The sequence below is a fragment of the Ranitomeya variabilis genome, chromosome 1 (genome assembly GCF_051348905.1).
Source record: "Ranitomeya variabilis isolate aRanVar5 chromosome 1, aRanVar5.hap1, whole genome shotgun sequence".
Taxonomy (NCBI): domain Eukaryota; kingdom Metazoa; phylum Chordata; class Amphibia; order Anura; family Dendrobatidae; genus Ranitomeya; species Ranitomeya variabilis.
The window spans coordinates 948,461,314-948,533,402 of NC_135232.1; the positions used below are offsets into that span (position 1 = coordinate 948,461,314).

General features: G+C 46.9%; 1 protein-coding gene across 1 annotated transcript; it reads left to right on the plus strand.

The window, feature by feature from the left end:
- Window positions 1–29,305: 29,305 nt before the first annotated feature.
- LOC143799653 (uncharacterized) lies at window positions 29,306–56,754 on the plus strand. Its single transcript, XM_077281157.1, has 3 exons — window positions 29,306–30,094; window positions 30,382–31,614; window positions 56,598–56,754. Exons 2-3 carry the CDS (start codon window positions 30,407–30,409, stop codon window positions 56,752–56,754), a joined length of 1,365 nt encoding a protein of 454 aa, XP_077137272.1. The 5' UTR covers window positions 29,306–30,094; window positions 30,382–30,406.
- The last annotated feature ends 15,335 nt before the right edge of the window (window positions 56,755–72,089 follow it).

Consider the following 72,089-nt stretch of genomic DNA (forward strand, 5'->3'; position numbering starts at 1 on the left):
AAGGGGTTAAAGGTGATATTGACTAGAGATGAGTGAATATTTCAATGTTCGGTTCGGATCACGATTGCCGAATTTGCAATATTCGCCGAATGTTCGCTGAACATAACCAAATGCCATTCAAAGCAATGAGAGGCAAAAACAAACGCATGCACAACATCACCAAATGGCCCCAAAAGCTGCCAAAACACATCAAATTATGGGGAGACACTAGGAAAGTGGCCTCAATTTACCCACAGTACAAATTGTAACATGGCACTGCAGCAATCAGCCATGCATGAGGTATTGGGGTCTGGGTCAGCATTTACAGCTTTCAATTGAACGTCACAGTAAGACGAGATGGGTGAGGGATCGATGTAGGCCTCCTGTGCTGGGAGCACTGATACTACATGCAACAGCTCAACCTGTTTTCATGCTCAGCCACACTCAGGTGGCAGAAATATCATATAAATTTCGTAGACTACTATTGTCAGAAAAATCTAAGGATAGCAACATGGGTAGTTGACTTTAAGGAAGTGAGACCTAACTGTGTTGGAGGCCTACTGCTACAGGCAATACGCATGAAGGAGACCCAACCTGAAGACTACACATTTACAAAAATTAGTAGAAGACACCAACAAAGTGGCATCAATTGCAATAAAGTAGAACTAATATAGCGGGGACCAATACCTCTTCCACTACAGATAATCCAGCAGATGGAGACTGTAACGGGCAAGGTGGTGGAACTACTGAGCCGTATCCATCTGAAAGCCTGGAGGGGCAAAACTATGTGGCCTACCATTTCCCAACTCAGACAAGTGTCAGCATGTGAAAACTGCTACCCAAAGAGGGACAAAGAGGTGGCACCAGGTGCTAGTCCATGGCTGACCTAAAGAATGTGGCAGCTGAACCCCTACAGCGGGTAAGCTGCTACGGCCGAAGGAGGGATGAAGAATGAAGGCAGGCACTGTAGGGACTCTGGAATTATGGGTGCAGATGGGACCAGCTGAGGAAAAGAAAAGCACTGGCAGGTGCGGGTTGGACCAAGTGTTAAAAGGATGGGCGCTGGCAGGTGCGATCTGGACTGGCTAATGGACAGAAAAGCACAGACAGGTACAAGCAGGTGGGTACAGGGTAGACAAGCAGACCTTTGGACCTGGGGAACCTGACAGCTAGCAAGCATGCAAGGCAAACTAACAACACACCTCAGGCACCTCCATATTGGAGGGGAAGCCTTAAATAGAAGGTGTCACCCAGCTATAGGTTGGGTATACATTAGGTTGATGTGGGAGCTCCTTTTCAGAGGTAGGGAGCACGTGCACGCAACGTAAGCATAGTGCCTGGTACTGCAACTGAACCTTGGTGGACACCAGCACATAGGGGGCAAGATGAGGAGGTGGTGTTTGAGCGGGATACACTGAAAGTCCTGTCTGTTAGGTATGAGGTGATCCAACAAGGGGCAAAGTCTGTAATGTCAGCAGATCAGAAAGTCTGTAGTAAGAGAGATTGGTCCACTGTGTCAAAGGCAGATTCCAGGTCCAGGATAAGGAGGAGGACAAACTCACGTCACTTTCATTTGGTGGTTACTAGGTCATTGGTGACTTTAGTCAGAGCAGTTTCAGTGGAATGGTTACCAGATTGTAAGCGGTCAAAGAGGGACCAAGAGGAGAGGTGGGAGGACAGTTCAAAATGGACGTGTTGTTCCAGTAGTATAAAGGCATAGGGGAGAAATTATACTGGATGATAGCTAGACACAGAGGATGGATCAAAGGTAGGTTTTTTGAGGATGAGTGTGATCAAGGTATGTTTCAATTAGGATGGAAGACACCAGTTGTTAGTGACAGGTTGAAGAGGTGGGTTAGACTTGTGATGAAGACTGTGGTAAAGTTTGGAATGAAGTGGGACGTTATTCTGTCAAGTTCACAGCTGGTGAGGCAAAGTATTCAGAGGAGAGGAGAGTGAGGGGGAGCTGGTGGACACAGGAGAGATTTCAAAGTACTGAATAGCTGTTTAGGGTTGTTAGACAGTTATGATATGGGGGATGAGAAGTCGGTTTGCTTGGCTACAGTGAACAATTGCTCAGCATTTTTACAACTTCTGTTACTGGTCAGCTACTCCACTCCCTTTCTTTGGCAGCTGTACAGCAGTATGCTTTGTAGATGAGGGCCAGAAAGATCATGTGCTCCAGTAGATGGCAAGCGCAGTATCAAGTGGCCTCCGCTCCTCTTCCTCCACCTTATCACAAACAGTACAGTCCTCAGTGGTGGCACCCCAATTACCCTTATTTTCCCCCACATCACAACTCTCCAAGTGCCCAACTGACTGCTGGGAACCACAAATGGCTAAGTCTGCAGATCTCATCACACATTATATGCCATGGGTATAGGAAGTGTTCTCTAAGGATTTACAGAGGCAAGAGGAGGAAATTATCTGCTCTGATAGACAAACTTTTTCTCAGTTTGATCCATGGCTGGACGAAGTTGGGTCCGGGCATAATCCAAACCCTCATAAACCGACGTTAACCCCGTTGGGTGAAGGTGATCCATTCGTGACAAGACTCAGATACTTGAGGCACCCGTGGACCGTACTGTGCTGTCAAGGCAGGAAGAGGAGGAGGGTGACTATCAGGGCAAGGAGTGGGAGAACAGAGAGGATGATGGTGCAAACCCAGAGCCATGAAGCTGAATAGCAACAGCTTGAACTTCACTATTTTCAATCTTCGAATAATAATATCCTTTATTTAAATAATGCAAACACATTCCGCATAGCTTTAAAAGATAGCAGTTCATATAAAACAGTCAAAAGTTACCAAGTTTAAGATAATCAAACAATTAAAGCAAAAATAATGACAACGCTGTTATTCAGAGCTTACAATCTACAATGAGTTGGGGATGACACAAATTACAGGTTCTTATTTACAATGATGTTACAACCATTTTGAGGAAATGAGCTACATGAGCCTTTTGGGTACAGTTGAGTTTGCTGGCGAATTATGTTCAGAGAAGTAGTGAATAAACTATATATGTAACAAGGACTTTCATTAGGGAACGTAGTAGGCCGCCTTAAACAGATGTGTTTTTAGGGAGCACCTAAAAATGTCTAAGTTGTGGTTATACTCCTAATTTACTGGGGGACATAAAGGTAAGAGGTGAGTCATCTAGATAGGAGATTGAACTGAGCTGGACAAAGTCCATATCAGTGCTGTTACCATCTTTGTGTGTCTCAGAGTTTGAAAGTTGAGAGAGGCCACGAGAATTGGCTACAAATAGAAGCTGGGATGCAGTTTGGGAGGTGGGGCTGTTGAAGGCTCCCAGGATAAGGGTTGTCAATTCTGAAGACATGAAGTGTGGCAGCGACGCTTAAAAGTGGTCAAGGAAGTGGGTGGGAGAGCATAGGGGCCAGTACATGACTAGGGAGAGGGGATGGAACATCCTGACAGTGTGAACCTCAAAAGGAGAATAGCATCCAATCGGCCTGTATTTATTTATGTGGTTAAAAACAGGATTGTTGTTGGCAGCAAGGAGTGTAGAGTTATCATGAATTTAGCAGTGATCGTATGCCAGGATATGTACTGTAAATTTTCCATGTGTTCTAGACATGGATAAGCCATACACTCACTATTACTTTTCTGAAATCTAATTATTGTGAACAGCCTTCGGCCTCCTCGAATGATTTGTCACTCAGTCATATCATTGTCTGGACAATAGGGGCCTGCTGAGATCTATTTGGTACAAAGATCACAGCGCTTGTTTCTGTATGACTCATGGCCTGTGATCTCTGTGATTACTGCCTGACCACCCAAACATGTTGGACATGGAAATGCAGCCTTTCTGCCTTATGGATACAGATTGTTTCCAAAAGCAGTCCCCTAGTACCAGTTGCCCAGTCGCCATTACTTCTCTAAGAAAGATGTGCCTGCGCTACAGCAACAAGTCGCAGACAACATCACTGATTCCCTGAAATATTCTATGTCTGCCAGGGTGCATTTCAACAATGACACCTGGATGAGGAAGCATGGACAGAGAAGCTACATCTCAATGACTGGGCACTGGGTGACTCTAGTGGCTGTGGGAGCTTGCAGGGCACTTGGATATGTAGAAATAAACCACAACATAAGATGGATAACTAGTGATGAGCGAACGTGCTCACCACTACTCGTTACTGGTGTCTCCACCCAGCATTTTTGGCGGACTTTAGAGACCCAATCACGGTGCAGGGATTGTCTGCCAGGGCATGAGACGCCGCAGCCATCTTTGTTGTGTTCATGCAGTGATTGGCTTGGCCTCACAGCGTCATCCCAAGTATAAGAGCGCCCTGCTTGCCGCATTCTGTTCCTGATTCAGTGAGAGTAGGGAGAGCTGGTGCCGAGATAGGGTCAGAATCATGGTTTTTAGAGTTAGTGTAGGTCTGAAACTCTTAAATCCACAACTCCTCAGAAACCAAAAGTCCTTTTTAGGGCTAATTTGTGGGTCCCGATATTGCAGCACTAGGTAGGTAGGGCACAGCATATCCACATCAGTGCAAGGCCTGCAGGCACTGTATGTGCATCCATTGCTACAACTGCATCCCTCCTGAAGCTCCATAAATGTCTGTTGCTGCTGCTGCAGCTTCTTTACTATATACCTAGTGCGATGTTTTATTTTTTATTTTCCAAAAATTTACCCCCAAAAAACAAAAATTTACAGTCTGTTCTATCAGACTGAGGCCTGTTGAAAAATCTGTGCTAGCCTTGTGCTACTTTTTTTGTGTTTTAAATTCACCGAAAAAGGCCTCATATATCTGCGTGCTCCAACTCTGGGCATTGTGGGCCGGTGAACCCCTTTTTTTGCTGTCTGAGTCTCTAATTCTATACAGCACTATTTAGCTTCCAAAATTACAAAAAGACCACATATTTGCCAGTGTGGTATTTCCGTGAGAGCCCTCATATATCTGTGTGCTCCAAGTTTGGTCATTACTGAAATTTTATACAGCACTTTGAGGACTGCACCAAGGTGGTGAGCGGCGATGACGCCATAATTAGCGCCACCATCCCGCTTCTCTGCATTCTGAAAACCTCTCTGCTCACAATTAAAGAAGATGCATTACAGGCAAAGCACGAGGACATAGATCAAGGAACCATACAGGGTGATTACACTCAGCCCAGCCTCATGTCGTTTTAACGTGGATTGGTAGACAATGAGGAAGAGGAGGAAGAACAGGAGCTACCTTCATGCACTATAGATGGTACTACAAGCACAGCTGTCATACCGTCTGTTCAGCGTGGAAGGCCTGAGGACAGGGAGGAGGAGGAGGGTGAGGAGGAGGAGGACAGCATGGTCAGTCGTCCTGTTGGTAAGGACACGGTCTTGCCTTTTAGCAGTCTGGCACGCATGGCTGACTTTATGGTGCGCTGCATTTCCCGTGACCCTCGCATCATAAAAAATTTCGGTGACACTCATTACTGGTTGGTGACACTGCTAGACCCATGCTACAAGGAGAACTTTGCCTCTGGAAGAAGAGATTGAGACAGGTGTACTGCAGTACCAGAGGACCCTTGTAGCGGAATTCCTAAAAAATTTCCATCTGAGAACGCTGGCAGCAGACATCAGAGTTTGTTGAACAACCAAGGAGTCCAAGCGATAGAGGCAAAAGTACAATCCAGCACAGGCAGGGGAACAATGGCAAAGTTCTGTGACAATTTTCTCAGACCCTGCCATCGCGCCGACACAGAGGCAAGGGGTGCTGTCACAAGAAGTGCAATGTTTGGGAAGATGCTGAGGGAATACCTTGCTGATCGTACAAACGACCTCCGTGATTCCTCTGTGCCTTTTAGTTATTGGGTATCCAAGCTGCACACGTGGCATGAACTGGCTCTCTACGCCTTGAAGGTCCTGGCCTGCCCTGCTGCTTGTGTTCTGTCAGAGTGGGTTTTTAGTGCAGCTGGTGGAATTATAACAGATATGTGCATCCGCCTGTCAACTGAAAATGCTGACAGGCTGACTCATATAAAAATGAACAAGGGCTGGATTGGGCAAGACTTCTGTACACCATCGAATGAAAACAGCGAAACATAACCACAAATGCATTGTCTTTTTTTGTGGAGGTGTATTCTCATGCACCTCTTCACAACCACACATGGGTAGAAGCTTCCTGATTTTGTCTAGTTGGTGTTATCCTCCTCCTTATCCTCATCCTCATCATCCACAACCCCTAGAACACCAGGGTGAACGTATTCCGTGATGCAAAAGTCACTCAATTTTTGAGCAAGGGTGTTTTTATGATGCCGGTTACTAATTTTAAACCAAAAAGATTTTTACTCCCCAAGGGGGAAATGTTTTTGTCAGCCCATACACTTAGTGTATGGGCATTAAAAATGTAGGAGACCCGCTCCTTTAAATTGGGCCTATTTTTTAATGAGGCCTTCCTCCATGTCTCATCATCTACTGCCACTAGAACACCATGGTGAACGTGTTCTATGCTGCTACAGCCAGTCAATTTTTTAGGCAAGGGTGTCTTTTATCCCCATAAAAAATGTTTTTTAAATGTACCTCCCCATGTGGAAATGCTTGGCAGCCCATGCACTTAGTGTATGGGCATTACAAGTCTAGGAGACCCGCTCCTTTAAATTGGGCCTATTTTTTAATGAGGCCTTCCTACACGTCTCATCATCTACCACCATTGAAACACCAGGGTGAATGTGTTCTATGCTGCTACAGCCAGTCAATTTTTTAGCAAGGGTCTCTATGATCCCCATAACATTTTTTTTTAAATGTACCTCCCCATGTGGAAATGCTTGGCAGCCCATGCACTTAGTGCATGGGCATTACAAGTCTAGGAAACCCGCTACTTTAACCCCTTAAGCCCCGGGGGGTGGTTTGCACGTTAATGACCGGGCCAATTTTTACAATTCTGACCACTGTCCCTTTATGAGGTTATAACTCTGGAACGCTTCAACGGATCTTGGTGATTCTGACATTGTTTTCTCATGACATATTGTACTTCATGATAGTGGTAACATTTCTTTGATATTACCTGCGTTTATTTGTGAAAAAAATGGAAATTTGGCAAAAATTTTGAAAATTTTGCAATTTTCCAACTTTGAATTTTTATGCCCTTAAATCACAGAGATATGTCACGCAAAATACTTAATACGTAACATTTCCCACATGTCTACTTTACATCAGCACAATTTTGGAACAAATTTTTTTTTTGTTAGGGAGTTATAAGGGTTAAAAGTTGACCAGCAATTTCTCATTTATACAACAAAATTTACAAAGCCATTTTTTTAGGGACCACCTCACATTTGAAGTCACATTTAGGGGTCTATATAGCAAAAAATACCCAAAAGTGACACCATTCTAAAAACTTCACCCCTGAAGATGATCAAAACCACATTCAAGAAGTTTTTTAACCCTTCTCGGGCTTCATGAGAGCTAAAGCAATGTTGAAGGAAAAAATGAAAATTTAACTTTTTAGTCATGAAAACGATATTTTAGCAACAATTTTTTATTTTCCCAAAGGTAACAGGAGAAATTTGACTGCAAAAGTTGTTGTCCAATTTGTCCTGAGTACGCCAATACCCATATGTGGGGCAGAACCACTGTTTGGGCGCATGGCAGGGCTCAGAAGGGAAGGAGCGCCATAAGACTTTTTCAAGCTAAAATTAGCTGGAATTGAGATTGGACGCCATGTCGCCTTTGGTGAGCCCCTGATGTGCCTAAACAGTGGAAACCCCCCACAAGTGACCCCATTTTGGAAACTAGACCCCCTAAGGAACTTATCTAGATGTGTGGTGAGCACTTTTATCCCCCAAGTGCTTCACAGAAGTTTATGCCACCCGTGCGTGAAAATAAAAAATCCTATTTTTCCTACAAACATGATCATTTAGTCCCCAATTTTTTATTTTCACAAGGGTAACTGAAGAAATTGGACCACAAAATTTGTAGTCCAATTTGTCCTGAGTATGCCAATACCCCATATATGGGGCAGAACCACTGTTTGGGCGCATGGCAGGGCTCAGAAGGGAAGGAGCGCCATAAGACTTTTTCAAGCTAAAATTAGCTGGAATTGAGATTGGACGCCATGTCGCCTTTGGTGAGCCCCTGATGTGCCTAAACAGTGGAAACCCCCCACAAGTAACGCCATTTTGGAAACTAGACTCCCTACGGAACTTATCTAGATGTGTGGTGAGCACTTTTATCCCCCAAGTGCTTCACAGAAGTTTATACCACCCGTGCGTGAAAATAAAAAATCCTATTTTTCCCACAACCATGATGGTTTAGTCCCCAATTTTTTATTTTTACAAGGGTAACTGAAGAAATTGGACCACAAAAGTTGTAGTCCAATTTGTCCTGAGTACGCCAATACCCCATATGTGGGGCGGAACCACTGTTTCGGCGCATGGCAGGGCTCAGAAGGGAAGGAGCGCCATAAGACTTTTTCAAGCTAAAATTAGCTGGAATTGAGATTGGACGCCATGTCGCCTTTGGTGAGCCCCTGATGTGCCTAAACAGTGGAAACCCCCCACAAGTGACCCCATTTTGGAAACTAGACTCCCTAAGGAACTTATCTAGATGTGTGGTGAGCACTTTTATCCCCCAAGTGCTTCACAGAAGTTTATACCACCCGTGCGTGAAAATAAAAAATCCTATTTTTCCCACAAACATGATCATTTAGTCCCCAATTTTTTATTTTCACAAGGGTAACTGAAGAAATTGGACCACAAAAGTTGTAGTCCAATTTGTCCTGAGTATGCCAATACCCCATATGTGGGGCAGAACCACTGTTTGGGCGCATGGCAGGGCTCAGAAGGGAAGGAGCGCCATAAGACTTTTTCAAGCAAAAATTAGCTGGAATTGAGATTGGACGCCATGTCGCTTTTGGTGAGCCCCTGATGTGCCTAAGCAGTGGAAACCCCCCACAAGTGACCCCATTTTGGAAACTAGACTCCCTAAGGAACTTATCTAGATGTGTGGTGAGCACTTTTATCCCCCAAGTGCTTCACAGAAGTTTATACCACCCGTGCGTGAAAATAAGAAATCCTATTTTTCCCACAACCATGATGGTTTAGTCCCCAATTTTTTATTTTACAAGGGTAACTGAAGAAATTGGACCACAAAAGTTGTAGTCCAATTTGTCCTGAGTACGCCAATACCCCATATGTGGGGCGGAACCACTGTTTCGGCGCATGGCAGGGCTCAGAAGGGAAGGAGCGCCATAAGACTTTTTCAAGCTAAAATTAGCTGGAATTGAGATTGGACGCCATGTCGCCTTTGGTGAGCCCCTGATGTGCCTAAACACTGGAAACCCCCCACAAGTGACCCCATTTTGGAAACTAGACCCCCTAAGGAACTTATCTAGATGTGTGGTGAGCACTTTTATCCCCCAAGTGCTTCACAGAAGTTTATACCACCCGTGCGTGAAAATAAAAAATCCTATTTTTCCCACAACCATGATGGTTTAGTCCCCAATTTTTTATTTTCACAAGGGTAACTGAAGAAATTGGACCACAAAAGTTGTAGTCCAATTTGTCCTGAGTATGCCAATACCCCATATGTGGGGCAGAACCACTGTTTGGGCGCATGGCAGGGCTCAGAAGGGAAGGAGCGCCATAAGACTTTTTCAAGCAAAAATTAGCTGGAATTGAGATTGGACGCCATGTCGCCTTTGGTGAGCCCCTGATGTGCCTAAGCAGTGGAAACCCCCCACAAGTGACCCCATTTTGGAAACTAGACTCCCTAAGGAACTTATCTAGATGTATGGTGAGCACTTTTATCCCCCAAGTGCTTCACAGAAGTTTATACCACACGTGCGTGAAAATAAAAAATCCTATTTTTCCCACAACCATGATGGTTTAGTCCCCAATTTTTTATTTTACAAGGGTAACTGAAGAAATTGGACCACAAAAGTTGTAGTCCAATTTGTCCTGAGTACGCCAATACCCCATATGTGGGGCGGAACCACTGTTTCTGTGCATGGCAGGGCTCAGAAGGGAAGGAGCGCCATAAGACTTTTTCAAGCTAAAATTAGCTGGAATTGAGATTGGACGCCATGTCGCCTTTGGTGAGGCCCTGATGTGCCTAAACAGTGGAAACCCCCCACAAGTGACCCCATTTTGGAAACTAGACCCCCTAAGGAACTTATCTAGATGTGTGGTGAGCACTTTTATCCCCCAAGTGCTTCACAGAAGTTTATACCACCCGTGCGTGAAAATAAAAAATCCTATTTTTCCCACAACCATGATCGTTTAGTCCCCAATTTTTTATTTTCACAAGGGTAACTGAAGAAATTGGACCACAAAAGTTGTAGATCAATTTGTCCTGAGTACGCCAATACCCCATATGTGGGGCGGAACCACTGTTTGGGCGCATGGCAGGGCTCAGAAGGGAAGGAGCGCCATAAGACTTTTTCAAGCTAAAATTAGCTGGAATTGAGATTGGACGCCATGTCGCCTTTGGTGAGCCCCTGATGTGCCTAAGCAGTGGAAACCCCCCACAAGTGACCCCATTTTGGAAACTAGACTCCCTAAGGAACTTATCTAGATGTGTGGTGAGCACTTTTATCCCCCAAGTGCTTCACAGAAGTTTATACCACCCGTGCGTGAAAATAAAAAATCCTATTTTTCCCACAATCATGATGGTTTAGTCCCCAATTTTTTATTTTTACAAGGGTAACTGAAGAAATTGGACCACAAACGTTGTAGTCCAATTTGTCCTGAGTACGCCAATACCCCATATGTGGGGCGGAACCACTGTTTCGGCGCATGGCAGGGCTCAGAAGGGAAGGAGCGCCATAAGACTTTTTCAAGCTAAAATTAGCTGGAATTGAGATTGGACGCCATGTCGCCTTTGGTGAGCCCCTGATGTGCCTAAACAGTGGAAACCCCCCACAAGTGACCCCATTTTGGAAACTAGACCCCCAAAGGAACTTATCTAGATGTGTGGTGAGCACTTTTATCCCCCAAGTGCTTCACAGAAGTTTATACCACCCGTGCGTGAAAATAAAAAATCCTATTTTTCCCACAACCATGATGGTTTAGTCCCCAATTTTTTATTTTCACAAGGGTAACTGAAGAAATTGGACCACAAAAGTTGTAGTCCAATTTGTCCTGAGTACGCCAATACCCCATATGTGGGGCGGAACCACTGTTTCGGCACATGGCAGGGCTCAGAAGGGAAGGAGCGCCATAAGACTTTTTCAAGCTAAAATTAGCTGGAATTGAGATTGGACGCCATGTCGCCTTTGGTGAGCCCCTGATGTGCCTAAACAGTGGAAACCCCCCACAAGTGACCCCATTTTGGAAACTAGACCCCCAAAGGAACTTATCTAGATGTGTGGTGAGCACTTTTATCCCCCAAGTGCTTCACAGAAGTTTATACCACCCGTGCGTGAAAATAAAAAATCCTATTTTTCCCACAACCATGATGGTTTAGTCCCCAATTTTTTATTTTCACAAGGGTAACTGAAGAAATTGGACCACAAAAGTTGTAGTCCAATTTGTCCTGAGTACGCCAATACCCATATGTGGGGCAGAACCACTGTTTGGGCGCATGGCAGGGCTCAGAAGGGAAGGAGCGCCATAAGACTTTTTCAAGCTAAAATTAGCTGGAATTGAGATTGGACGCCATGTCGCCTTTGGTGAGCCCCTGATGTGCCTAAGCAGTGGAAACCCCCCACAAGTGACCCCATTTTGGAAACTAGACTCCCTAAGGAACTTATCTAGATGTGTGGTGAGCACTTTTATCCCCCAAGTGCTTCACAGAAGTTTATACCACCCGTGCGTGAAAATAAAAAATCCTATTTTTCCCACAATCATGATGGTTTAGTCCCCAATTTTTTATTTTTACAAGGGTAACTGAAGAAATTAGACCACAAAAGTTGTAGTCCAATTTGTCATGAGTACGCCAATACCCCATATGTGGGGCGGAACCACTGTTTCGGCGCATGGCAGGGCTCAGAAGGGAAGGAGCGCCATAAGACTTTTTCAAGCTAAAATTAGCTGGAATTGAGATTGGACGCCATGTCGCCTTTGGTGAGCCCCTGATGTGCCTAAACAGTGGAAACCCCCCACAAGTGACCTCATTTTGGAAACTAGACCCCCAAAGGAACTTATCTAGATGTGTGGTGAGCACTTTTATCCCCCAAGTGCTTCACAGAAGTTTATACCACCCGTGCATGAAAATAAAAAATCCTATTTTTCCCACAACCATGATGGTTTAGTCCCCAATTTTTTATTTTCACAAGGGTAACTGAAGAAATTGGACCACAAAAGTTGTAGTCCAATTTGTCCTGAGTACGCCAATACCCATATGTGGGGCAGAACCACTGTTTGGGCGCATGGCAGGGCTCAGAAGGGAAGGAGCGCCATAAGACTTTTTCAAGCTAAAATTAGCTGGAATTGAGATTGGACGCCATGTCGCCTTTGGTGAGCCCCTGATGTGCCTAAGCAGTGGAAACCCCCCACAAGTGACCCCATTTTGGAAACTAGACTCCCTAAGGAACTTATCTAGATGTGTGGTGAGCACTTTTATCCCCCAAGTGCTTCACAGAAGTTTATACCACCCGTGCGTGAAAATAAGAAATCCTATTTTTCCCACAACCATGATGGTTTAGTCCCCAATTTTTTATTTTCACATGGGTAACTGAAGAAATTGGACCACAAAAGTTGTAGTACAATTTGTCCTGAGTATGACAATACCCCATATGTGGGGCAGAACCACTGTTTGGGCGCATGGCAGGGCTCAGAAGGGAAGGAGCGCCATAAGACTTTTTCAAACAAAAATTAGCTGGAATTGAGATTGGACGCCATGTCGCCTTTGGTGAGCCCCTGATGTGCCTAAGCAGTGGAAACCCCCCACAAGTGACCCCATTTTGGAAACTAGACTCCCTAAGGAACTTATCTAGATGTGTGGTGAGCACTTTTATCCCCCAAGTGCTTCACAGAAGTTTATACCACCCGTGCGTGAAAATAAGAAATCCTATTTTTCCCACAACCATGATGGTTTAGTCCCCAATTTTTTATTTTACAAGGGTAACTGAAGAAATTGGACCACAAAAGTTGTAGTCCAATTTGTCCTGAGTACGCCAATACCCCATATGTGGGGCGGAACTACTGTTTCGTTGCATGGCAGGGCTCAGAAGGGAAGGAGCGCCATAAGACTTTTTCAAGCTAAAATTAGCTGGAATTGAGATTGGACGCCATGTCGCCTTTGGTGAGCCCCTGATGTGCCTAAACAGTGGAAACCCCCCACAAGTGACCCCATTTTGGAAACTAGACCCCCTAAGGAACTTATCTAGATGTGTGGTGAGCACTTTTATCCCCCAAGTGCTTCACAGAAGTTTATACCACCCGTGCGTGAAAATAAAAAATCCTATTTTTCCCACAACCATGATGGTTTAGTCCCCAATTTTTTATTTTCACAAGGGTAACTGAAGAAATTGGACCACAAAGGTTGTAGATCAATTTGTCCTGAGTACGCCAATACCCCATATGTGGGGCGGAACCACTGTTTGGGCGCATGGCAGGGCTCAGAAGGGAAGGAGCGCCATAAGACTTTTTCAAGCTAAAATTAGCTGGAATTGAGATTGGACGCCATGTCGCCTTTGGTGAGCCCCTGATGTGCCTAAGCAGTGGAAACCCCCCACAAGTGACCCCATTTTGGAAACTAGACTCCCTAAGGAACTTATCTAGATGTGTGGTGAGCACTTTTATCCCCCAAGTGCTTCACAGAAGTTTATACCACCCGTGCGTGAAAATAAAAAATCCTATTTTTCCCACAACCATGATGGTTTAGTCCCCAATTTTTTATTTTACAAGGGTAACTGAAGAAATTGGACCACAAAAGTTGTAGTCCAATTTGTCCTGAGTATGCCAATACCCCATATGTGGGGCGGAACCACTGTTTCGGTGCATGGCAGGGCTCAGAAGGGAAGGAGCGCCATAAGACTTTTTCAAGCTAAAATTAGCTGGAATTGAGATTGGATGCCATGTCGCCTTTGGTGAGCCCCTGATGTGCCTAAACAGTGGAAACCCCCCACAAGTGACCCCATTTTGGAAACTAGACCCCATAAGGAACTTATCTAGATGTGTGGTGAGCACTTTTATCCCCCAAGTGCTTCACAGAAGTTTATACCACCCGTGCGTGAAAATAAAAAATCCTATTTTTCCCACAAACATGATCATTTAGTCCCCAATTTTTTATTTTCACAAGGGTAACTGAAGAAATTGGACCACAAAAGTTGTAGTCCAATTTGTCCTGAGTATGCCAATACCCCATATGTGGGGCAGAACCACTGTTTGGGCGCATGGCAGGGCTCAGAAGGGAAGGAGCGCCATAAGACTTTTTCAAGCAAAAATTAGCTGGAATTGAGATTGGACGCCATGTCGCCTTTGGTGAGCCCCTGATGTGCCTAAGCAGTGGAAACCCCCCACAAGTGACCCCATTTTGGAAACTAGACTCCCTAAGGAACTTATCTAGATGTGTGGTGAGCACTTTTATCCCCCAAGTGCTTCACAGAAGTTTATACCACCCGTGCGTGAAAATAAAAAATCCTATTTTTCCCACAACCATGATGGTTTAGTCCCCAATTTTTTATTTTACAAGGGTAACTGAAGAAATTGGACCACAAAAGTTGTAGTCCAATTTGTCCTGAGTATGCCAATACCCCATATGTGGGGCGGAACCACTGTTTCGGTGCATGGCAGGGCTCAGAAGGGAAGGAGCGCCATAAGACTTTTTCAAGCTAAAATTAGCTGGAATTGAGATTGGATGCCATGTCGCCTTTGGTGAGCCCCTGATGTGCCTAAACAGTGGAAACCCCCCACAAGTGACCCCATTTTGGAAACTAGACCCCATAAGGAACTTATCTAGATGTGTGGTGAGCACTTTTATCCCCCAAGTGCTTCACAGAAGTTTATACCACCCGTGCGTGAAAATAAAAAATCCTATTTTTCCCACAAACATGATCATTTAGTCCCCAATTTTTTATTTTCACAAGGGTAACTGAAGAAATTGGACCACAAAAGTTGTAGTCCAATTTGTCCTGAGTATGCCAATACCCCATATGTGGGGCAGAACCACTGTTTGGGCGCATGGCAGGGCTCAGAAGGGAAGGAGCGCCATAAGACTTTTTCAAGCAAAAATTAGCTGGAATTGAGATTGGACGCCATGTCGCCTTTGGTGAGCCCCTGATGTGCCTAAGCAGTGGAAACCCCCCACAAGTGACCCCATTTTGGAAACTAGACTCCCTAAGGAACTTATCTAGATGTGTGGTGAGCACTTTTATCCCCCAAGTGCTTCACAGAAGTTTATACCACCCGTGCGTGAAAATAAAAAATCCTATTTTTCCCACAACCATGATGGTTTAGTCCCCAATTTTTTATTTTACAAGGGTAACTGAAGAAATTGGACCACAAAAGTTGTAGTCCAATTTGTCCTGAGTACGCCAATACCCCATATGTGGGGCGGAACTACTGTTTCGGTGCATGGCAGGGCTCAGAAGGGAAGGAGCGCCATAAGACTTTTTCAAGCTATAATTAGCTGGAATTGAGATTGGACGCCATGTCGCCTTTGGTGAGCCCCTGATGTGCCTAAGCAGTGGAAACCCCCCACAAGTGACCCCATTTTGGAAACTAGACTCCCTAAGAAACTTATCTAGATGTGTGGTGAGCACTTTTATCCCCCAAGTGCTTCACAGAAGTTTATACCACCCGTGCGTGAAAATAAGAAATCCTATTTTTCCCACAACCATGATGGTTTAGTCCCCAATTTTTTATTTTACAAGGGTAACTGAAGAAATTGGACCACAAAAGTTGTAGTCCAATTTGTCATGAGTACGCCAATACCCCATATGTGGGGCGGAACTACTGTTTCGTTGCATGGCAGGGCTCAGAAGGGAAGGAGCGCCATAAGACTTTTTCAAGCTAAAATTAGCTGGAATTGAGATTGGACGCCATGTCGCCTTTGGTGAGCCCCTGATGTGCCTAAACAGTGGAAACCCCCCACAAGTGACCCCATTTTGGAAACTAGACCCCCTAAGGAACTTATCTAGATGTGTGGTGAGCACTTTTATCCCCCAAGTGCTTCACAGAAGTTTATACCACCCGTGCGTGAAAATAAAAAATCCTATTTTTCCCACAACCATGATGGTTTAGTCCCCAATTTTTTATTTTCACAAGGGTAACTGAAGAAATTGGACCACAAAGGTTGTAGATCAATTTGTCCTGAGTACGCCAATACCCCATATGTGGGGCGGAACCACTGTTTGTGCGCATGGCAGGGCTCAGAAGGGAAGGAGCGCCATAAGACTTTTTCAAGCTAAAATTAGCTGGAATTGAGATTGGACGCCATGTCGCCTTTGGTGAGCCCCTGATGTGCCTAAGCAGTGGAAACCCCCCACAAGTGACCCCATTTTGGAAACTAGACTCCCTAAGGAACTTATCTAGATGTGTGGTGAGCACTTTTATCCCCCAAGTGCTTCACAGAAGTTTATACCACCCGTGCGTGAAAATAAAAAATCCTATTTTTCCCACAACCATGATGGTTTAGTCCCCAATTTTTTATTTTACAAGGGTAACTGAAGAAATTGGACCACAAAAGTTGTAGTCCAATTTGTCCTGAGTATGCCAATACCCCATATGTGGGGCGGAACCACTGTTTCGGTGCATGGCAGGGCTCAGAAGGGAAGGAGCGCCATAAGACTTTTTCAAGCTAAAATTAGCTGGAATTGAGATTGGATGCCATGTCGCCTTTGGTGAGCCCCTGATGTGCCTAAACAGTGGAAACCCCCCACAAGTGACCCCATTTTGGAAACTAGACCCCATAAGGAACTTATCTAGATGTGTGGTGAGCACTTTTATCCCCCAAGTGCTTCACAGAAGTTTATACCACCCGTGTGTGAAAATAAAAAATCCTATTTTTCCCACAAACATGATCATTTAGTCCCCAATTTTTTATTTTCACAAGGGTAACTGAAGAAATTGGACCACAAAAGTTGTAGTCCAATTTGTCCTGAGTATGCCAATACCCCATATGTGGGGCAGAACCACTGTTTGGGCGCATGGCAGGGCTCAGAAGGGAAGGAGCGCCATAAGACTTTTTCAAGCAAAAATTAGCTGGAATTGAGATTGGACGCCATGTCGCCTTTGGTGAGCCCCTGATGTGCCTAAGCAGTGGAAACCCCCCACAAGTGACCCCATTTTGGAAACTAGACTCCCTAAGGAACTTATCTAGATGTGTGGTGAGCACTTTTATCCCCCAAGTGCTTCACAGAAGTTTATACCACCCGTGCGTGAAAATAAAAAATCCTATTTTTCCCACAACCATGATGGTTTAGTCCCCAATTTTTTATTTTACAAGGGTAACTGAAGAAATTGGACCACAAAAGTTGTAGTCCAATTTGTCCTGAGTACGCCAATACCCCATATGTGGGGCGGAACTACTGTTTCGGTGCATGGCAGGGCTCAGAAGGGAAGGAGCGCCATAAGACTTTTTCAAGCTATAATTAGCTGGAATTGAGATTGGACGCCATGTCGCCTTTGGTGAGCCCCTGATGTGCCTAAACAGTGGAAACCCCCCACAAGTGACCCCATTTTGGAAACTAGACCCCCAAAGGAACTTATCTAGATGTGTGGTGAGCACTTTTATCCCCCAAGTGCTTCACAGAAGTTTATACCACCCGTGCGTGAAAATAAAAAATCCTATTTTTCCCACAACCATGATGGTTTAGTCCCCAATTTTTTATTTTCACAAGGGTAACTGAAGAAATTGGGCCACAATAGTTGTAGTCCAATTTGTCCTGAGTACGCCAATACCCATATGTGGGGCAGAACCACTGTTTGGGCGCATGGCAGGGCTCAGAAGGGAAGGAGCGCCATAAGACTTTTTCAAGCTAAAATTAGCTGGAATTGAGATTGGACGCCATGTCGCCTTTGGTGAGCCCCTGATGTGCCTAAGCAGTGGAAACCCCCCACAAGTGACCCCATTTTGGAAACTAGACTCCCTAAGGAACTTATCTAGATGTGTGGTGAGCACTTTTATCCCCAAGTGCTTCACAGAAGTTTATACCACACGTGCGTGAAAATAAAAAATCCTATTTTTCCCACAACCATGATGGTTTAGTCCCCAATTTTTTATTTTACAAGGGTAACTGAAGAAATTGGACCACAAAAGTTGTAGTCCAATTTGTCCTGAGTACGCCAATACCCATATGTGGGGCGGAACCACTGTTTCGGTGCATGGCAGGGCTCAGAAGGGAAGGAGCGCCATAAGATTTTTTCAAGCTAAAATTAGCTGGAATTGAGATTGGACGCCATGTCGCCTTTGGTGAGCCCCTGATGTGCCTAAACAGTGGAAACCCCCTACAAGTGACCCCATTTTGGAAACTAGACCCCCTAAGGAACTTATCTAGATGTGTGGTGAGCACTTTTATCCCCCAAGTGCTTCACAGAAGTTTATACCACCCGTGCGTGAAAATAAAAAATCCTATTTTTCCCACAAACATGATCATTTAGTCCCCAATTTTTTATTTTCACAAGGGTAACTGAAGAAATTGGACCACAAAAGTTGTAGTCCAATTTGTCCTGAGTATGCCAATACCCCATATGTGGGGCAGAACCACTGTTTGGGCGCATGGCAGGGCTCAGAAGGGAAGGAGCGCCATAAGACTTTTTCAAACAAAAATTAGCTGGAATTGAGATTGGACGCCATGTCGCCTTTGGTGAGCCCCTGATGTGCCTAAGCAGTGGAAACCCCCCACAAGTGACCCCATTTTGGAAACTAGACTCCCTAAGGAACTTATCTAGATGTGTGGTGAGCACTTTTATCCCCCAAGTGCTTCACAGAAGTTTATACCACCCGTGCGTGAAAATAAGAAATCCTATTTTTCCCACAACCATGATGGTTTAGTCCCCAATTTTTTATTTTACAAGGGTAACTGAAGAAATTGGACCACAAAAGTTGTAGTCCAATTTGTCCTGAGTACGCCAATACCCCATATGTGGGGCGGAACTACTGTTTCGGTGCATGGCAGGGCTCAGAAGGGAAGGAGCGCCATAAGACTTTTTCAAGCTAAAATTAGCCGGAATTGAGATTGGACGCCATGTCGCCTTTGGTGAGCCCCTGATGTGCCTAAACAGTGGAAACCCCCCACAAGTGACCCCATTTTGGAAACTAGACCCCCTAAGGAACTTATCTAGATGTGTGGTGAGCACTTTTATCCCCCAAGTGCTTCACAGAAGTTTATACCACCCGTGCGTGAAAATAAAAAATCCTATTTTTCCCACAACCATGATCGTTTAGTCCCCAATTTTTTATTTTCACAAGGGTAACTGAAGAAATTGGACCACAAAAGTTGTAGATCAATTTGTCCTGAGTACGCCAATACCCCATATGTGGGGCGGAACCACTGTTTGGGCGCATGGCAGGGCTCAGAAGGAAAGGAGCGCCATAAGACTTTTTCAAGCTAAAATTAGCTGGAATTGAGATTGGACGCCATGTCGCCTTTGGTGAGCCCCTGATGTGCCTAAGCAGTGGAAACCCCCCACAAGTGACCCCATTTTGGAAACTAGACTCCCTAAGGAACTTATCTAGATGTGTGGTGAGCACTTTTATCCCCCAAGTGCTTCACAGAAGTTTATACCACCCGTGCATGAAAATAAAAAATCCTATTTTTCCCACAACCATGATGGTTTAGTCCCCAGTTTTTTATTTTACAAGGGTAACTGAAGAAATTGGACCACAAAAGTTGTAGTCCAATTTGTCCTGAGTATGCCAATACCCCATATGTGGGGCGGAACCACTGGTTCGGTGCATGGCAGGGCTCAGAAGGGAAGGAGCGCCATAAGACTTTTTCAAGCTAAAATTAGCTGGAATTGAGATTGGACGCCATGTCGCCTTTGGTGAGCCCCTGATGTGCCTAAACAGTGGAAACCCCCCACAAGTGACCCCATTTTGGAAACTAGACCCCCTAAGGAACTTATCTAGATGTGTGGTGAGCACTTTTATCCCCCAAGTGCTTCACAGAAGTTTATACCACCCGTGCGTGAAAATAAAAAATCCTATTTTTCCCACAAACATGATCATTTAGTCCCCAATTTTTTATTTTCACAAGGGTAACTGAAGAAATTGGACCACAAAAGTTGTAGTCCAATTTGTCCTGAGTATGCCAATACCCCATATGTGGGGCAGAACCACTGTTTGGGTGCATTGCAGGGCTCAGAAGGGAAGGAGCGCCATAAGACTTTTTCAAGCAAAAATTAGCTGGAATTGAGATTGGACGCCATGTCGCCTTTGGTGAGCCCCTGATGTGCCTAAGCAGTGGAAACCCCCCACAAGTGACCCCATTTTGGAAACTAGACTCCCTAAGGAACTTATCTAGATGTGTGGTGAGCACTTTTATCCCCCAAGTGCTTCACAGAAGTTTATACCACCCGTGCGTGAAAATAAAAAATCCTATTTTTCCCACAACCATGATGGTTTAGTCCCCAATTTTTTATTTTACAAGGGTAACTGAAGAAATTGGACCACAAAAGTTGTAGTCCAATTTGTCCTGAGTACGCCAATACCCCATATGTGGGGCGGAACTATTGTTTCGGTGCATGGCAGGGCTCAGAAGGGAAGGAGCGCCATAAGACTTTTTCAAGCTAAAATTAGCTGGAATTGAGATTGGACGCCATGTCGCCTTTGGTGAGCCCCTGATGTGCCTAAGCAGTGGAAACCCCCCACAAGTGACCCCATTTTGGAAACTAGACTCCCTAAGGAACTTATCTAGATGTGTGGTGAGCACTTTTATCCCCCAAGTGCTTCACAGAAGTTTATACCACCCGTGCGTGAAAATAAAAAATCCTATTTTTCCCACAACCATGATGGTTTAGTCCCCAATTTTTTATTTTACAAGGGTAACTGAAGAAATTGGACCACAAAAGTTGTAGTCCAATTTGTCCTGAGTAGGCTGGTACCCCATATGTGGGAGAAAACTACTGTTTGGGCACACGTCAGGGCTCGGAAGGGAAGTAGTGACGTTTTGGAATGCAGGCTTTGATGGAATAGTCTGCGGCCGTCACGTTCCATTTGATGAGCCCCTGATGTGCCTAAACAGTGGAAACCCCCCACAAGTGACCCCAATTTGGAAACTAGACCCCCTAAGGAACTTGTCTAGATGTGTGGTGAGAACTTTGAACCCCCAAGTGTTTCACTAAAGTTTATAACGCCCGGGTGTGAAAATAAAAAATCCTATTTTTTGCCCACAAAAATTATCTTTTTGTCCCCAATTTTTTAATTTCCCAAGGGTAACAGGAGAAATTGGACCTCAAAAGTTGTTGTCCAATTTGTCCTGAGTACGCTGGTACCCCACATGTGGGAAAAAACTGTTTGGGCACACGTTGGGGCTCAAAAGGGAAGTACTGAAGTTTTGAAATGCAGACTTTAATGGAATCGTCTGCTGGCGTCATGTTCCGTTTGCAGAGCCCCTGATGTGCCTAAACAGGAAAAAAACCCACAAGTGACAACATTTTGGAAAGTAGGTCCCCAAAGAACTTACGTAGATGTGCCTCCTTTGGAATAAATCTGTTTCCTGTAAATTAATAGTGCATGGAGGTGTGGTACAATTTAAAGCAATCCTTCATACACAGGCCAGGATTTTCGGGGCAGGTGTCGCATTGATAGATGGTGTACTTCCGTATTCCTCTTTTGTAGCACACTCGGCACCTCTTTTGCGGCTTACCTTTTCTTCCAGTTGGCGGGACCACCCCCGGAAAATGCTGACCTGGTACGATACGTGTACCTTCAGTTCCAGAAGTACTGGGGCCCGCTCCTTCCCTCGTGCCAAACATCAGGGCCTTAACCACTACCTCCTGGAAATGAAGGTACGACGAATCGGTGTTGTGTGCACATCGTGATAGCAGGAAGGCGTTGAGCATTGCCATTTGTACAATGTGCACGGACAGCTTTTTGTACCACACCCTGGCCTTTCTCAAAGCACTGTACGGTTGGAGGAGTTGATCAGAGAGATCAACGCCCCCCATGTTTTTGTTGTACCCCAGTACACAGGTCGGTTTGCTGACCTCTGTAGAGGTACCACTTACAGTGCTGAGGGCGCTGCCATCACCGTGTATGGTGGTCAGTAGAAGGACATCCCTTTTGTCCTTGCACTTGACCACCAGTAGGTGGTCGCTACATAGGGCTTTGCTCTCACCTTTTCTGAGAGTCTGCCCAAGTAGCGTCTTCGGGAGGCCTCTCTGATTTTTGCGGACAGTACCGCAGGCTGCGGTACCTCGCGCAGAGAGAGATTTGTAGAGTGGGATGCTGGTGTAAAAGTTATCCATATAGAGGTGATAACCTTTATCCAGCAGTGGGTGCACCAAATCCCACACAATTTTCCCACTCACTCCCAGGATAGAAGGACACTCAGGCGGTTCAATCCTGGTGTCCTTCCCTTCATAAACTCTAAAGCTGTGGGTGTATCCTGAGGTACTCTCACACAGCTTGTAGAGTTTGATTCCGTACCTGGCCCTTTTGCTGGGCAGGTATTGACGGAATTTGAGCCGCCCCTTAAAATGAATTAAGTACTCATCCACGGAGATGTCCCTTTGAGGCACGTACACTTCAGCAAACTTTTTGTTGAAGTGTTCGATGACCGGCCGAACTTTGAACAGACGGTCAAAGTTGGGGTCATCTCGTGTGGGACACCGTGCATTATCGTTGTAATGCAGGAACTTATGGATGGCCTCAAAACGCGTCCGGCTCATGACCATTCGGAATACTGGAGTGTTATATAAAATATCTTTACTCCAGTATTGCCGAAGTTCAGGCTTCTTTAGGATCCCCATGTGGAGGACCAGGCCCCAAAACTGCATCATTTCAACTGCGTCTACAGGAGACCAGTTAGAATATGATGAACCAGAGTTTTGGTCCAAAAATTGCCGAGCATACAGATTAGTTTGCTCCACCATCAGGTTAACGAAAGCCTCAGAGAAAAAGACTTTGAAAAAGTCTAGTTCTGTGAGGTGGTGTCAAACTTGATTCCTGATTCTGCCACAAAATCAGGAATCAGTGGCTCGTAATTTTCGGGTGGCGAGGTCCATATGGGTTCCGCAGTGGGGTGCGCTGGTTCATCTTCAGCAATGGTGGGCGCTTCATCTTCATCTTCATCAACGATGGGCCTTGCCTCATCTTCTGTCCTGCGGCGTCTGCGTGGCGGTTCCGCAGGGCCGGAGGAGGAAGATGAGGAGTGGGAAGAGGATGAGGAAGAATCAGAAAAATAAAGAAAAGTGGGATCCTCTCCCTCGCTATCAGTGTCGGAGGCAAGGAAAGAATATGCCTCCTCCGCTGAATAGCGCTTTTGGGACGAACGGGACGAGCGGGACATTTTTTTGTAAGTGTGGTGCTTGGGTGTACTTTATTGGTAACTGTGTAAGTGTGGGGGGATAGTGCTTGGTGCAAAACTACTCTGAAAAGAAAAAGCTAAAGGAAAATAAAGCAAATAGGGAAAAAAAATACGTATAATAAGTATAAAACAGCAGGCCCGAGCTCTGATAAGTGAACCGCGTCAGTTATCAAAGTTCAGCGGCTGCTGGGTGTGCGAACAGGATGTGAAAAAAAAAAAACGGCAGGCACGAGAGCTCTGATAAGTGAACCACGTCACTTATCAAAGTTCAGCGGCTGCTGGGTGTGCGAACGGGATGTGAAAAAAAAACGGCAGGCACGAGAGCTCTGATAAGTGAACCGCGTCAGTTCGGCCGCTGCTGGGTGTGTGAACGGAGATGTGAAAAAAAAAAAAAGAAAAGGAAGGCACGGGTTAGACGCGGTGGCTGTGTTAGCGCACGTAGATGTAAAAAAAAAAAGAAAGGCGCGGGTTAGACGCGGCGGCTGGGTGAGCGCACGGAAATGGGAAAAAAAAGAAAAGAAAAGGAAGGCACGGGTTAGACGCGGCGGCTGTGTTAGCGCACGGAGATGTAAAAAAAAAAAAGAAAGGCGCGGGTTAGACGCGGCGGCTGGGTGAGCGCACGGAAATGGGGAAAAAAAAAAAAAGAAAAGGAAGGCACGGGTTAGACGCGGCGGCTGGGTTAGCGCACGGAGATGGTAAAAAAAAAAAATGCGCGGGTTAGACGCGGCGGCTGGGTGAGCGCACGGAAATGGGAAAAAAAAGAAAAGAAAAGGAAGGCACGGGTTAGACGCGGCGGCTGTGTTAGCGCACGGAGATGTAAAAAAAAAAAGAAAGGCGCGGGTTAGACGCGGCGGCTGGGTGAGCGCACGGAAATGGGGAAAAAAAAAAAAAGAAAAGGAAGGCACGGGTTAGACGCGGCGGCTGGGTTAGCGCACGGAGATGGTAAAAAAAAAAAATGCGCGGGTTAGACGCGGCGGCTGGGTGAGCGCACGGAAATGGGGAAAAAAAAAAAAGAAAAGGAAGGCACGGGTTAGACGCAGTGGCTGTGTTAGCGCACGTAGATGTAAAAAAAAAAAGAAAGGCGCGGGTTAGACGCGGCGGCTGGGTGAGCGCACGGAAATGGGGAAAAAAAAAAGAAAAGGAAGGCACGGGTTAGACGTGGCGGCTGGGTTAGCGCACGGAGATGGTAAAAAAAAAAAGGCGCGGGTTAGATGCGGCGGCTGGGTGAGCGCACGGAAATGGGGAAAAAAAAAAAAGAAAAGGAAGGCACGGGTTAGACGCGGTGGCTGTGTTAGCGCACGTAGATGTAAAAAAAAAAAAAGAAAGGCGCGGGTTAGACGCGGCGGCTGGGTGAGCGCACGGAAATGGGGAAAAAAAAAAAGAAAAGGAAGGCACGGGTTAGACGCGGCGGCTGGGTTAGCGCACGGAGATGGTAAAAAAAAAAAGGCGCGGGTTAGACGCGGCGGCTGGGCGAGCGCACGGAAATGGGGAAAAAAAAAAAGAAAAGGAAGGCACGGGTTAGACGCAGTGGCTGTGTTAGCGCATGTAGATGTAAAAAAAAAAAAAAGAAAGGCGCGGGTTAGACGCGGCGGCTGGGTGAGCGCACGGAAATGGGGAAAAAAAAAAGAAAAGGAAGGCACCGGTTAGGCGCGGTGGCTGTGTTAGCACACGTAGATGTAAAAAAAAAAGAAAGGCGCGGGTTAGACGCGGCGGCTGGGTGAGCGCACGGAAATGGGGAAAAAAAAAAAAGAAAAGGAAGGCACGGGTTAGACGCGGCGGCTGTGTTAGCGCACGGAGATGTAAAAAAAAAAAAAGAAAGGCGCGGGTTAGACGCGGCGGCTGGGTGAGCGCACGGAAATGGGGGAAAAAAAAAAAAAAAGGAAGGCACGGGTTAGACGCGGCGGCTGTGTTAGTGCACGGAGATGTAAAAAAAAAAAAGAAAGGCGCGGGTTAGACGCGGCGGCTGGGTGAGTGCACGGAAATGGGAAAAAAAAAGAAAACGGCAGGCACGAGAGCTTTGATAAGTGAACCGCGTCACTTATCAAAGTTCAGCGGCTGCTGGGTGTGCGCACAGGTGTTGTGAAAAAAAAAAAGGAAAACGGCAGGCACAAGCTCTGATAAGTGAACTGCGTCACTTATCAAAGTTTGGCGGCTGCGGGCTGGGTGTACGGAATTGGGCAAAGGGGGCTGATGAAAAAAAAGCGAGCACGAGTGTCGATCGGTGAATTGCGTCACCAATCAAACCTCGGCGGCTGCTGAACGTGCGCACGGAGGTGGCACAAAGGGGGACGGAGGGGGTTAAAAAAGGGGGGGAAGGGGGATGGGGGGAGGGGAATGAGGGGGATGGGGGGGTGAAGAGAGATCAGGTAGGGGCTGTTAACACTTACACTTGTAGACTCTCTTCTTTCTTCGGTTTTCTTTCTTCGTTTTTTCTTTCTTCTTTCTTTCGCTGTTTTCAAACGCAGGGGATTGTGGTGTTACTGGATTCTGTAGCACCACAAGGCCCAGCAAGACAAAATCTGGCTGTGTGACCGCTCTGCAGGAGTCCTCAGCTAGAGTGAGGACACCTGCAGAGCGGTCAGACAGGTCACCTGCAGGTGACAGACAGGTCACAGAGCGGTCACACCGCTGCTGTGAGCTGTCATTGGTGGGATCGAATGATAACATCGATCCCACCAATCCCTGCAGGCCCTGGTGACCATGGCAACTGCCTAGGATCCCTCCAATCCTAGGCAGGTCACAGCCAGGTCACCAGCAGGGCACACAGCGGTCACAACGTGATCGCCGCTGTGCCCTGTGATTGGCGCGATCGTCGATAGCATCGATCGCGCCAATCACCTCCTGCAGGCCCTGCTGGGCCTGCACTAGTCTCTGGCCTGCGATCGGTGCGATTGAAGCACCGATCCAGGCCACTGCAGCAGGGGAGAGCCAGGGAGGGCCGAGTACAGCAGGGCACAGCGCGGTAATACCGCTGCCGTGCCCAGCGATTGGCGCGATCGATTCGATCGGTGATCGCGCCAATCCGGGGGTCTGCCAGGCACTCGATCGGTACTCGATCCTAGCCTGTGACTTCATTGTTTCAGCCGCTCCGATTGGCTGAAACAATGAGAAACGCTGTGATTGGCTGTTCAGAATTGAACAGCCAATCACAGCGATCGTGAGGCCTGGGGGGCGGAGCCAGGCCCTGGGATGCCGACGCCATCATCCTGCAGGTGAGATGGCGCCAGAAATTTAATGCGATCACCGCGACTTAAGTCGTGATGTCGCATTAAACAGTATGACGTACTAGCCCGTCACTGGGAATTAAGTCCCAGGTCACCTTGATGGGATAGTACGTCATATGGGATTAAGGGGTTAAATTAGGCCTATTTTTTAATGAGACCTTCCTCCACGTCTCATCACCACCACCACTAGAACACCAGGGTGAACATGTTCTATGCTGCTACAGCCAGTCAATTTTTTGGCAAGGGTGTCTATGATCCCCATAACATTTTATTTTTTAAATGTACCCCCCATGGGGAAATATTTATCAGATCATGCACTTAGTGTATGGGCATTACAAGTCTGGGAGACCCGCTCCTTTAAATAGTTTTTTTTTTTAATGAGGCCTTCCTCCACATCTCATCATCCACCGCCACCAGAACACCAGGGTGAACGCGTTCTATGCTGCTACAGCCAGTCAATTTTTTGGCAAGGGTGTCTATGATCGACATAATTTTTTTTTAAAAAATGTACCCCCCATGGGGAAATATTTGTCAGCACATGCACTTAGTGTATGGGCATTACGAGTCTAGGAGACTGGCTTCTTTTTAATGGGACAGTTTTTTTTAATGAGGCCCTCCTCCATGTTTCTTCCAAGGGGGGATTGGGGTGCGTGCAAATTTGGGTCAAGGCGGCCCTTGCATTCAATGCATAAGGAAACTGTATGGCAGGACCAATTGAAGACTGAAGTGGGTTTTCCTGTGGCCATCCAGTACCTGGGCTAAAAAGCTTATTTGGGTGCATGTGACTTGATAGCAGGGCATGCCTTGCATGCAATTCAACATTTTTTTCAGGAAGCCCTCCTGTACCTCTTGTGAAAGGGGTATTGGGGTGCATTGTAATTCTTGGCAGCCCGGCCACTCACTCCATAGGCAATAACAGCACAGGAGACCAACTGTTTAATAATGTCACTTTAAGAATATTAATGCCAACTGATGCCCCTTTTAAAATAGGCTTTGTGACTTTAAGAGTCCCTTCCTCATAAATGAAACAAGATGGGTCTGCTTATGTGTCACACACCACATGGCCCGATAGGGTTGTTAAATGTTACAATGACATTTCCCAGTGAATGCATTTGTATTGGTTGAAAGCAATGTTAAAGATCAAAAACGCTGCGTGTGAATATAGCCCAAGTGGTGGAGGAACATTTTGGTCTGGAGTAAATTATTTTGCCTTACATATATAAGTCATTACCCTGGAAAGGATGTGCCTTAACATATTTCACAGCAAAATCCATTTTGGTTTCATTTTTGTATGTTTGTTGGTGCAGCTGTAAAAATGGCGTGAAACTCTGACAACTTTGCTTACAGCTGTGACCTAGGAGTCAGAAATGCTTCCAGGGGCGATCCCCATGACGTTTCTGTGTCATTTGAGCAGTGTTTCCATCATTTTTAGATGTTTTTAGACCTTAAAAGGACCCCCAGGAGGTCACGGTAAAAATACTCGGGTTTCCTATAGACTTACATTGGGCTCGTTGCTCGAGTCGAGTACCCAAGTATTCCAATTTGCTCGACACGAGCAAGGAGCATCCGAACATTTTAAGGCCCGCCCATTACTATTAATAATGCAGTGAGAATTGTTACTTAGTAGACAGTTACATGATAGGATTTCGATATCCAGTTCAGATGTATGTATATCCAGTTCAGATGTATGCACAGTATATGAAGTTGTTTAGATGTTCAGATGCAGGTGTAAGAAGTTCTACAAGCTCCATACACAGTGAAGATGGCAATACTGCACAGCACAAAACTACCTCTGTCATAACAAATCGAGGGATCCTAACAGTCATACATGAGAGGTCCAAAGCACCTTTCCTAACCCATCACAAGTATTGCTTTATTAATAAAATAAAGTGAGAAAAAAACTAATAAAGAAAATGTATAGAGATGCACCAAGTAAAGAACTAAATACCAACAAAAGAGATGAAGTGACGACAAAGTCTCATTAAAATATTTAGTTTATTGAAACATAGTAAAACAGTAAAAAAACCTAAATGTAGAATAAAGCAGAGTGCCAAAAAAATAAGGGGAAGAAGACTATATACCAGTAGGGTTGAGCGAAACGGATCGGTCATTTATAGAAATCGCCGACTTTTAGGCAAAGTCGAGTTTCATGAAACCCGAACCGATCCTAGTGTGGGATCGGCCATGCGGTACACGATCAGAGCGCCAAAGTCGCGTTTTTTATATGACGCTGTCACCACCGTTTTTCATCCAATGAAGGAGGACGCAGAGTGTGGGCAGCGTGATGACATAGGTCTCGGTCCCCACCATCTTAGAGAAGGGCATGGCAGTGATTGGCTTGCTGTCTGCGGCGTCACAGGGGCTATAAAGGGGCGTGCACGCCGACCGCCATCTTACTTCTGCCGATCTGAGCATAGGGAGAGGTGTTGCTGCAGTTAGTCAGAAGCAGGGACAGAGTTAGGGAGGAAATATAAACCCCCAAACCGCTTGTGCTGGAGTGATTTGTCCCACACCACCTTTTTTGTGCAGGGACAGTGGAGGTCGTATTTTAGTGCAGCAGCTGCATAGCTGTGTGCACGGTGCTGTGCAAACCAACTGCTTTTTTAAAAGCAAAATTCCTGTTGTTCCTTTCTGCACAGTTACCTATCTTGTTTATTTGTCCACATTTTTGTGTTCAGCAGTCCTTTTTATTGCTGCCATACTTGTCCTGAGCTCATTGTAGGGAGCTTCATTTTTTTTTTTTTAAATAATAATTCCAGCCACTTTCTGGCACGTTCATAGTGTTGTGTTATACCACTGGGCCAGAGTTGTGGTTCTGTGTCTCCCCCCAAAAAAAAGGGAGATTAAAATTCGCACACAGTGTATATTCTGCTGTACTGCTAGTGTGTCGTATATATCAGGCAGCCACTTTCTGCCACGTTCATAGTTTACAGTTATACCACTGGGCCAGAGTTGTGGTTCTGTGTCTCCCCCCAAAAAAAAGGGAGATTAAAATTCGCACACAGTGTATATTCTGCTGTACTGCTAGTGTGTCGTATATATCAGGCAGCCACTTTCTGCCACGTTCATAGTTTACAGTTATACCACTGGGCCAGAGTTGTGGTTCTGTGTCTCCCCCCCAAAAAAAGGGAGATTAAAATTCGCACACAGTGTATATTCTGCTGTACTGCTAGTGTGTCGTATATATCAGGCAGCCACTTTCTGCCACATTCATAGTTTACAGTTATACCACTGGGCCACAGTTGTGGTTCTGTGTCTCCCCCCCAAAAAAAGGAGATTAAAATTCGCACACAGTGTATATTCTGCTGTACTGCTAGTGTGTCGTATATATCAGGCAGCCACTTTCTGCCACATTCATAGTTTACAGTTATACCACTGGGCCAGAGTTGTGGTTCTGTGTCTCCCCCCCAAAAAAAGGGAGATTAAAATTCGCACACAGTGTATATTCTGCTGTACTGCTAGTGTGTCGTATATATCAGGCAGCCACTTTCTGCCACGTTCATAGTTTACAGTTATACCACTGGGCCACAGTTGTGGTTCTGTGTCTCCCCCCAAAAAAAAGGGAGATTAAAATTCGCACACAGTGTATATTCTGCTGTACTGCTAGTGTGTCGTATATATCAGGCAGCCACTTTCTGTCACGTTCATAGTTTACAGTTATACCACTGGGCCAGAGTTGTGGTTCTCTGTCTCCCCCCCAAAAAAAGGAGATTAAAATTCGCACACAGTGTATATTCTGCTGTACTGCTAGTGTGTCGTATATATCAGTCAGCCACTTTCTGCCACGTTCATAGTTTACAGTTATACCAGTGGGCCACAGTTGTGGTTCTGTGTCTCCCCAAAAAATGAGGAAGTCTGGTGGAAGAGGCCGTGGGCGGGGGTTGTCAGCTGGTACTGATGGTGGTGCTGCATCTGGTGGTAGTGGCAAAAGCACAGTAACACCTAAGGCTGGAGGTGTTGAGCCTGCGTCATCGTCTGGCTACACAAGGCCTCGAAGGCTCCCTTACCTGGAAGTAGGAAAACAGCTTTTAAAGCCAGAGCAGCAGGAAAAAGTTTGGGCTTTCCATGCTGACTCAGCCTCTAGCTCTTTGGCCTCCTCTTCCCAAAGTTCGAAATGTCACAGCAGCCAGTCGTCAGTGGATGCTCCCGGTCAGGAACAAGACGTTTCCTTGTGTCCTTCTCCCAAACCAAAAGTGAAGGATGCTTCAGGCGACACAACAGGTTACTCCATGGAACTCTTTACACATATCGTGCCTGGGTTAGAAAGGGAAATTGTACCCTGCCCATTACAAGAAGAATCGGACATGGAGTGCACTGATGCAAAGCCACAGCTAGATTATGATGCTGTTCCATTGAGTCAGATCACTACATTGCCCTCGCAGTTTGCTGAGCCACAATCTGACCCTGATGAGACTATGGTGCCCTGTCCCGAACGTTTTAGCACCTTACACGGTGACACTGAGGAAGGTGCACATGACATTGAGGAGGAGGAGGTGATAGATGACACAGTTGTTGACCCAGATTGGCAGCCATTGGGGGAAGAGGGTGGCGCTGCCAGTAGCTCAGAAGCGGAGGAGGGTTATCCGCAGCAGCACCAATCTACATCGCAACAGCTGTCATCTGGCAGGCCCGTATCAGGCAAAAAACGTTTGACAAAACCAGTTTTAGGACAGCGTGGCCATCCTGTGAAAGTTGCACAGCGTGCAATGCCTGAAAAGGAATTCCATAGTAGGAAGAGTGCAGTGTGGCATTTTTTTGACCAAGATCCCAATGATCAGTCAAAAGTGATCTGTAAAAAATGCTCAAAGACCTTTAGCAGAGGGAAGATTCTTAACAATTTAAATACAACGTGCATGCGTAGACATTTAAACAGCATGCACTTGCAAGCCTGGACTAACTACGTAAAGTCCCGTACCGTTGGTGCACCAGGTCTGAATGAAGGTAGTCAGCACCGCAACATTGCTTCCCTCACTGTAAGCCCACCGATTAGGACACCAGCAGCAGCAAATGTGGAGGGATCGTTGCTAGGCCAAAGCAGTCAGGGAGTCAGAAGGTTATTGGTAGGAAGCACCATATGTAGGCCAACATCACCAACTCACTCTCAATCTGCCATGTCCACAACCACCACCACCGCTAGATCCACCATAGGAAGCTCTCCAGTCCAGCTCACCCTAGAAGAGACTGTTAGTAAACAAAAGTACTCATCCTGTCATCCGCATACACAGGGTTTGAACGCCCACATTGCCAGACTTATCTCGTTAGAGATGATGCCCTACCGGTTGGTTGAAAGCGAAGCTTTCAAAGCCCTGATGGCCTACGCAGTACCACGCTATGACCTACCCAGTCGCCACTTCTTTGCGAGAAAAGCCATCCCAGCCCTCCATCAGCATGTCAAAGACCGCATTGTCCATGCACTGAGGCAGTCTGTCAGTGGGAAGGTGCACCTCACAACAGATGCATGGACCAGTAGGCATGGCCAGGGATGTTACGTGTCCATCACGGCGCACTGGGTTAATGTCGTGGATGCAGGGTCCACAGGGGACAGCAATAGTGGGACAGTTCTGCCTAGCCCACGATCTAGGAAACAGTTGGCTGTAGATGTTCGCCACCCCACCTCCTCCTCCTCCAGAAACGAAAGCTCGTCAACAGAGCGCTGTCGCACGACCACTCCATCTGCAGCTGCCAGTGTTGCACACGAGGTGTCCCATTACGGAACAGCTAGTGGGAAGCGTCAGCAGGCTGTGTTTGAAATGAAGTGTTTGGGCGACAACAGACACACCGCGGAAGTTCTGGCCGAGTTCTTGCAGCAAGAAACTCAGTCATGGCTGGGCAGTGTACATCTTGAGGCAGGCAAGGTAGTCAGTGATAATGGAAGGAATTTTATGGCTGCCATAGCCCTTTCACAACTCAAACACATACCTTGCTTGGCTCACACTTTGAACCTGGTGGTGCAGTGCTTTCTTAAAAATTATCCGGAGTTACCAGCAGGTAACAGCATTTGTCCAGTATGGTTACAAAATATTTTTCATCCCTTATCGATGTTCTCCCTCACAGGTCATTCCCCTTTGATTACTGGGCATCTAAACTAGACACCTGGCCCGAATTGGCAGAATATGCTTTACAGGAGCTCGCTTGCCCTGCTGCCAGTGTGCTTTCAGAAAGAGTCTTCAGTGCTGCTGGTTCAATACTGACCGAAAAAAGGACACATTTGGCTACCCAAAATGTAGATGATCTAACCTTCATTAAAATGAACCAACCATGGATTGGCAATTCTTTTGCCCCACCTTCCCCTGCTGACACCTAGCTGGGGTGATAAATGACTCGCTTTTGCCCACCTCTTACTGACTTTGCCAATTCCTCCATTTGCAGCTGCTGAATGTCCATCATAGGCCATTTTTATACCTCCCTAAATGGGCTGACTCCCCCCACAGGACCGTGGTCACCACTTGGCGCAAGCACCCGTGCAAGTGCCGTTTGCCTGGACAGGTGGGTGCGCCCACTCTACCTTTACTAAACAAAGCGTTTGAATCTAAAGGCTTTCAGCCTCTATCAACAATATGAAACTGCATTTGGCCTGGTTCTTGGTTTGGGCCTAGTTACATCTGCTGCTGCCTCTTGGTTTCTTCAAAGAAACAAAGCTGCGTTTGAATCTACAGGCTTTTAGCCTCTATCAACAATATGAAACTGCATTTGCCCTGGTGCTTGGTTTGGGCCAAGTTACATCTGCTGCTGCCTCTTGGTTTTCTCAAAGAAACAAAGCTGAGTTTGAATCTACAGGCTTTCGGCCTCTATCAACAATATGAAACTGCATTTGGCCTGGTTCTTGGTTTGGGCCTAGTTACATCTGCTGCTGCCTCTTGGTTTCCTCAAAGAAACAAAGCTGCGTTTGAATCTACAGGCTTTCAGCCTCTATCAACAATATGAAACTGCATTTGCCCTGGTGCTTGGTTTGGGCCTAGTTACATCTGCTGCTGCCTCTTGGTTTCCTCAAAGAAACAAAGCTGAGTTTGAATCTACAGGCTTTCGGCCTCTATCAACAATATGAAACTGCATTTGCCCTGGTGCTTGGTTTGGGCCTAGTTATGTCTGCTGCTGCCTCTTGGTTTCCTCAAAGAAACAAAGCTGCGTTTGAATCTACAGGCTTTCAGCCTCTATCAACAATATGAAACTGCATTTGCCCTGGTGCTTGGTTTGGGCCTAGTTACATCTGCTGCTGCCTCTTGGTTTCCTCAAAGAAACAAAGCTGAGTTTGAATCTACAGGCTTTCGGCCTCTATCAACAATATGAAACTGCATTTGGCCTGGTTCTTGGTTTGGGCCTAGTTACATCTGCTGCTGCCTCTTGGTTTCCTCAAAGAAACAAAGCTGCGTTTGAATCTACAGGCTTTCAGCCTCTATCAACAATATGAAACTGCATTTGCCCTGGTGCTTGGTTTGGGCCTAGTTACATCTGCTGCTGCCTCTTGGTTTCCTCAAAGAAACAAAGCTGAGTTTGAATCTACAGGCTTTCGGCCTCTATCAACAATATGAAACTGCATTTGCCCTGGTGCTTGGTTTGGGCCTAGTTATGTCTGCTGCTGCCTCTTGGTTTCCTCAAAGAAACAAAGCTGCGTTTGAATCTACAGGCTTTCAGCCTCTATCAACAATATGAAACTGCATTTGCCCTGGTGCTTGGTTTGGGCCTAGTTACATCTGCTGCTGCCTCTTGGTTTCCTCAAAGAAACAAAGCTGAGTTTGAATCTACAGGCTTTCGGCCTCTATCAACAATATGAAACTGCATTTGGCCTGGTTCTTGGTTTGGGCCTAGTTACATCTGCTGCTGCCTCTTGGTTTCCTCAAAGAAACAAAGCTGCGTTTGAATCTACAGGCTTTCAGCCTCTATCAACAATATGAAACTGCATTTGCCCTGGTGCTTGGTTTGGGCCTAGTTACATCTGCTGCTGCCTCTTGGTTTCCTCAAAGAAACAAAGCTGAGTTTGAATCTACAGGCTTTCGGCCTCTATCAACAATATGAAACTGCATTTGCCCTGGTGCTTGGTTTGGGCCTAGTTATGTCTGCTGCTGCCTCTTGGTTTCCTCAAAGAAACAAAGCTGCATTTGAATCTACAGGCTTTCAGCCTCTATCAACAATATGAAACTGCATTTGGCCTGGTTCTTGGTTTGGGTCTAGTTATGTCTGCTGCTGCCTCTTGGTTTCCTCAAAGAAACAAAGCTGAGTTTCAATCTACAGGCTTTCGGCCTATATTTAGAATATGAAACTGTATTTGGCCTACTAGTTTGGTTGGGCCCTACTAACGGTGTCTGCTGCTGCTTGTTGTTGTCCTCCACTGAACAAAGCAATGCTGCCTGTTTACTCCTGTAACCAATTTTTTCCAGCTTTTAGCCTCCTTTTTTATTTTGGGCCTATATCTGTGTTTCCTCCTCATCCTGCCTATTACCCAGCCACTGCTTGATGGGTCTGCTGGTACATTGACCCAGACCACTACATTCCCCTTGCACTCTACACAGCCAGAATCTGACCCTGCTAAACGTCAGGTCCCCCTTCCCGCATACTATACCACCTTACACGGGGACAAAGAGGAAAGTGCATATGAAAGTGCAGGTTCCTTCATGAGGTGGGGGGGCATACTCATTGGTGACGTCACTGTCACAGGGCCCGTCATAGTACGCAAAAGTGTCACTGCCGGTGGGAGGCGCCCCCGCCGTCAAACACAACGCCGTACTTTGAGGGTCCCTGTGCCAGTTGCAATGTGAACGAGTGTGCCCCCCCTGCTTGCTCATGATCACAACACTTGCAAAGTTGAAATACTTACCTCTCCCTGCTCCACCGCCGTGACGTAGTCCGCATTTCCTGGGCCCACGAAAAACTTGAGCCAGCCCTACTCCCCCCACAACTGTTGCCAAATTACCCCCAAATTTTCAATGGCTAACTATTATTATAAGGTAAATTAAGATTGACAAGCTTAAGTAACAATATTTGATGTTTTTGATATTAAAATGGGCTCGGTAGGTGTTTTCCTGTCCTCCACTCACTGCCGACTTTTATTCCCCATTGACTTGCATTGGGTTTTGTGTTTCAGTCGGCCCCCGACTTTTCGCAATGATCGGCCGATTTCACCCTTTTGACAAAGTCGGGTTTCACGAAACCCGACTCGATCCTGAAAAAGTAAAAGTCGCTCAACCCTATATACCAGTACACATAGATACTAATGGATCTCATAAAATGTATAAACACAAATCTGTGTGACCTAAAAGACTCTACACTAAAGATGGTATGCTAGAAAGTAAGAGCTGTACTAAGAATAGGTGTAATGCTTACATCCGATGATGCACTATGGTTTAGTGGCTGCATAGTATTGGACCATCTTTTTATGAGATCCATTAGCATCTACTTGTACTGGTGTATAGTAGTCTTCTCATTTTTTGGCACCCTTCCTTATTCTACATTTAGGGCTTTTTTGATTATTGTTTTAATATGTTTCAATAAACTATATATTTTAATGAGACTTAGAACTTCACTTTTGTTGGTATTTACAAATATTGCTTTGTATTGTACAGTATTGGTAATTAAAAAATGTTAAACTAATTTTTTGAAGCAGTAGATAGGCATGCATTTTTGGAAGATCAATTTCTTATAACCTTGAGAAGGGCAATGACACTTCAAGGTCATGTCCAATAGAATTTTTTATTAACAAAATATTAAATAAGTATTTATAAAAAATATATATACAGTGGGGCAAAAAAGTATTTAGTCATTCAGCAATAGTGCAAGTTCCACCACTTAAAAAGATGAGAGGCGTCTGTAATTTACATCATAGGTAGACCTCAACTATGGGAGACAAACTGAGAAAAAAAAATCCAGAAAATCACATTGTCTGTTTTTTTATCATTTTATTTGCATATTATGGTGGAAAATAAGTATTTGGTCAGAAACAAACAATCAAGATTTCTGGCTCTCACAGACCTGTAACTTCTTCTTTAAGAGTCTCCTCTTTCCTCCACTCATTACCTGTAGTAATGGCACCTGTTTAAACTTGTTATCAGTATAAAAAGACACCTGTGCACACCCTCAAACAGTCTGACTCCAAACTCCACTATGGTGAAGACCAAAGAGCTGTCAAAGGACACCAGAAACAAAATTGTAGCCCTGCACCAGGCTGGGAAGACTGAATCAGCAATAGCCAACCGCTTGGAGTGAAGAAATCAACAGTGGGAGCAATAATTAGAAAATGGAAGACATCCAAGACCACTGATAATCTCCCTCGATCTGGGGCTCCACGCAAAATCCCACCCCGTGGGGTCAGAATGATCACAAGAACGGTGAGCAAAAATCCCAGAACCACGCGGGGGGACCTAGTGAATGAACTGCAGAGAGCTGGGACCAATGTAACAAGGCCTACCATAAGTAACACACTACGCCACCATGGACTCAGATCCTGCAGTGCCAGACGTGTCCCACTGCTTAAGCCAGTACATGTCCGGGCCCGTCTGAAGTTTGCTAGAGAGCATTTGGATGATCCAGAGGAGTTTTGGGAGAATGTCCTATGGTCTGATGAAACCAAACTGGAACTGTTTGGTAGAAACACAACTTGTCGTGTTTGGAGGAAAAAGAATTTGTTTCTCTGCAAAGGGGCCAGGACGACTGATCCGGGTACATGAAAGAATGAATGGGGCCATGTATCATGAGATTTTGAGTGCAAACCTCCTTCCATCAGCAAGGGCATTGAAGATGAAACGTGGCTGGGTCTTTCAACATGACAATGATCCAAAGAACACCGCCAAGGCAGTGAAGGAGTGGCTTCGTAAGAAGCATTTCAAGGTCCTGGAGTGGCCTAGCCAGTCTCCAGATCTCAACCCTATAGAAAACCTTTGGAGGGAGTTGAAAGTCCGTGTTGCCAAGCGAAAAGCCAAAAACATCACTGCTCTAGAGGAGATCTGCATGGAGGAATGGGCCAACATACCAACAACAGTGTGTGGCAACCTTGTGAAGACTTACAGAAAACGTTTGACCTCTGTCATTGCCAACAAAGGATATATTACAAAGTATTGAGATGAAATTTTGTTTCTGACCAAATACTTATTTTCCACCATAATATGCAAATAAAATGCTAAAAAAACAGACAATGTGATTTTCTGGATTTTTTTTTCTCAGTTTGTCTCCCATAGTTGAGGTCTACCTATGATGTAAATTACAGACGCCTCTCATCTTTTTAAGTGGTGGAACTTGCACTATTGCTGAATGACTAAATACTTTTTTGCCCCACTGTATGAAGCCAGCTAAACTTTCTTGCAGCTTCATTAATTTGTGAAGTTTCTAAATCAACAAGCACAATTGTGCAAAATGGTGGATTGACTTCATAGAATGTAATTTCTGGAAGTATTCTTTTTCAAAATTTTTGTAAATTATCATTATTAGGGTTGAGCGACCTTTACTTTTATAGGATCGGGTTGGGTTTCACGAAACCCGACTTTTTCAAAAGTCGGGTCGAGTGAAATCGGCCGATCCTATAAAAAAGTCGGGGTTGGGGTCGGCCAAAACTCGAAACCCAATGCAGTGCATTGGGTTTCCAATGGTTCCCAGGGTCTGAAGGAGCGGAAACTCTCCTTCAGGCCCTGGGATCCATATTTAAGTGTAAAATAAAGAATTAAAATAAAAAATATCGCTATACTTACACTCTGACGGGCCCTGGTACTAACTGGGAACCTTCCTTCCTTAGAATCAGCCTTCCAAGACCTGCGGTGACGTCGCGGTGACGTCGCGGCTTGTGATTGGTCGCGCGGCCCCCATGTGACCACTCGCGCGAGCAATCACAAGCCGCGACGTCTCCGTGATGTCACCGAAGGCCCTGGAAGGGCTGATTCTTAGGAAGGAAGGCTGCCGGAATGAAGCCGAGGGTGAGTATATTCCTATTAGGTATATACTCACCCTCGGACACGCCCTGCTTCTTTCCGACAGCCTTCCTTCCTAAGAATCAGCCCTTCCAGGGCCTTCGGTGACGTCACGGTGACGTCGCGGCTTGTGATTGGTCGCGCGAGCGGTCACATGGGGGCCGTGCGACCAATCACAAGCCGCGACGTCACCGCGACGTCACCGCAAGGCCCTGGAAGGCTGATTCTAAGGAAGGAAGGTTCCCGGTTAGTACCAGGGCCCGTCAGAGGGTAAGTATGGTGATATTTTTTATTTTAATTCTTTATTTTACACTTAAATCTGAATTCCGATACCAATTCCCGATATCTTAAACATATCGGGAATCGGTATCGGAATTCCGATTCCAGATTCAGAAGATCGCCGACTTCATGGCCGACCCCACACAGGGGTCGGGTCGGGTTTCATGAAACCCGACTTTGCCAAAAGTCGGCGACTTCTGAAAATTGCTGACCCGTTTCGCTCAACCCTAATCATTATAATTCCAAAACATTTTCCAATCTTTCATAAAAAATATTTTCCATTACCCTATGGGAAATGTTAGTAATGAAGTGAATCACCCTTATTTTTCAGGAAGGTATGTGATTCCTTATCCAAATTATACATTCAATACTGGTTTCCCTTCTAACACAAAATGTTCTGTAAGAAATGCATATTTGCTAGGCAGATTTCTACATCATTAGTTGCACATTTTCTTGTCCTTTCTTCCCTGGGGAAACTCATTTCATAAGTGTTACACAGTGAAAACAAGTATTAGAAGCAATGCAAGTTTGAGCAGAATGTTTATTATTGTGCAATAATACAGATGTATGTGAAAATAAAATAAATGTTAAATAAAACTGTTACTGTTTTTGTTAGAATGATGTAAATCATAGTCATGTAAATCTTTCTAAGCCTCTTCAAAAGAACATTAAACAACATTTAAAGAATCTCTTGGCATAATTAACTAGCTATAGTCTGGATTCTGCAGATTCCATAAACCATACTTCTACATACAGTTCAGTGTTTTATTTCTAATGTTTTTTTGTTGTTGCATTTTTGCTTTTTCAATAGCTTGCTTTTGCAGATTATTAAGAATTAACTATATCTGCAGAGGAATCTAAGGGTACCGTCACACAGTGCCATTTTCATCGCTACGACGGCACGATTTGTGACGTTGCAGCGTCGTATAAGTATCGCTCCAGCGTCGTAAACTGCGGTCACACGTTGCAATACACGGCGCTGGAGCGATAATTTCATGATGTATTTGCGATGTAGAAGCCGTTGGTTACTGTGCGCACATCGTATACAACCTGTGTCACACGATGCAATCATGCCGCCACAGTGGGACACTAGACGACGAAAGAAAGTTTCAAACGATCTGCTACGACGTACGATTCTCAGCGGGGATCCGGATCGCAGTAGCGTGTCAGACACTGCGATATCGTAAATGCATCGCTGGAACGTCACGAATTGTGCCGTCGTAGCGATCAAAATTGCACTGTGTGACGGTACCCTAAGTGACTGAAATATTGCACAATATCTTAAAGCAATTTTTCGGTTTCTTGGTGGGCTGACTAGCCTCAGTTAAAATACAGATTATCCTTACTGTAACAATGCACTGTCTAAGTAAGGCTGGCAGCTCTTAATTGGGCTTCCATGGACAGACTTTACTCAAACCATATCCTTACTGCAGGTTCCAGTACAACCTTGGCTTTCACACCTTAATCCCTGTCGAGTGATCTGGACTTAAGTACCATATGTGATTTATATTTAGTATTGCTTTTTACTTTTAGCAGGGTATGTGTTTAATTTTGTTTTCATCTTAAGTTTTGTCATTATAATAGCCAGTGTGAACTTGTTCCCAAACATTGCATGTATACCAACTTACACTCCAGTTCACTTCTTTCAGGTTTGATTTAGGTTCTTGCACTCAGTGCACGCAAGGGAATGGCTTCCTTTTCTTTGAGCTGGGCATTACGCTTGTGTAGTGTCTCATTGCTGGGTGGCCAGAGTGGGGTTCCAATCCTGCTCTGTGCTCATTCATATTGTGGTCATTTTTTACATATGGTAAGATTTTAATAGTAGAGGTTAGGATTAGGGTTGATCGAAACGGGTCGGCAATTTTCAGAAGTCGCCGACTTTTGGCAAAGTCGGGTTTCATGAAACCCGACCCGACCCCTGTGTGGGGTCGGCCATGAAGTCGGCGATCTTCTAAATCTGGAATCGGAATTCCGATACCGATTCCCGATAAGTTTAAGATATCGGGAATTGGTATCGGAATTCAGATTTAAGTGTAAAATAAAGAATTAAAATAAAAAATATCGCCATACTTACCCTCTGACGGGCCCTGGTACTAACCGGGAACCTTCCTTCCTTAGAATCAGCCTTCCAGGGCCTTGCGGTGACGTCGCGGTGACGTCGCGGCTTGTGATTGGTCGCGCGGCCCCCATGTGACCGCTCGCGCGACCAATCACAAGCCGCGACGTCACCGTGACGTCACCGAAGGCCCTGGAAGGGCTGATTCTTAGGAAGGAAGGCTGTCGGAAAGAAGCAGGGCGTGTCCGAGGGTGAGTATATACCTAATAGGAATATACTCACCCTCGGCTTCGTTCCGGCAGCCTTCCTTCCTAAGAATCAGCCCTTCCAGGGCCTTCGGTGACGTCATGGAGACGTCGCGGCTTGTGATTGGTCGTGCGAGCGGTCACATGGGGGCCGCGCGACCAATCACAAGCCGCGACGTCACCGCGACGTCACCGCAGGTCTTGGAAGGCTGATTCTAAGGAAGGAAGGTTCCTGGTTAGTACCAGGGCCCGTCAGAGTGTAAGTATAGCGATATTTTTTATTTTAATTCTTTATTTTACACTTAAATATGGATCCCAGGGCCTGAAGGAGAGTTTCCGCTCCTTCAGACCCTGGGAACCATTGGAAACCCAATGCACTGCATTGGGTTTCGAGTTTCGGCCGACCCCGACCCCGACTTTTTTATAGGATCGGACGATTTCACTCGACCCGACTTTTGAAAAAGTCGGGTTTCGTGAAACCCGACCCGATCCTATAAAAGTAAAGGTCGCTCAACCCTAGTTAGGATCGCTCTGATTGGGAAGACATTAGTGCAGGTGGAATGGCTTTTTACTCTTTTTTTTAAAATCAAAAACAGCTAACTACGTATCCAAAGTTATTTTATATGCACTACAGTTTTTTACTTACAACAGGATGTAAGTTTAATTTCATTTCTATTTTAGGTATTATTTTTTAATTTTAGGGGGCCAACCTCCATGGTCAGGCAGAGATAACTGAGGGTCATTTATTATTATTAATTCTAAGTCTTACACTTGACCAACTTTATGTCATATTAGATATTTCATTGCCAGGTCATTTAGGGGCTATCCCCAATGGTGGTGGAATTCTCTAATGCCTTATAAGGCATGCCTTAGCTAAACGGGGGCGCAATCTGCGTTTTACATTTTTAGGGTGCTAACCTCTGCAGCACAGGCAGTGGTAAGACTAGGTTATATACCATTATATCCCTTATATATGTGTATACAAGTAGATTTTCTTTTTTCTCATAATATGAACATTCTTAGTAAAATACTATTGGCTCAGAAAAAAAGGTGGTCCGTGATTCCTCATGCATGCCTTTTTATCATCATTTGATTTGAGTCTATGTGTCATAACTCAGTTTAGTGATTTGATGCAGTAGCCAGTTTCTGCTTTGTAGGTCCCTCTGTCTGCTGAGGTATTGCCCTTTCTTCCTTGTCCAAAATCTGAGGGTTTCTATTGTCTTTCTTTTCCTTTCTTGGTTTGCTATCACATTCTTGGTGGTGTTTTATACGTTCACCCTTCACTGCATTTACTTGCTGATCATCCTTCTTAGTGGATGTGTGTTCATGAGTTTCAGCCCTACTGCAGAAGGGTTTACCTTGCTTGATAAACTCCAGTGGTATTCTTGCAGTCTGTTTACTTTACCTCCCCGAATCTTTTTCTTTTAGCACTGTTAGGTTTCTGGGAGGTTATACTTGTTCCTTTTTTTTATTTCTCATTAACTTTCCCTTTATACCCTATATGAATATGTCTTAGTTTCTTACACTGGGTTTGCATATCTCTTTTCACACTTTTGTTTTCCCCTTGCTGGCATTGTGTTGCAGCCTCCCCTCTGATGCCTTAGGAGGTACTAGAAACCCCTCAACAGCCTTTCAGGGATTTTGGTCAGAGGTGGTGTTTTTGCTTGTGTGGCTAGAAGTAATTGCTGGGGGTTACAGAAAGTGACCATGACCAAGGCTCACAGCTGAGATAGGATTAGAACAGATAAGCAACATTATGTAGCAAGACAAAGACATCCTGTCTCGGAGGGACCAAAATTCCCTGCCAGACTAAAACAAGACCACACCTGCATCATCCAATCCTGTGGGCAATGCAAGTATGGCACCACCTAGCTGCAGAAACAGAGAATGTAGGAGATGTGTCAGACAGTACATCAGTCTTAACTATAGATGGGCGAACCCGAACAGTAAAGTTCGGTGTCCGTACTGAACACCTACTGTTCGGGCATGGACACCAAACACGGACTTCATCAGAAAGTCTGTGTTACTATTTGAGTTTGGCTGCGAAACACTGGATATTTGTCATGCTGTCATGTGCATAACATCACAGAAAACACCGCCTCCAATCAGCGGTGAAATCATCCCCGCCGGTCACAGAGCCGCCGTTCCCACAATGTGAAAAGACGTGAGCGCTCAGCTGTGATTGGAGGTATAAAGTTTCCCACTGGTCACTAGTGTCAGAGGATGGTACTACTGCTCCCATCATCTGACAAAAGCTGCCGCTAATAACAGCGAGAGAAGGGGTGGCTGATGGGTGTATTCATTAGCTGACTCCTGCACTGTAAATAAATAATTTATAAAAATACAGTGTGGGCTCCCCTGTTTTTTCGATAACCAGCCAGAGAAAACTCACATCTGGTGGCTGCAACCCTCAGCTGTCAGAAAGGCAGGTTATCAAGAATAGAGGGGTCCCCATGTCATATTTTTTAATAATTTAAATAAATAATTAAAAAACTGCTTAAGGTCCCCCCCATTTTGACAACCCGACTTGCTAAAGCAGACAGCTGGGGGGCTGGTATTCTCAGACTGGTGAGGGGCCATGGATATTGCTCCCCCCAGCCTAAAATCAGCCTAAAATAGCAGCCCGCAGCTTGCCCAGAAAAGGCACATCTATTAAATGCTCCAATTCTGGTGCTCTGCCCATCTCTTCCCACTTGCCCTGTAGCGGTGGCAAATGGGGTTCCTATTTGTTGGGTTGATGTCACCTTTGTATTGTCCGGTGACATCAAGCCCACGGCTTAGTAATGGAGAGGCATCTATAAGACACCTATCCATTACTGATGCTATAGTTGTGTTGTAAATATAGACACAGCAATAATAAAGTCCTTTATTAGAAATAAAGCAAAACACAATTTTACTTTTTTATTTAAAAATAATAAACACAGTTATACTCATCAAACGCCTATTCCACTGAAGCCTTCTTTGTCCTGTAATAAACCAAAACTAAAAAACAACAATATGTCTGGGGAAAAGCAGTTTTCAACTTGGACGGTACCAAAATATGACCGTTCATGCTGAGAACCACTGGTGAATGAGCTAATGTGAGTGCAGACTCAGTGCCCAGCATTGATGTCATTGGGGCTACCTCTGGTCACTGAGGCTGTATTCCCAGCTGAGCTGAACTGCGGTAACCTCAGTGAGATCCCCGCTAGCACCGTGAGAGGTTTTCTCACTGGATGTTCGGGCCCCCCATTCAAGTGAATGTGGTTCAGGTTCGGGATTGGGTCCAGGTACTGCTCTGTAGTTTTTGTAACTGTTCGGCTGAACTCGCCGGACCCGAACATCCTGGTGCCCGCCCATCTCTAGACTTCACAGTATCCCACTTTTCAGAGGGGCCTCCAGAATCTTAGGACCAGGTTTACCTGGAAATGATTTCTAGAATTCTGTGATCAAGTTATTGGTCTTGATGTTATTAGCGAAATTCAAGATCTCTCCTTTGCTCATAATAATAACAGTACATATATTTCTACAGCCCCAACAAATTCCACAGCACTTTATATGTTACTGGAATTATATACAGACAATAAAAGACTTTTCAGAGTAACACATAATTCAACAACTATCAAGAAGAGTGAAAGTCCTACTCACAACCTTACAGTCTATAAGAAAATAGGTGGAAGATAAAAGGTAAAAGGTAAAAAATATGCCTGTCGAAGGGGCTAGATTCTGAAATTTAGGAAGGGAGAGAAGATAGTCTGTGTACAGAAATGTTTTTTTTTTAAGATCCCAATTAAAACTTTGAGTTAAGCTGCTTTTCTGGGGTAGTGGATTCAAGAGAACTGGTTCAGCTTGAGAAAAGTTTTGGAGATGGTAATGGATGGTTTAAATTAAATTATATGTTAGTCTTAGATCATTAGCAGAACAGAAAGCACAGGTAGGGTGGTAGATAGAGAGGAGGAAGGATATGTAGGGCAGTTTAGAACAATTGAGCCCTTTTTGGGAGAGTCTGCTAAGTTTATATTGTTCTCTGTAGCTGATGGTCCACCAATGTAATGACTGGCATAGAATGGAGGCATCAGTGTAGCAGTTGGGCAGAAATATGGCCCTGGCTGTGTCATGGGTGCCCCAGAGGCAACAGACAGTCGCTCTGCATCTGGCTGCAAAAGGTCTCTGGAATTGGCATTGCAGAAGCCTTCTTACTCCTTCTGACTTTTGGACCCAGTGGCAACCTCCCTCTGCCTCTAATTGACACAGCCACTGATGATATTGACATTTTACCTTGTGAAGGCTTGGAGCTGTAGCAGTCGGCCTACTTCCTCTCTGGTACTTTTGGAGGGCGTTTGCTGTTACCTCTCTGGAGTCTGATCAAGCTAAGTTTCTTCCCCCTTGTTGGTCTCCCTTCTTGTCTTTAGTAAATACAAGTACCTTATTTGACAATTATACATGGTAAGAATAATTTATCCTAAACAAATAGTAGGGCCATGTATTATAATCTAGGATTTTAGTGACTCATCATCACATGTAAATGAAAACACTGACGGAACAAATGATCTATAGGTCTATATTTATGCCAAAATACCAAATTTATTACTACATTTACAACAAAAATGACAAAGCAAATGAGGGATTAATCGCAAGGGAATGTAACACAAAATGGTGCAAAAAATAGGCCTCGCAGGGACCAAGGCTGCAATAAACTAGATACCAAATAGTTCATAGACTAGTTCACAATTATGGGCTATATTAAAATCAAAAGTGTCCCAAATATTATATGCAAAATCTAAATATGGTTACAACACCTATAAATATCGAAATATGGGGTATAGCCATGATGTACCAACATCAGTATGCCCACACCAGCCACAGGATGACCTTTGATAGTCTAAAAATAAAGTGCCATAGACTCGTGCATAATTAGCAACATGCGGTACAAATAAACAATATTACCGGTGATAGCAGGGGAAATGAATGCAGCCTGGTCCATGCGCGTCCGCCCCGACGCGCGTTTTGGACCTTCCTTCTTCGGGGGCCTGCATTCTGACCAAATCCATTGCATTTTATACCATCCAAATGTGTGCCGGCATTACCGCATGACCGGAAGTGACGTTCTCGGCTGAAGATGACGCGCCCGTCTCCAAGCCAACCACGACGCCAGGCGTCGGCGTCACATGACCGCAGGTCCTACAGGCACTGCAACCATAAAGAGACACCGAAAGCCGCCGGGGGCAGCAGGGGCACTGAAGACCGGCGCGGCCTATTTTTTGCACCATTTTGTGTTACATTCCCTTGGGATTAATCCCTCATTTGCTTTGTAATTTTTGTTGTAATTGTATTAATAAATTTGGTATTTTGGCATTAGTATAGACCTATAGATTATTTGTTCCCTCAGTGTTTTCTTCTTGTCTTTAGTGTATAGTGGGGACTGACCAGTGCACATCCCCCTTCCCTATTCAGGGCCTAGCTTTAGGGATATACAGGGCTTAGGTTTCCTGTTCGGCGATTGGTGTGGAACAAATATACGGACATTAGGGTTGGCAGGGTGCTAAAAGATCTGCCTAGGGGTCTCTACTGCTCCTTTCCCTACCATTTGGGCTTCCTTCCCCTCATTTCTTCATGGTGCACTTAGTCTTCCCACACTGTGCATCACAGGCTGCTGCATTTAGGATAAATTGGAGAGGAGATAATTTAGTATGAGGGAGACTGATTATTAGAGAGCTGCAGTAGTCTAAAAGAGAATTAATCAGAGAAACAGTAAGAATTTTTGCAGTTTCATAGGTAAGAAAAGATTGGATTCTTAATGTTTTTGTAGAGCAGGTGAAATGAGCAAGTGAGTGGTTCGATATATCGAGTGAAGGAAATAACCGAGTCAAATATAACGCCAAGACTTCAACCTTACTGCTTGGGAGTAATGGTAGAACTACACATGGAATTTGTAATATCTTGTTTAGATAAGTTAGTAAAAAATGAAAATACATGAAGTTTAATTTATGAAACACAATTATGAAGACAAGATGTTAGATAAAGTAGATAGAGAATCACTGGTATTTTGTCTTAAGGCCCCGTCTCACATAGCGAGATCGCTAGCGAGATCGCTGCTGAGTCACAAGTTTTGTGACGCAACAGCGACCTCAGTAGCGATCTCGCTATGTGTGACACGTACCAGCGATCAGGCCCCTGCTGCGAGATCGCTGGTTGTGTCGGAATGGCCTGGACCTTTTTTTGGTCGTTGAGGTCCCGCTGACATCGCTGAATCGGTGTGTGTGACACCGATCCAGCGATGTCTTCACTGGTAACTAGGGTAAACATCGGGTTACTAAGCGCAGGGCCGCGCTTAGTAACCCGATGTTTACCCTGGTTACCAGCGTAAATGTAAAAAAAACAAACAGTACATACTCACCATCTGTTGCCCGTCAGGTCCCTTGGCGTCTGCTTCCTGCTTTGACTGCCGCCGTAAAGTGAGAGCACAGCAGTGACGTCACCGCTGCGCTCTGCTCTCACTGTACGGCGCCACACAGTCAGAGCGGGAAGCAGACGGCAAGGGACCTGACGGGCAACAGATGGTGAGTATGTACTGTTTGGTTTTTTTGGTAACCAGGGTAAACATCGGGTTACTAAGCGCGGCCCTGCGCTTAGTAACCCGATGTTTACCCTGGTTACCCGGGTGCTGCAGGGGGACTTCGGCATCGTTGAAGACAGTACAACGATGCCGAAGTCGTTCCCCTGATCGTTGTTCGCTGGAGAGAGCTGTCTGTGTGACAGCTCCCCAGCGACCACACAGCGACAAAACAGCGACGCTGCAGCGATCAGCATCGTTGTCTGTATCGCTGCAGCGTCGCTGTGTGAGACGGGGCCTTTAATCAGGGGGTGATGAAAGAAGATATGTGTAATTGCTGTCATCAGCTTATTTATGGTACTTAAAAATAATCAGCTCTCATTATTTGTGAAGTAGGGGTCAAACGGTATATAAAAAAGAGAAGGGTATCTAGAACTGAATATTGATGAACCAAAGAAGTAGGATGAGAACCAAAAGGTATCTTTGAGATTCTAATGCAGAGCATAGTGAGGAGTTGATGATCCTTGGTGTCAAATGCTGCAAAGAGATCTAAGAGAATCAAAAGGTAGCAGTAACCAATAGATTCAGCTGTTAGTAGATCTATCATTTCTGCAGCATGCAAAAAGTGTAAACCAGTTCATAAAGCGCCAAGAAGAGAGTTATATGAAAGACAGTGGACTATATGTGAGTATATCAAGCACCTCAGGAATTTGGAGATGAAGAAAATTAGACAAGTCTGTAGTTAGCAAAGCACTTCTGGTCCAAGTAAGTTTTTTTTTAATAGATGGGTTATGAAAGATGAAGGAAATATGAGAGAGGTAAAATATTTTAGATACTGTAAGTGGGTAGTGAAAGCCAAGGAGAGTGACTGGAGGAGGTGAGAGAAGCCTGGTAATAACTTGTTCTTCCTTGACCGGTTGAAAAGCGGAAAGTAAACTTGATGAAATGCGAGGAGGGAAGATGCTTCATGCCAGTAGGGGATTGGAAAAGATTACCCTGACAGATATGACAATTTTTTTTAATGAATAGTCAAATTGTCACCATTGCATAACTTTTCCAATGTACGAGATAATACAAGCACCCTCCCAGTATGCAGGAATATAGAGTTTTTTGCACTTCATACTCCAGACTGCATCTTACCAACACAGGAGGAGGAGTCCTAACAAAGTGAACTACTGAGCATTATACTTAGAGATTTGTGGTACACATTGAGCATCCAGAAGGAAGGAGGAAGTTCAAGGGCTACTGGATTAATGGCCTCAGCTATTTTACAAGTACCAATACATTTGGGCCCTTGCTTAACAAAAAGAACCTTAAGTTTGAAGTTTTGGTGGGTAACCAATCCATACCTTGTCTCAAAAACCAAAGCCTTTAAATACCTTTTATTAGCAGAAGAGGTCTGTCTATCCTGTTCCCTCTACAGGTTCTCTCTGACTAGTGACAGGCGAACGTGAACAGTAATGTTTGGGGTCCAGACCGAGCACCTATTGTCTGCGCATGGACCCCAAACACCAGGTTTTCTCCAGTAATATGTGTGACAGCGAAAGAAACACCAACGGCTCTGATCGGTGGTAAGTTTGTTACCTCCTGTCAAAACGCTGCAGTTCCCATGCTATCAGGTGACAGCGTGTGAGCCAGCAACTGTGAAAGGTGGTAAAAAGGTTACCGCCAGTCACAGGTGTCGGCTAAGGAGAGAGAGCAGGTGTACGATGATGAGAATATTCATCAGCCGGCACCTGTGCAATAAACAAATAAATAAAAAATGGTGTGAGTTCCCCTCTATATTTGATAATCAACGCAGGTAAAACTAACAGCTGTGTGCTGCAAACTCCTAGCTGTCAGCTTTATATTGGCTGTTTATCAAAAATAGAGTGGTCACCACACCATATTTTTTAATTATTTAAATAAATAGATAAAAAAAGAAAACAGCCTGGGTTCCCCTCCCCATTTTTGACAACCAGCCAAGTTAAGGCAGAGAGCTTGGGACATGTATTCATAATCTAAGAAGAGGCCATGGATACTGGCCCTCTCCAGCCTAACAATATTTTATTAAGTAATTAAAAAGTATGGCATGGGGACCCATATATTTTTGATAACCAAAAAATATAAAGCTAACAGGTGCTCCTATGTGAGCATCACTGGCACTTTTCTGGTGACAGCTATCTTCGGTATACACGTATCTGATGTCCAGATTATTCACAGTATATTGGCTTGCAAAAGTTTTCAACAGTTTTTCTATATTGCTACTTTACAGCCAGAATATAATTATTTTTGTTATCGGATTTGTATGTGATGCATCAGCACTAAATAGAATAATTTGGTAAAGTGAAGTGAGAATAATATAGGAATAAATTAAATTTATGGAATCAAAAAACTGGAAATTGTCATGTGCATATGTAGTCATCGATTTTGCTATGAAGCCCCTAAAAGCAAATACATTCATAAGCCACACGCTTAGGCTACTTTCACACTTGCGTCGTTTGGCCTCCATCGCAATGCGTCGTTTTGGGAAAGAAACGCATCCTGCAAATGTGCCCGCAGGATGCGTTTTTTTCCCATAGACTTGTATTGCCGATGGATCGCAACGTATGGACATATGTCGCGTCTGTCATGCACTGGATGCGTCGTGTTTTGGTGGACCGTCGTCACCAAAAAACCTTCAAGGGAACGTTTTTTCGTACATCGGATCCTGCATTTCCTACCGCGCATGCGTGGCCGGAACTCCACCCCCTCCTCCCCGGGACTTTAGAATGGGCAGCAGATGCGTTGAAAAACTGCTTCCGCTGCCCACGTTGTGATGAATTTTCACAACATCCGTCGGTACGTCGCGCCGACGCTTAGCGACGTCCACGTACCAACGCAAGTGTGAAAGAAGCCTTGGTGAAATGAAGGCAACGTGTATGCAATCTACCGTATATACTCGAGTATAAGCCGAGAATTTCAGCCCAAATTTTTGGGCTGAAAGTGCCCCTCTCGGCTTATACTCGAGTCACGGTCTGTGGCAGGGTCGGCGGGTGAGGGGGAGAGAGCGCTGAGGCATACTTACCTAGTCCCGGCGATCCTGACGCTCCCCCTGCCCGTCACACTGTCTTTGGGTGCCGCAGCTCTTCCCCTGTACAGCGGTCACGTGGGACCGCTCATTAGAGAAATGAATATTCATTTCTCTAATCAGCGGTGCCGGTGACCGCTGATAGAGGAAGAGGCTGCGGCACCCGGAGACCAGCTGTCCGGGGGAAGGAGCGGGACGCCTGGAGCAGGTAAGCATCGCATCTTTACCTGTCCACGATCCACACGCCGGGAGCCGCTGCATCTTCCCGGCGTCTCTCCGCTCTGACTGTTCAGGTCAGAGGGCGCGATGACGCATGTAGTGTGCGCGGTGCCCTCTGCCTGATCAGTCAGTGCGGAGAGACGCCGGGACCGGACGCTGGGTAGCTGCAAGCAAGAGAGGTGAGTATGTGATTTGTTTTTTTTATTGCAGCAGCAGCGTTATATATGGCACAGATTTATGTGGAGCATCTATGGGGCCAAACTGAATGGTGCAGAGCATATAGGGCACAGCTTTATAATGAGCATCTATGGGGCCAAACTGAACGGTGCAGAGCATATAGGGCACAGCTATATAAGGAACATCTATGGGGCCAAACTGAACGCTGCAGAGCGTATATGGCACAGCTTTATATGGAGCATCTATGGGGCCATAATGAACGGTGCAGAGCATTGTATATGGCACAGCTTTATAAGGAGCATCTATTGGGCCATACTGAACGGTGCAGAGCATTATATATGGCACAGCTTTATATGGAGCATCTATAGGGCCATAATGAAAGGTGCAGAGCATTATATATGGCACAGCTTTATAAGGAGCATCTATGGGGCCAAACTGAACGGTGCAGAGCATATAGGGCACAGCTATATAAGGAGCATCTATGGGGCCAAACTGAACGGTGCAGAGCATATATGGCACAGCTTTATAATGAGCATCTATGGCGCCAAACTGAACGGTGCAGAGCATATATGGCACAGCTTTATAATGAGCATCTATGGGGCCAAACTGAACGGTGCAGAGCATATAGGGCACAGCTTTATAATGAGCATCTATGGGGCCAAACTGAACGGTGCAGAGCATATATGGCACAAATTTATAATGAGCATCTATGGGGCCAAACTGAACGGTGCAGAGCATATATGGCACAGCTTTATAATGAGCATCTATGGGGCCAAACTGAACGGTGCAGAGCATATATGGCACAGCTTTATAATGAGCATCTATGGGGCCAAACTGAACGGTGCAGAGCAAATAGGGCACAGCTTTATAATGAGCATCTATGGGGCCAAACTGAACGGTGCAGAGCATATATGGCACAGATTTATAATGAGCATCTATGGGGCCAAACTGAACGGTGCAGAGCATATATGGCACAGCTTTATAATGAGCATCTATGGGGCCAAACTGAACGGTGCAGAGCATATATGGCACAGCTTTATATGGAGCATCTATAGGGCCATAATGAACGGTGCAGAGCATTGTATATGGGGCACAGCTTTATATGGAGCATCTATGGGGCCATAATGAACGGTGCAGAGCATTCTATATGGCACAGCTATATATGGATAATATATGGGGCAATAATCAATGGTATGGAGCATTATATATGGCACAGCTTTATATGGAGCATCTATGGGGCAATAATGAATGGTATGGAGCATCTATTTTTATTTTTGAAATTCACCGGTAGCTGCTGCATTTTCCACCCTAGGCTTATACTCGAGTCAATAAGTTTTCCCAGTTTTTTGTGGCAAAATTAGGGGGGTCGGCTTATACTCGGGTCGGCTTATGCTCGAGTATATACGGTAAGTGTCATATTGTCTGTCAGTATGGAGTTAACTTTCTGAAAGGCCACAGAGGCTGCAACACCTTTAACCCCTTAATAACTGCAAATACATTTTTTTACTGACCTGCAATATAAGAGACTAGCAACCATATAGGTGACTATCCAGTATCTGTACCCTGTACAATATAGTCAACATGTTGCTGCATTAGCCACTATCAGCATTGGCACCATCCATATACAGTGGGGCAAAAAAGTATTTAGTCATTCAGCAATAGTGCAAGTTCCACCACTTAAAAAGATGAGAGGCGTCTGTAATTTACATCATAGGTAGACCTCAACTATGGGAGACAAACTGAGAAAAAAAAATCCAGAAAATCACATTGTCTGTTTTTTTAGCATTTTATTTGCATATTATGGTGGAAAATAAGTATTTGGTCAGAAACAAAATTTCATCTCAATACTTTGTAATATATCCTTTGTTGGCAATGACAGAGGTCAAACGTTTTCTGTAAGTCTTCACAAGGTTGCCACACACTGTTGTTGGTATGTTGGCCCATTCCTCCATGCAGATCTCCTCTAGAGCAGTGATGTTTTTGGCTTTTCGCTTGGCAACACGGACTTTCAACTCCCTCCAAAGGTTTTCTATAGGGTTGAGATCTGGAGACTGGCTAGGCCACTCCAGGACCTTGAAATGCTTCTTACGAAGCCACTCCTTCACTGCCCTGGCGGTGTTCTTTGGATCATTGTCATGTTGAAAGACCCAGCCACGTTTCATCTTCAATGCCCTTGCTGATGGAAGGAGGTTTGCACTCAAAATCTCACGATACATGGCCCCATTCATTCTTTCATGTACCCGGATCAGTCGTCCTGGCCCCTTTGCAAAGAAACAGCCCCAAAGCATGATGTTTCCACCACCATGCTTTACAGTAGGTATGGTGTTTGATGGATGCAACTCAGTATTCTTTTTCCTCCAAACACGACAAGTTGTGTTTCTACCAAACAGTTCCAGTTTGGTTTCATCAGACCATAGGACATTCTCCCAAAACTCCTCTGGATCATCCAAATGCTCTCTAGCAAACTTCAGACGGGCCCGGACATGTACTGGCTTAAGCAGTGGGACACGTCTGGCACTGCAGGATCTGAGTCCATGGTGGCGTAGTGTGTTACTTATGGTAGGCCTTGTTACATTGGTCCCAGCTCTCTGCAGTTCATTCACTAGGTCCCCCCGCGTGGTTCTGGGATTTTTGCTCACCGTTCTTGTGATCATTCTGACCCCACGGGGTGGGATTTTGCGTGGAGCCCCAGATCGAGGGAGATTATCAGTGGTCTTGGATGTCTTCCATTTTCTAATTATTGCTCCCACTGTTGATTTCTTCACTCCAAGCGGTTGGCTATTGCTGATTCAGTCTTCCCAGCCTGGTGCAGGGCTACAATTTTGTTTCTGGTGTCCTTTGACAGCTCTTTGGTCTTCACCATAGTGGAGTTTGGAGTCAGACTGTTTGAGGGTGTGCACAGGTGTCTTTTTATACTGATAACAAGTTTAAACAGGTGCCATTACTACAGGTAATGAGTGGAGGAAAGAGGAGACTCTTAAAGAAGAAGTTACAGGTCTGTGAGAGCCAGAAATCTTGATTGTTTGTTTCTGACCAAATACTTATTTTCCACCATAATATGCAAATAAAATGATAAAAAAACAGACAATGTGATTTTCTGGATTTTTTTTTCTCAGTTTGTCTCCCATAGTTGAGGTCTACCTATGATGTAAATTACAGACGCCTCTCATCTTTTTAAGTGGTGGAACTTGCACTATTGCTGAATGACTAAATACTTTTTTGCCCCACTGTATGTGTATCCCCTTAGATGCTGCTGTCAAAAGTGTCTACATCATATAAATGATTAACAGTGTGTGGATGCTTCCTATTTAACCCTATTGGCAGCCTGAGATCATGATTGTGTGGTGCTGATGTTTGCCATGGCAGTTCACGACCAAATAATGGCCTTAGGCTATGTGCACACGTTCAGGAATTTTTGCTTGTTTTTCGCGTTTTTTTGCATACATTAAGCATCCTATTTATTCAAACCACATTTTTTGTGCACATGTTGTGTTTTTTCCGCGGCGGAATCGCATTTTGGAAAAAAAGCAGCATGTTCATTCTTTGTGCGGAATTGCGGGGATTCTGCACACATAGGAATGCATTGATCCTCTTACTCTCCGCATGTGGCTATGCCCACCATGCGGGAGGTAAGCGGATCATGTGCGGTTGGTACCCGGGAGACTCTCCTCCAGGCCCTGGGAACCATGTAATTGTTAAAAAAAAAAAGAATTAAAATAAAAAATAGTTATATTCTCACCTTCCGGCATCCCACGCAGCGTTCCAGCTCCTCGCGGTGCTTCCGTTCCCAATAATGCATTGCGAGAATGACCTGTAATGATGTGCGGTCTCGTGAGACTGTATGTCATCTGGGGTCATTGCTGCAAAGCATTACTGGGACTGGAGCTTCGCGAGGAGGGGGAAAGGCTGCTGGAAGGTGAGAATATTACGATTTTTTATTTTTTAAATTATTTTCAACATTAGTTCTATGTTTGACAAGTGTGACCATCAGTTTTCCAAGCGATGCTACAGATCGCTTGGAAAACGCTAGCATTCTGCAAGCTAATTATGCTTGCAAAACCCTAGTGTTTAGCGGGAAAATGCATGCCAATTCCGCATGCATTTTTCCCGCGGCAGGGAGTTCCGGAATTGGCGCCGAAATTTCCGTGGCAATTCCGGACGTGTGCACATAACCTTAGAGTCTGAAGGCTATAGCAGCCAGTTCAAAAGTTATCAACATTAAGGTGGTAGAAATACTCTTTTTCATTTCTGTCATGTCATTTTACATTAATTCCTGAAAATCATCTAAAGGGTTAATAAACTACCTGACAGCAGTTTTAAATGTGTCGAGGGGTGCTGTTTTTAAAATGGTATCACTTTTGGGAGTTTTCCAATATACAACACCCTCAAAGTCACTTCAAACCTGGATAGGTCCCTAAAATTAATTTAGTAAATTTCTTTGAAAAAAATGAACAATTACTGCTACATTTTTAAACCTCCTAAAATGTTAACAAAGTAAAAAAAAATTCACAAATAGTGTTGATGTAAATCAGACATGAGGGAAATGTTATGTATTAATGTTTTTCTGTGGTATGACTATCTGGACTAAAGGGGTAATCATTCAAAGTTTGAAAATTGCACATTGTTTTACATTTTTGCCAATTTTTTTTATATGTTTTGTATTTATTTACAAAGAGCATTGACCTAAATTTTACATGATTATAAATTATAGTGTGCCACGAAAAAACAGTTTCAAAGTCACTGGGATTTGTTGAAGCATTCCTGAGTGATTACCACATAAAATGACAAAAAGCAAACAAAAGAAAGGGAATGGTGCATCACTGTTTATTATATAGTAGGTAGTGTTTGATACTGCAGCTAGGATCCAGATTCGTTTAACCATCGGATAAGTGAGGCTGGTGTCACACTGGCGTTTTAAACGGCCGAGTGCAATTCGATAAAAAATCGCATTGCACTCAGACCAATGTTAAGCTATGGGGCAGTTCCCACCAGCCGACTTTTTGTCGGCCATTTTCCTCGGTCCGAGACAATCGCAGCATGCTGCGATTGTCTCGGACCGAGGAAAACTCTCTGCTCACTCACACCCATATAAGCCTATGGTCCGAGTGATGTGCGTTATAAGCGAACCCCAACAATGGAGGAGATGGATAAATTCATTTCTCTGCCTCCTACGCAGCTGTGCGCCGATCCTCCCTGTGCGAGAGAATCGGAGCACAGACGCATGACACTCAGCTCCTGTTCTGCTGCGAGCAGGAGCCAAGTGTCATTAGCATATCGTATCCGATGATCTCGCATCGGATGCAATCCGCCAGTGTGACACCGGCCTTAGGAAAAAAAATTGGATCAGCAAACTGAATTTCAATAAAAAAAATCTTCTTTATTTCATTCTTTTAAAAAAATTAGTCCAGACAGATGATAAAATCATGTAGAATTCTTACGCGTTTCTGGCCGTAGCCCTTAGTCATAGAATATAGCAGTATTACAACAACAGAATTTTTATATATAGAGAGAGGCACAGCCTCCTATGACATCATGATAGAATTAACTTGAACACAATTCACCTGTTTTCATCTATAAGAATATCCTTGCAGCTATACGATAGCTCAAAATGTAATATTCAAATCAAACAAAGCTCCAGAATGCAACTTCATGAAGATATATAAAAAATACAAAATCATTATACTGTTTATAAACGGCAGTTTGATTCACACCACAGAATGCGAAGTGAACAAATCGCCTCAGGTGTGAACAGATACCCATGGAACAAAGCACATTCGTAATATAAAATTAGAAATGAACACACAACCTACAATCCGAATGAATATATACAAAATGGAGCATGTTCACACAAAAGAGCGCAGGATGAACAAATTGCTTGTAATGTAGGTGGATACATACAGAAATAAGGCATCATTTTTTTACTAAATTAAACTTAGATAAATTGTCCATAATGTGAATAAATACGACCGGAATGGAGCATGTTCACACTAAAAAATTAACAGTGGACAAAATATCTATAATGTGAATGGATACATGAGAAACAGCATGGTCTCAATACAAAGTTAGAAAGCTTTCAATAGCAGATAAATAATTTTAGTACTAAAAATATAGCAAAGGTTTTTTTTCCTCCTTCATATTTAGTAAATGAACAAGGTGTCGTTATTAGTGTTGAGCATTCCGATACCGCAAGTATCGGGTATCGGCCGATACTTGCGGTATCGGAATTCCGATACCGGGATTCCGATACTTGCCGCGTATCGGATACCGGAATCGGAAGTTCCAAGATTCAAAATGCAGAAATTCAGCCAATGAGAATGATTCCAAGTGTGGGCACATCCTGTTTAGCATGGAGGGCATGAAACTACTGGCAAGGCTGTGATTGGCTGCTGAAATGATGTCATGATGCAGTTTAAAAGTCGCTGGCGCCATTTTGCGATCACTCTGCTGTGAATTCAGTTAGTGACAGGACGCTGTTTGCTGACTGAGGGACAGTTTAGAGATAGCGATTTGCTTCTTTGTGCTTTCCAAAGGCTAATTTAGCAACCGCTGTGTTCACCTACTATTCACCTTGCTTTTGCTTTGTAGCGCTGTTTTCACAGCGATCTGCAAGGTCTGTGTGTGTGTGTGTGTGAGTGCAGCCCACTCTCTAGTCTGAGTGCAGCCACATAGGCCATCCATTGCTGGTTGTATTCAGTTCAGGGAGGGTGGTTCATTGCCTCATACTGTTCTTTTTTTTTTTTTTTTTCAAGTAGTGTAGTCTGCTGCTAATTTATTCAAAAAAATCCTATTAGTGTCTTTCCACCCGTCTCCAGCTAATTTGTGGAAAAACACTACATAGGATAACGTAGAGGAGGGTTTTTGGGCCTTGCAGCGCCGTTTACGGCTGTCTGCACGGTCTCCGTGTGACTGCAGCTCGCCCTGTAGTCTGTGAGCAGCCGTAGCCTGGTTGTCTCCAGCTCAGGGTTGTTCACTGCGTCATACCGCCAAATCAATTTTCATTTTGTTTTAAGTAGTGCAGGCTGCTGCACATTTTTTCAAAAAATTCCTATTAGTGTCTTTCCACCCGTCTCCAGCTAATTTGTGGAAAAACACTACATAGGATAACGTAGAGGAGGGTTTTTGGGCCTTGCAGCGCCGTTTACGGCTGTCTGCACGGTCTCCGTGTGACTGCAGCTCGCCCTGTAGTCTGTGAGCAGCCATAGCCTGGTTGTCTCCAGCTCAGGGTTGTTCACTGCGTCATACCGCCAAATCAATTTTCATTTTGTTTTAAGTAGTGCAGGCTGCTGCACATTTTTTCAAAAAATTCCTATTAGTGTCTTTCCACCCGTCTCCAGCTAATTTGTGGAAAAACACTACATAGGATAACGTAGAGGAGGGTTTTTGGGCCTTGCAGCACCGTTTATGGCTGTCTGCACGGTCTCCGTGTGACTGCAGCTCGCCCTGTAGTCTGTGAGCAGCCATAGCCTGGTTGTCTCCAGCTCAGGGTTCTTCACTGCGTCATACCGCCAAATCAATTTTCATTTTGTTTTAAGTAGTGCAGGCTGCTGCACATTTTTTCAAAAAAATCCTATTAGTGTCTTTCCACCCGTCTCCAGCTAACTTGTGGAAAAACACTACATAGGATAACGTAGAGGAGGGTTTTTGGGCCTTGCAGCGCCGTTTACGTCTGTCTGCACGGTCTCCGTGTGACTGCAGCTCTATCCGTTGTCAGTTCAGCCCCCAAAAAATAAATAAATAATAAAGTTCACCAAACACACCAGTTACACCACTTTACATTTGTGTAGGCCACATTAGCTCATATTAAAGTCTAGTCCACACTTTAGAAAATTAGTGTTTCTTATACCTGTTAGGAGGAGTTGCTCAGGAATAAGCACACAAAGCCGTTAGTACTTTTCTGCTTATCTTTATCAGTCAACCAAGATGAAGAAGGCAGTGAGTAAGGCACGTGGGCGTGGGCGTGGGCGCGGAGCAGGGAGGGGACGTGGGGATTCTGTGCCTGCTGCGGGCACCGGTGACTCATCAGCACCCACTTTCACCAGGCAACAGTCATTAATGCTCAGCTTTGTGTCAGAGCGCCGTACACCGCTGCTGCGTGAAGAACAAATTGAAGCCGTTGTCGGATGGATGGCAGCTAATGCATCAACTTCAATTAGTGCCACATCCTCTCAGACACAGAGCACTGGAGAGCAGCCATCTGTCTCTTCACCACCTGCCAAATTGCCCAGGCAGACAGAGAGCCCAGGACAGGAGCCGTCTCTACTTCTGTTCTCTGAATCTCTTGGCTTGGAAACAGGGGGCCAGCCAAGCAGCATTGGAGAAATGGAAGAAGAGGCAGGGTGCAGTGATGCCCAACAGCTTTTTCTCTCTTCCTCTGAAGAGGCGGGTGGCCAGTGGCTCCGGTCACCACATCGCAGGCCGCATCAGCTGATGATGACACTCAGGTGCCACTTACTGGTGCGTGCTCTGCTGCTGAGACTACCCAGGAGGAGCAGTTGGGGGCAGAGGGTAGTGTAGATGATGAGGTCCTTGACCCATCTTGGCGTGAGGGACAGGAAGGTGGTGGGAGCAGCTCTGAGGAAGAGATTCCCCGTACGGCCCAAAGAGGGAGAGGGAGGGGGAAGACTGCGGATCCTGCAGCCTCCGCTTTGGCACCCGTTAGGAGCATGTCTCTTCCAAAAGCCAAAAAGGGCGCTCCCAAGACTTGCAGTGCCTGGTCCTTTTTTGACACAGTTGCAGATGACATTTGCTATGTCAGATGCAAGGTGTGTCATCAAAAAGTCAAAAGAGGTCGAAATGTCAGCAACCTCAATACCTCCAACATGTGGAAACATGTGCGCAACAGGCACCCGGCGGAGTTAGAAAAACACACTGAAGAGCTAGGCCAACCAACAGCGGCAGCTACCACCTCTTCAGCTCGTGTTGCCTCTTCCTCTAGCTCACACGCAGCTGGTTTGGTTTCCTCCCAGGATCGCCGTGGAAGAACCTCTGGCCCTGTTGTCCAGAGACCCGCTGTAATTCCACCCGCAGCACCACTTTCCCAGTCATCCACACACTCCCAGCCCAGTCTACAGCCATCGGTAGTACAGGCATGGGAGAAAAGGCGGCCTTTCTCGTCAAACCACCCACGAGCACAGGCTCTGACTGCAGGCATTGCCAAACTTCTTTCACTGGAAATGCTGTCATTCAGGCTGGTGGAGACTGACAGCTTCCGTGACTTGATGTCATTGGCAGTCCCACAGTACAATGTGCCCAGCCGCTTTTACTTCAGCAGGCAAGCCGTCCCTGCCCTGCACAAGCATGTGGAGGGACACATAAAACACGCGCTACTGAACGCCGTCAGTAGCAAGGTCCACCTCACCACCGATGCGTGGACCAGTCAACATGGACAGGGGCGATACCTTTCCCTCACTGCCCATTGGGTTAATGTCGTTGAGCCGGGTACAGACCGTGCGAGTGGCGCAGGACGTGTCCTGCCCACTCCAAGGATTGCAGGAATCCATTCTGTACGCATTGACTCCTCCTCTTACACCAGTTCCTCAGAATCATCGCTGCAGGAGCCGTCACAGTCCACCTCCACATGGACCCGTGATGAACGTGTACCTGTTACGACCGACATGAGCACAGCCGTGGCCAAACGTCAACAGGCCGTCTTGAAATTAATTTTTTTGGGTAATCGTAGCCACACAGCGCAGGAGCTCTGGAATGCCATCAAGCAGGAGAGCAATGTGTGGTTTGTGCCAGCGAATCTCCAGCCAGGCATGGTAGTGTGTGATAATGGCCGAAATCTGGTGGCAGCTCTGGGCCTCGGCAACCTCACTCACATCCCATGTCTAGCACATGTGCTCAATTTGGTCGTGCAGAGCTTTTTGAGGGACTATCCGGATCTTGATGCACTGCTGCACAAGGTCCGCCTAGAGTGTGCTCACTTGCGGCGTTCCAGCACGGCAAAAGCGCGCATTGAGGCTCTGCAGCGCCGACACCGCCTGCCGGAACATCGCATCATATGTGACCTACCTACCAGGTGGAATTCCACGTTACATATGTTGGAGCGGTTGTGTGAGCAGCAGCAAGCTGTAATGGAGTACCAGCTGCTTCAGGTGCAAAGAAGTCGCAGTCAGCGCCGTACAGACTTCACAACCACAGAGTGGGCCACTATGAATGACGTCTGCCAGGTTTTGCGTCCCTTTGATTATTCCACGCGGATGGCGAGTGCAGATGATGCACTAGTCAGCATGACTGTCCCCCTTATCTGCCTGCTTGAAAAATCACTGCAAGCGCTAAGGGATGATGTTGTGGAAGAGGTGGAGGATGAGGATTCACCATTTCCATCATCTTCTGGACAGTCAGCGCCATGTGGTTCCTCACAAACGCGTAGGCAGGGGACAGTTTGTGAGGAGGATGAGGAGGAGTCAATGGAGGAGGAAGACATCCGTCCAGAGGAGGGAGTTACCGAATTGTCCAGTACTCAGTGTGTACAGCGAGGGTGGGGTGATGACGAGCGGGCAGAGATCACGCCTCCAGCAGGGGACAGCGTTTCTTGGGCAGTTGGCAGTCTGCAGCACATGGTGGATTACATGCTGCAGTGCCTGAGAAACGACCGCCGCATCGCCCACATTCTCAACATGTCTGATTATTGGGTGTTCACCCTCCTCGATCCTCGCTACCGGGACAACATAGAAAGCCTCATCACACCGTTGAACCGGGAGTGAAAAATGCGGGAGTACCAAGACACACTGGTCAATTCCATCATCTTCTCCATTCCAACTGAGAGAAGTGCTGCTAGTGCATTCCAAAGCAGCTCAGTGCGTCCAGGCAGTGGTGGAGGCTCTGCACAAAGAGGGAGCAGAAGCAGTGCCTCTGCCCAAGGCAAGACCAGTATGGCCCAACTGTGGCACAGTTTTCTGTGCCCCCCACAAAAGTCTACACCATCACAGACGGCTCCAGTCAGCAGGAGGCAACGATTCCGTCAGATGGTGACAGACTACATGTCTTGCCCTCTTGCTGTACTCCCAGACGGCTCTTCCCCTTTCAAGTTTTGGGTCTCAAAGCTGGATACATGGCCAGAGCTAAGCCAGTATGCATTGGAGGTGCTGTCTTGCCCTGCGGCCAGTGTATTATCGGAACGTGTCTTTAGTGCTGCAGGTGGTGTACTAACTGACCGTCGCATGCGACTATCCTCCGATAACGTTGACCGGCTTACTTTCCTGAAAATGAACAAGGCCTGGATCTCGCAGGAATTTGCCACTCCTCCTCCTGATTAAATAATTAGGTCACTGTATACGTTATCCAGGTCTCCTGTTGTGTTCATCTTTCTACCACCTGAACTTAAATTCCTGGGCTCCAACACCGCCAGTTGAGGCTCAGAAGTGCTGTCTGCACAGTCAAAACATACGACCCAGTGTTATTGGGTTTCAGTAACGTCAGCTGATCCCCAGCTGTGTAGCCGGCAATGTGTCATGCGACCGCCACGCTGACACAACAACTGAAATGTAAGGGAATCTGTCCCCCCTCCAAGGCGTTTGTTACTGAAAGAGCCACCTTGTGCAGCAGTAATGCTGCACAAGGAAAAGGTAGCTATTTTGGTTTAGCTCCTTGCACACGCAGAACTTAACACTTATAAAATGTGTCCACTGATACCGTAAAACCGTCCCGGAGGTGGGACTTTCCTTCGTAATATGACGCAGCACAGCCGTCATTCCTCCCCCCCCGGCGCCGCGCCCCGGCTCCTCAGCGTTGTTTGATTCCGTCCCGGAGACTGCGCTGTTATGTTATCCCTTGGCCAGGCACACTTAGCGCTGCCCATCTTCTGACATCATTTGGTGTCAGGCTGGCTGCGCCTGTGCGGCCGCGCTGGCCGAGAGCCCGCCTCGCAGTGTCTTCTGATTTTATCCCACTGGGGGCCTGGGATCCATGGCCATGCGCAGTGCATATCCTCGCCTCTCACTCCCCTCCCTACGGCTTCTTAAGACTGTGCGGTGTCACGGCCGTGGCATGCTATTAGGGACAAGCTGACACCGAACAGTCTGCCGCACAGGCGCAGCCAGCCTGACACCAAATGATGTCAGAAGATGGGCAGCGCTAAGTGTGCCTGGCCAAGGGATAACATAACAGCGCAGGCTCCGGGACGGAATCAAACTACGCTGAGGAGCCGGGGCGCGGCGCCGGGGGGGTAGGAATGACGGCTGTGCTGCGTCATATTACGAAGGAAAGTCCCACCTCCGGGACGGTTTCACGGTTTCAGGGGACACATTTTATAAGTGTTTAGTTCTGTGTTTGCAAGGAGCATGATGAAAAGAGCCACCTTTTCCTTTTGCATCTTTTGTGCTGCACAAGCTGGCTCTTTCAGCTACAAACGCCTTGGGGGGGGGTTAAAGGTTCCCTTTCGACTTTCTCAGGCTTCGGCCTACATTGTGTTCCTCTGCTTTTCCACCTGTCCCTGGGCTCCAACACCGCTAGTTGCCGTCCAGAAGTGCTGTCCGCACAGTCCCAACAGTCGCTCCTCTGTTATTGGGGTTCAGTAACGTCAGCTGTTCCCCAGCTGTGTGTGTGGCAATCCCTCCTACCTCCTCCTACCTCCTCCTCCTCCACCTTTCCCTGGGCTCCAACACCGCTAGTTGTTGCCTGGTAGTGCTGTACGCACAGTCCCAACAGTCCCTCCTCTGTTATTGGGGTTCAGTAACGTCAGCTGTTCCCCTGCTGTGTGTGTGGCAATCCCTCCTACCTCCTCCTACCTCCTCCTCCTCCACCTGTCCCTGGGCTCCAACACCGCTAGTTGCCGTCCAGAAGTGCTGTCCGCACAGTCCCAACAGTCGCTCCTCTGTTATTGGGGTTCAGTAACGTCAGCTGTTCCCCTGCTGTGTGTGTGGCAATCCCTCCTACCTCCTCCTACCTCCTCCTCCTCCACCTGTCCCTGGGCTCCAACACCGCTAGTTGTTGCCTGGTAGTGCTGTACGCACAGTCCCAACAGTCCCTCCCCTGTTATTGGGGTTCAGTAACGTCAGCTGTTCCCCTGCTGTGTGTGTGGCAATCCCTCCTACCTCCTCCTACCTCCTCCTCCTCCACCTGTCCCTGGGCTCCAACACCGCTAGTTGTTGCCTGGTAGTGCTGTACGCACAGTCCCAACAGTCCCTCCTCTGTTATTGGGGTTCAGTAACGTCAGCTGTTCCCCAGCTGTGTGTGTGGCAATCCCTCCTACCTCCTCCTACCTCCTCCTCCTCCACCTGTCCCTGGGCTCCAACACCGCTAGTTGTTGCCTGTAGTGCTGTACGCACAGTCCCAACAGTCCCTCCTCTGTTATTGGGGTTCAGTAACGTCAGCTGTTCCCCAGCTGTGTGTGTGGCAATCCCTCCTACCTCCTCCTACCTCCTCCTCCTCCACCTGTCCCTGGGCTCCAACACCGCTAGTTGTTGCCTGGTAGTGCTGTACGCACAGTCCCAACAGTCCCTCCTCTGTTATTGGGGTTCAGTAACGTCAGCTGTTCCCCAGCTGTGTGTGTGGCAATCCCTCCTACCTCCTCCAACCTCCTCCTCCTCCACCTGTCCCTGGGCTCCAACACCGCTAGTTGTTGCCTGGTAGTGCTGTACGCACAGTCCCAACAGTCCCTCCTCTGTTATTGGGGTTCAGTAACGTCAGCTGTTCCCCAGCTGTGTGTGTGGCAATCCCTCCTACCTCCTCCTACCTCCTCCTCCTCCACCTGTCCCTGGGCTCCAACACCGCTAGTTGTTGCCTGGTAGTGCTGTACGCACATTCCCAACAGTCCCTCCTCTGTTATTGGGGTTCAGTAACGTCAGCTGTTCCCCTGCTGTGTGTGTGGCAATCCCTCCTACCTCCTCCTACCTCCTCCTCCTCCACCTGTCCCTGGGCTCCAACACCGCTAGTTGTTGCCTGGTAGTGCTGTACGCACAGTCCCAACAGTCCCTCCTCTGTTATTGGGGTTCAGTAACGTCAGCTGTTCCCCTGCTGTGTGTGTGGCAATCCCTCCTACCTCCTCCTACCTCCTCCTCCTCCACCTGTCCCTGGGCTCCAACACCGCTAGTTGTTGCCTGGTAGTGCTGTACGCACAGTCCCAACAGTCCCTCCTCTGTTATTGGGGTTCAGTAACGTCAGCTGTTCCCCAGCTGTGTGTGTGGCAATCCCTCCTACCTCCTCCTACCTCCTCCTCCTCCACCTGTCCCTGGGCTCCAACACCGCTAGTTGTTGCCTGGTAGTGCTGTACGCACAGTCCCAACAGTCCCTCCTCTGTTATTGGGGTTCAGTAACGTCAGCTGTTCCCCTGCTGTGTGTGTGGCAATCCCTCCTCCTACCTCCTCCTCCTCCACCTGTCCCTGGGCTCCAACATCGCTAGTTGTTGCCTGGTAGTGCTGTACGCACAGTCCCAACAGTCCCTCCTCTGTTATTGGGGTTCAGTAACGTCAGCTGTTCCCCAGCTGTGTGTGTGGCAATCCCTCCTACCTCCTCCTACCTCCTCCTCCTCCACCTGTCCCTGGGCTCCAACACCGCTAGTTGTTGCCTGGTAGTGCTGTACGCACAGTCCCAACAGTCCCTCCTCTGTTATTGGGGTTCAGTAACGTCAGCTGTTCCCCTGCTGTGTGTGTGGCAATCCCTCCTACCTCCTCCTCCTCCACCTGTCCCTGGGCTCCAACACCGCTAGTTGTTGCCTGGTAGTGCTGTACGCACAGTCCCAACAGTCCCTCCTCTGTTATTGGGGTTCAGTAACGTCAGCTGTTCCCCAGCTGTGTGTGTGGCAATCCCTCCTACCTCCTCCTACCTCCTCCTCCTCCACCTGTCCCTGGGCTCCAACACCGCTAGTTGTTGCCTGGTAGTGCTGTACGCACAGTCCCAACAGTCCCTCCTCTGTTATTGGGGTTCAGTAACGTCAGCTGTTCCCCTGCTGTGTGTGTGGCAATCCCTCCTACCTCCTCCTACCTCCTCCTCCTCCACCTGTCCCTGGGCTCCAACACCGCTAGTTGTTGCCTGGTAGTGCTGTACGCACAGTCCCAACAGTCCCTCCTCTGTTATTGGGGTTCAGTAACGTCAGCTGTTCCCCAGCTGTGTGTGTGGCAATCCCTCCTACCTCCTCCAACCTCCTCCTCCTCCACCTGTCCCTGGGCTCCAACACCGCTAGTTGTTGCCTGGTAGTGCTGTACGCACAGTCCCAACAGTCCCTCCTCTGTTATTGGGGTTCAGTAACGTCAGCTGTTCCCCAGCTGTGTGTGTGGCAATCCCTCCTACATCCTCCTACCTCCTCCTCCTCCACCTGTCCCTGGGCTCCAACACCGCTAGTTGTTGCCTGGTAGTGCTGTACGCACAGTCCCAACAGTCCCTCCTCTGTTATTGGGGTTCAGTAACGTCAGCTGTTCCCCTGCTGTGTGTGTGGCAATCCCTCCTACCTCCTCCTACCTCCTCCTCCTCCACCTGTCCCTGGGCTCCAACACCGCTAGTTGTTGCCTGGTAGTGCTGTACGCACAGTCCCAACAGTCCCTCCTCTGTTATTGGGGTTCAGTAACGTCAGCTGTTCCCCTGCTGTGTGTGTGGCAATCCCTCCTACCTCCTCCTACCTCCTCCTCCTCCACCTGTCCCTGGGCTCCAACACCGCTAGTTGTTGCCTGGTAGTGCTGTACGCACATTCCCAACAGTCCCTCCTCTGTTATTGGGGTTCAGTAACGTCAGCTGTTCCCCTGCTGTGTGTGTGGCAATCCCTCCTACCTCCTCCTACCTCCTCCTCCACCTGTCCCTGGGCTCCAACACCGCTAGTTGTTGCCTGGTAGTGCTGTACGCACAGTCCCAACAGTCCCTCCTCTGTTATTGGGGTTCAGTAACGTCAGCTGTTCCCCTGCTGTGTGTGTGGCAATCCCTCCTACCTCCTCCTACCTCCTCCTCCTCCACCTGTCCCTGGGCTCCAACACCGCTAGTTGTTGCCTGGTAGTGCTGTACGCACAGTCCCAACAGTCCCTCCTCTGTTATTGGGGTTCAGTAACGTCAGCTGTTCCCCAGCTGTGTGTGTGGCAATCCCTCCTACCTCCTCCTACCTCCTCCTCCTCCACCTGTCCCTGGGCTCCAACACCGCTAGTTGTTGCCTGGTAGTGCTGTACGCACAGTCCCAACAGTCCCTCCTCTGTTATTGGGGTTCAGTAACGTCAGCTGTTCCCCTGCTGTGTGTGTGGCAATCCCTCCTCCTACCTCCTCCTCCTCCACCTGTCCCTGGGCTCCAACATCGCTAGTTGTTGCCTGGTAGTGCTGTACGCACAGTCCCAACAGTCCCTCCTCTGTTATTGGGGTTCAGTAACGTCAGCTGTTCCCCAGCTGTGTGTGTGGCAATCCCTCCTACCTCCTCCTACCTCCTCCTCCTCCACCTGTCCCTGGGCTCCAACACCGCTAGTTGTTGCCTGGTAGTGCTGTACGCACAGTCCCAACAGTCCCTCCTCTGTTATTGGGGTTCAGTAACGTCAGCTGTTCCCCTGCTGTGTGTGTGGCAATCCCTCCTACCTCCTCCTACCTCCTCCTCCTCCACCTGTCCCTGGGCTCCAACACCGCTAGTTGTTGCCTGGTAGTGCTGTACGCACAGTCCCAACAGTCCCTCCTCTGTTATTGGGGTTCAGTAACGTCAGCTGTTCCCCTGCTGTGTGTGTGGCAATCCCTCCTACCTCCTCCTACCTCCTCCTCCTCCACCTGTCCCTGGGCTCCAACACCGCTAGTTGTTGCCTGGTAGTGCTGTACGCACAGTCCCAACAATCCCTCCTCTGTTATTGGGGTTCAGTAACGTCAGCTGTTCCCCTGCTGTGTGTGTGGCAATCCCTCCTACCTCCTCCACCTCCTCCTCCTCCACCTGTCCCTGGGCTCCAACACCGCTAGTTGTTGCCTGGTAGTGCTGTACGCACAGTCCCAACAGTCCCTCCTCTGTTATTGGGGTTCAGTAACGTCAGCTGTTCCCCTGCTGTGTGTGTGGCAATCCCTCCTACCTCCTCCACCTCCTCCTCCTCCACCTGTCCCTGGGCTCCAACACCGCTAGTTGTTGCCTGGTAGTGCTGTACGCACAGTCCCAACAGTCCCTCCTCTGTTATTGGGGTTCAGTAACGTCAGCTGTTCCCCAGCTGTGTGTGTGGCAATCCCTCCTACCTCCTCCTACCTCCTCCTCCTCCACCTGTCCCTGGGCTCCAACACCGCTAGTTGTTGCCTGGTAGTGCTGTACGCACAGTCCCAACAGTCCCTCCTCTGTTATTGGGGTTCAGTAACGTCAGCTGTTCCCCTGCTGTGTGTGTGGCAATCCCTCCTACCTCCTCCTACCTCCTCCTCCTCCACCTGTCCCTGGGCTCCAACACCGCTAGTTGTTGCCTGGTAGTGCTGTACGCACAGTCCCAACAGTCCCTCCTATGTTATTGGGGTTCAGTAACGTCAGCTGTTCCCCTGCTGTGTGTGTGGCAATCCCTCCTACCTCCTCCTACCTCCTCCTCCTCCACCTGTCCCTGGGCTCCAACACCGCTAGTTGTTGCCTGGTAGTGCTGTACGCACAGTCCCAACAGTCCCTCCTCTGTTATTGGGGTTCAGTAACGTCAGCTGTTCCCCTGCTGTGTGTGTGGCAATCCCTCCTACCTCCTCCACCTCCTCCTCCTCCACCTGTCCCTGGGCTCCAACACCGCTAGTTGTTGCCTGGTAGTGCTGTACGCACAGTCCCAACAGTCCCTCCTCTGTTATTGGGGTTCAGTAACGTCAGCTGTTCCCCTGCAGTGTGTGTGGCAATCCCTCCTACCTCCTCCTACCTCCTCCTCCTCCACCTGTCCCTGGGCTCCAGCACCGCTAGTTGCCATCCAGAAGTGCTGTCCGCACAGAGCCAAACACCTCACCAATGTGTTAGTGGGGTTCAGCACCGCCAGCTGTTCCCCTGCTGTGCAGCCGGCAACGTGTACTGCGACCGCCACGCAGGCACAACAAGTTAAATTTAAGGGAACCTGTCCCCCCCCCCCAGGCGTTTGTTACTGAAGGAGCCACCTTGTGCAGCAGTAATGATGCAAAGGGAAAAAGTGCCTCTTTTCGTGGTGCTCCTTGCACATGCTGATCCTAACACTTATGAAAAGTGTCCCCTCCTACCGTGATACCGTCCGGTTGGTGGAACTTTCCTTTGTGATGTGACGCAGCACAGCCGTCATTCTTACCCCCTTGGCGCCGTGCGCCGCCTCCTCAGCGTTGTTTGAATCAGTCCCGGAGCCTGCGCTGTTAGGTTAGCCCTTGGCCATGCACACATTTTGCGCTGCCCGTCTTCTGACATCATTTGGTGTCAGGCTGGCTGCGCCTGTGCGGCCGCGCTGGCCGAGAGCCCGCCTCGTACTGTCTTCTGATTTAATCCCACTGGGGGCCAGAGATCCATGGACATGCGCAGTGCATATCTGAACCTCCACCTCTCACTCATCTCCCTACGGCTTATTCAAACTGTGCGGTGTCAGCTGGTCCCTAATAGCATGCCACGGCCGTGACACCGCACAGTCAGAAGAAGCCGTAGGGAGATGAGTGAGAGGTGGAGGTTCAGATATGCACTGCGCATGTCCATGGATCTCAGGCCCCCAGTGGGATTAAATCAGAAGACAGTACGAGGCGGGCTCTCGGCCAGCGCGGCCGCACAGGCGCAGCCAGCCTGACACCAAATGATGTCAGAAGACGGGCAGCGCAAAATGTGTGCATGGCCAAGGGCTAACCTAACAGCGCAGGCTCCGGGACTGATTCAAACAACGCTGAGGAGGCGGCGCACGGCGCCAAGGGGGTAAGAATGACGGCTGTGCTGCGTCACATCACAAAGGAAAGTTCCACCTACCGGACGGTATCACGGTAGGAGGGGACACTTTTTATAAGTGTTAGGTTCAGCATGTGCAAGGACCATAATTAAAAGAGCTAAGTTTACCTTTTCCAGCATTAGTGCTGTACACGATGGCTCTTTCAGCTTCAAACGCCTGGGGGGGGGGGTTAAAGTTTCCCTTTCAACTTGCTCCAGTGTAGGCTTCGGCCTACACTCTGCTCCCTCTCCTCCTCCTGCTGACCCTGGGCTCTAACACCGCCAGTTGGGGCCCAGATGTGCTAGCTGCACAGAGCCAAACACCAGCCAATGTGTCAGTGGGGTTCAGCACCGCCAGCTGTTCCCCTGCTGTGTAGCCGGCAACGTGTCCTGCAACAGCCACGCAGACACAAGAACTGAAATTGAAGGAAACCTGTCCCCCCTCCCCCAGGCGTTTTTACGTTTTACAGCCACCTTGTACGACAGTAATGCTGCATGTGTGCAAGGTGGCTCAGAAACTTAATCTCCTTGCCCATGTTGAAGTGAACACGTCTAAAAATTAGTCCTCTGCGACCATTAAAACGTCCCTCAGGTGTGATTTTCCTTTGTATTGACACGCAACAAGCTCCTTGGTAGCGCTGCCCGTCTTCTGGCATCACTGTTTGGCTGGGTGCGCCTCTGCGGCCGCCTTGCCCCACACAACGCCCCTCGGTGTCTTATTTATTTGGACTGCGAGGGTGTGATTGATGGGCATGAACGGTGCATTTCTTCGCCTGTCCCTCATCTCCTTCCGCCTTCCTCAGACTGTGCGGCTTCATGGCCACGGCATGCGATAAGGGATCAGCTGACGCCGCACAGTCTGAAGCGGGTGTAAGGACCCGAGTGTGAGAGGCGAACATATGTACTGCGCCAGGCCATGAATCCCAGCCCCGCAGTGTTTAACAATGTTAACACACTGGGGGGCTGGGATGCATGGTCATCGCAAACCGCAACAGCCGACATAACATGATGTCAGAGGATGGTCAGCGCTAACAGCCCAAGGCCAAGGGATAACACAAAAGCACAGACTCCTGTGCAACAAATAACGATGCTCAGGAGGCCGCGCAAAGCACCAAAGTGGCATTTTTGCCAGCTGTACTGCATCTCTTTATGAAGGGAACTCAAAATCAGTTTGACTGTGTAAGGGCCTAAATGTTATACGTGTTCCTTTCAGCGTGTGCAAGGAGCAAAATTAAAAGAGCAACCTTTGACTTGTGCAGCACTACTGCTGCATAAGCTGTGGCTCTTCTACTTTGTAACCCCTGAGGGGGGGTTAAAGGTTACCTTTGAAATTGGTTCAAGTAGGCTTCGGCCTACACTCTGCTCCCCCTGCAGAGCACGGGCTCCAACACCGCCAGTTGGGGCCCGGTACTGCTAGCTGCACAGAGCTGCCCGTCTTCTGGCATCATTGTTTGGCTGCCTGCGCCTCTGCGGCCGCCCTGACCCACACAACGCCCCTCGGTGTCTTATTTCTTGGGTCTGCGAGGGTGTGATTGATGGGCATGAGCAGTGCATCAGTTCGCCTGTCCCTCATCTCCTTCCGCCTTCTTCAGACTGTGCGGCTTCATGGCCATGGCATGCGATAAGGGATCAGCTGACGCCGCACAGTCTGAAGCGGGTGTAAGGACCCGAGTGTGAGAGGCGAACATATGTGCTGCGCCAGGCCATGAATCCCAGCCCCGCAGTGTTTTAACAATGTTAAGACACTGCGGGCCTGGGATTCATGGTCATCGCGAACCGCACCGGCCGACATTAAATGATGTCAGAAGATGGGCAGCGCTAACAGCGCTAGGCCAGGGGATAACACGACAGCGCAGACTCCTGTACAGCAAATAACAACGCTCAGGAGGCTGCACCCAGCACCAAGGTGGGATTCTTGACATCTGTGCTGCGTCTCATTACAAAGGGAACTCGCGCCTCCAACACAGTTTGACTGTATAAAGGGCTAAATGTTATACGTGTTTCATTCAGCGTGTGCAAGGAGCAAAATTAAAAGAGCAACCTTTGACTTGTGCAGCACTACTGCTGCATAAGCTGTGGCTCTTCTACTTTGTAACCCCTGAGGGGGGGTTAAAGGTTACCTTTGAAATTGGTTCAATTAGGCTTCGGCCTACACTCTGCTCACCCTGCAGAGCCCGGGCTCCAACACCGCCAGTTGGGGCCCGGTACTGCTAGCTGCACAGAGAAAAACACCAGCCAATGTGTCAGTGGGGTTCAGCACCGCCAGCTGTTCCCCTGCTGTGCAGCCGGCAACGTGTCCTGCAACAGCCACGCAGGCACAACA

Coding starts and splice junctions, on each gene's coding strand:
- LOC143799653 (XM_077281157.1), top strand. CDS start 30,407: ATGAGGAAGTCTGGTGGAAGAGGCCGTGGGCGGGGGTTGTCAGCTGGT. Junction 31,615..56,597: donor AGCAGTCAGGGAGTCAGAAG/GTTATTGGTAGG, acceptor ATATCCTTGCAG/CTATACGATAGCTCAAAATG.